Source organism: Miscanthus floridulus, chromosome 18, assembly GCF_019320115.1.
Source record: "Miscanthus floridulus cultivar M001 chromosome 18, ASM1932011v1, whole genome shotgun sequence".
Classification (NCBI taxonomy): domain Eukaryota; kingdom Viridiplantae; phylum Streptophyta; class Magnoliopsida; order Poales; family Poaceae; genus Miscanthus; species Miscanthus floridulus.
This window is the reverse complement of record NC_089597.1, coordinates 54,085,418-54,157,506: the sequence shown is the minus strand read 5'-3', so window position 1 is coordinate 54,157,506 and position 72,089 is coordinate 54,085,418. Positions and strand designations below refer to the sequence as shown.

The 72,089-nt window shown below is 43.7% G+C and overlaps 1 protein-coding gene and 4 pseudogenes across 1 annotated transcript; 3 read left to right on the top strand and 2 right to left on the bottom strand.

The window, feature by feature from the left end:
* Positions 1 to 21,968: 21,968 nt before the first annotated feature.
* On the top strand, positions 21,969 to 29,026 carry LOC136522574 (lysine-specific demethylase JMJ703-like). Its single transcript, XM_066516382.1, has 13 exons — positions 21,969 to 22,082; positions 22,826 to 23,163; positions 23,265 to 23,345; positions 23,425 to 23,502; positions 23,594 to 24,055; positions 24,346 to 24,570; positions 24,701 to 24,862; positions 25,071 to 25,439; positions 25,531 to 26,998; positions 27,207 to 27,310; positions 27,391 to 27,588; positions 27,701 to 28,109; positions 28,201 to 29,026. The coding sequence occupies exons 2-12, from the start codon at positions 22,828 to 22,830 to the stop codon at positions 27,962 to 27,964; spliced, it is 3,747 nt and encodes a 1,248-aa protein (XP_066372479.1). The 5' UTR covers positions 21,969 to 22,082; positions 22,826 to 22,827; the 3' UTR covers positions 27,965 to 28,109; positions 28,201 to 29,026.
* Positions 29,027 to 34,262: 5,236 nt separating this feature from the next.
* On the top strand, positions 34,263 to 42,469 carry LOC136522575 (aluminum-activated malate transporter 4-like; annotated as a pseudogene).
* A 376-nt stretch (positions 42,470 to 42,845) lies between these two features.
* Positions 42,846 to 46,748, bottom strand: LOC136520542 (aspartyl protease APCB1-like; annotated as a pseudogene).
* A 12,098-nt stretch (positions 46,749 to 58,846) lies between these two features.
* On the top strand, positions 58,847 to 60,972 carry LOC136521742 (aluminum-activated malate transporter 9-like; annotated as a pseudogene).
* A 296-nt stretch (positions 60,973 to 61,268) lies between these two features.
* On the bottom strand, positions 61,269 to 65,336 carry LOC136520335 (aspartyl protease APCB1-like; annotated as a pseudogene).
* Between the last annotated feature and the right edge of the window lie 6,753 nt (positions 65,337 to 72,089).

The following is a 72,089-nucleotide window of genomic DNA, read 5'->3' as shown; positions in this document are numbered from 1 at the left end:
ATGCTACCTTGGTACTTGTAGCTAGGATGTACCCCCCTCTGGCAGGGCTAGATCCTTCAGCTGATGAAGTTCCCAACCACGCTCAAACCGTCCAGTTTCTTCCACGGGATCATCCCAAGTAGTTCTGGGATCTATTCTAGGTGCTCGAGCTTCTCCGACTAGCTAGTCCTCTTCTCTGGAATGAACCCCATGTCGCACAGTGTGATCATGTTTGGCTCTTCGTGGATGTAGAACCACTTCTTGTACCAGTCGTCAAGCGACGTGTTCCAAGGGCAGTGCAGGTACTGGGCCTTCATCCCATCACGAAGGTCAAGGTACACACCTCTGGCTATCTTCAAGCTGCCGCTTCCTTTCTTTCGTAGACAGAAAAGATGGCGAAAGAAGTCAAAATGGGACTGGAAGCCACCATATGCTTCGCAAAGATGAATGAAGGTGGAGATAAGAAGAATCGAGTTGGGATGTAGATTGCAAATCCCAATCTCATAATACAGACAGAGCCCCTGAAGGAAAGGGTGCACTGGAACCCCAAAACCTCGCTTGAAGAAATCTTCGAAAACCACAATCTCACCTGGTTGTGGATCGGGGTACCCCTCGCCCTCTAGCGCACGCCATCCTACGAGTTCCTTGTTGTGGAGTACTCCCATGATGACGAGGTATTCGATGGTCTGCTCATTGCTTCTCGACTTCCACCACTCCTTCGCCATGACTCCGGCTTTCTTCTGGGTGTCACTTTTTGCCATGAATCTAGCCTTGCTAATGAAAGCGAATACAGTGGAGGGGTGATTGGTGATGATTTCGGAGGTATTGGGGTTGGCAAGAGGAAGAAGAAGGCTATGGCGGCGAATGGTAATGGGGTTCGGTAAAAAGTAACTTACCAATTCTATACTATATTTAACCAAGAGTTCTGCAGTTTTGTCTGCTCGAGATTCTTGGGAGATATGTGCACGCACTGCAGACGGTTGTTTTCACAACCTCAAGATCTATGCCAATATATGCGCCTCTTTGTTATCAGTGTATGCGCCTCTTCGTTACCAGTGTGAGAGGGCCCACACTAACGCACCTCCTTATAGGTGCCAAGTGACTGTTTGCTTGAAAGGACAAGAAGGTAGTATGACGTGTTATACCCGTCTACTTTTTTTACCAGACGTGTCAGATTGGACTGGACAGAGTAAGAAGATAAATAAATACACCAAATAATAGTACAAGTGGCATTTGGTTCTTCGCCGCACGTCTCGTGCTCAGGGATGGTCCAGACCCCTATCGTGCTCATGGACTGCCTAGACCACTACCATGCTCGGGGACTGTCTAGACCACTACCATACTCGGGGACTGCCTAGACCACTACCGTGCTCAGGGACTGCTTCGACCACTACCGTGCTCGGGGATTGTTCCGACCACTGCTCGGAGACCGCTCTCCTCGGCTACATGTGATTTGTACTTACATACAGTCGAGAGGCATTTATTTGGACCTTGCTACAAGGCTTATACTTCACCTTCTAGCAAGCTCGAGGACTATATCGGTACGATGCACCTGCCGGTGCATCTTGTATTGCTTGTACGACAATTGGATTCTTAACTTCAGTGGAAATTCTTTTTAGACCCTGGCACCACGTGCCTACATCACCTACTACCAGGCTCGGGGACTAAGTGGGCACACTTTACCTTGCGGTGAATGTGTTTATCTTATCGACCCCTATGCTTTGACTGATTGCTAGAATTACTATTGTCCAAGGGTCACTTACATTTCTTTTCAGAAATACAAGTGGGCACACTTGATAAGGAAAGAAATCTTTTTCTTTTTTCTTTAAGAGCACCATGCATTCTTCGAACAACCGGAATCTTCGACTATAATCGTGGTCTACTGCTCTCTATTCTGACCAAAATGCTGGCACATTCGGTTGGTCAATGTTTCAATCAGTTGGAGATGATATAAAGACGGATCGCATTAGTCGAAGGAGATCGAACGGCATGTCGCAGCATAATACATGGTGCTCGGGGACTAGCTGTGGGGGTATTAACCCCTATACCCTTACGGCTAGGCTTGGGCCGGCCCAGATCAGGGGGTCTGGTCCACTAGAAGACAATGCGCAGCCCGGCCAACCTGTTCGGAATCCTGCGCAAGGAATCAAGGTAGATTTGGAGATCAAGCAAGATCCTGGTCGGTTAGAATAGGAATCCTTATCCGGCCACCTATGGCAATTGTAACTGGCTAGGATTAGTTTCCAGATCTATAACCTTGCCCCCCAGACTATATAAGGCGTGCAGGGGACCCAAAACATCTCTCATTGACATACAACAATACAATCAGACGCAGGACGTAGGTATTACACCTTCGCGGCGACCGAACCTGGATAAACCCTCATGTCTGTCTTGCATCACCATCTTGTTCGTGGCTTGCGCATCTGTCTACCGACAATCTACTACCTTGGGCATATCCCTAGGTTGACTGCCGACCATATTTCGTCGACAACGCCCATATCCAGAATGGTATGATTTGGTCGCTCTTCCTACAAATTATAGGCTCCTAGTGTTTGCTAAGTTTATTGGCCCAGACAACACAAGCACAATAGAATATGTCAATCAGTATCTTACACAGTTGGGCGAAGCATCTATTGAAGAGGCCCATCGAGTTCGTTTCTTCTCCTTGTCTCTGTCAGGGCCAGCCTTCACTTGATTTTCGTCACTGTCAGTCAACTCCATTGCCAATTGGGTTGACCTAGAAAAGAAATTTTATACATATTTTTATACTAGGACTAGAGAAAAGAAGATTACCAATTTGACAACTATAAGGCATAAAACTAACAAATCGGGCACTAAGTTTCTTTAGAGGTTCTGAGAGACTAGGAATTTGTGCTTCTCATTAAACTTGGCTGATGATCAGCTAGCTGCTTTGGTCGTTCAAGGAATGCTGCCAACATGGAAAGAAAAACTACTAGGACAAGAATTTGACAACTTGAGTCAATTGGCTCAACGAGTAGCGGCGCTCAATAGCCAATTCTAGAGTATGCGTAAAGATACCTGATTCCAAAAGAGTACTACAGTGGTCGAAGCTTATAATCCATACTTAGTTGATGACAGCTATGAAGATGAAGAAGAAGAGGTTATTGCGACTGAATGGAATTGGGGTAAAAAGATAGTAATGGTGCTAAATCCTTGGGGAAGAGGAGTCGAGTAGAGCTATGACTTTGACGTCACAAAATTAGAAGCTCTTCGATTTCTTACTTGAGAAGGGACAGATCAAGTTGCCCAATAATCATGTTATGTTACCCCCTGATCAGTTGAAGAATAAGAAATTCTACAAGTTCCATAACGCTACTTCTCATTCCACTAATGAATGCAGAATTTTCTGGTAGCATATACAGAGGGCTATTCAGCAAGGAAGACTCAAATTTGATACACCTCAGAAAATGAAAGTTGACGATAATCCTTTCTAGGAGATCAAACACATGGTCGATGCTAGGCTGCTCAAAGGAAAGACTAAGGTCCTAACATTAACCAAATCGAGAGAAGCTGGAACAGTCGACCCCGAGAAGCAAATATCGGCTGACGAATACAGAGAAATTAGAAGACATCGCGATAAGCAAAAGAGCCGATATGAGTTGGGAGAAACATCAAAAGAAGGGGCGATAAAGCCACGGGTTACATCTCGAATTCTGTTGAATAAATGACAGCGGTAGAAGGAAAAGAATTATCAGCGTTGGTTAGAAAAGCAAGAATACCAATGTCAATAGGAAAAAGAGAGGTATGAAAGAAAGCAAGCTAAATTGCATTGGAATTGTCCTTTCTTCAGACATTGCTGGAACGAAGGTTTGAAGTTGCCTAACAGGAATAGCTGTCTATAGTGCAGTGATCAGTATTTGGGGTTTAGGCAATCTCAAGCCAATCGTCGGTCTGTCCGTGCTCAAGATGCATATCATCATGATAACATGGACCGACGCTTAAAAAATGGAAGTGTTCATAATCGGCTTCGAAAGAGAGTTGTTGATCAAAACTGGGCAGATTATGAAGAAAAAAGTAACAAGAGAGAATACGTTTGGCAAGAAGGCCAATGGTGTCTAGGAGGTTTGACAAGAAGCTAGAAGAGAAGGGTGCAGCGCCTAAGGAATAGAGAGTTGGAACAGGCTCAGGCATCCGGTAAACCTCAAGTATGGCGTACTAAGCAAGCAGCTGATAGAAGACAACCATCGACTAATATTCAGATGACTTTCTTATTGCCATTAGAGTTCAGAGCTTCGACAGATCAAGAAGTTTATTCGGATTTTGATGAATCGGAGTATGAGGAGATAGTTGCTAAGTTGACAGTTATACAACAAGCAATATTTGATAAACCAATCAAGCATCGGCACTTAAAAGTTTTATATGTAAAAGGTTTGGTTGATGGAAAGCCAATGAACAAGATGTTGGTGGACGGAGGTGCTTCTGTCAATCTCATGCCTTACATCACTTTTCATAAACTTGGCAAGGGACCAGGAGATCTAATTGAGACTGACATGACACTTCAGGACTTTGGGGGTAATGCTCTAAGACCCAGGGGGCAATGAACGTCGAACTAACAATCGGGAGTAAGACTCTGCTCACCACATTCTTTGTCATCAATGGAAAAGGGTCGTACAGTTTGCTCCTTGGTCATGATTGGATTCATACGAACTATTGTGTACCATCGACTATGCATCAGTGTTTGATTCAATGGCATGGAGATGATGTCAAGTTGGTTCGCGCTGATGAGTCTGTGAGTATTGCAATAGCCGATCCAGTCTTTTGGGAACTAGGAGACTTCAAATGCTTTTCTAGCAAGTTATGGGAAGGAGGCTTCATTAAAATCAGCAATGAAAGCCAACAGCCGATCCAAGCAATCAGCTCTGAGAGTTTGTTTTAGTAAAAAGTCATGGCTTCACGTCGGCCACTAGATTAAGGAAGAATAAGCATTAGTCCTAGAGATAGGCTTAGGTCGACATATGTGAACGCTAAGTCGAATCATAAGTGCAACTCAGAGTCGATGGATCTATTAAGGGAAGTTTTGTTTCGCTTAATGAGATGCTTGGCCTGGATCGATCGATTGTTTAACCTTTGGTCTGAAAAGTTTTAGTGCAACCTATCAATAGCGATCGACGAAATATATTTGAAGGGATATTATACTAGCATTTGATCAACACTTGATAGCCGATTCATTTAGTCATCGGCTCTAATAGCTGGTACTAGAAAGGTATTGCCTCTAGTTCAAAAAATAAAGATCTTCGAATATATAAAAGCCGATACAATATGTATCGCCTCCAGAGCAAAAACAAAAATAAAGACATTCATGACACATATAGGGGCATTGCACTAAGACATATTCATGAAAGAATACAAGGTTTCATTCATCAATTTGCCCTAGATACAAGCTAATCGAAGACCTTATTCACCACATCTTGAGCAGATGTGATGTCCACAATGGCCTCCGCTGCAACAATGAATTCTTTGAGTAGGTCCACATGTTCCTCAGGGCCATCGCCCATTGGGAAGCTAGTCTCCATGGCATGGAGCTCATACCCGGTCTGGACTTGTGCCACGATCAGCGCCACTAACGCGCCATGACGAACACCGTGGAGGGTGATTTCCTAAATGCAAGCCGAGATGTCTTGGAGACGAGCGTTGATGAGGGGACCATGAGCATTGATGGCATCTGTGTCCACATTCGCCGCCAGTTGGAGGGACTCCAACTGCACTGTTAGGGTTAACAATCATAGAAAATAGAAAAACTATTAAAATAAAGGCAGTGGAAATCAGAATAGAAGCATTCATGGAGCTCATCTTACTCACCACCGTGGCGTTAGACTCAGCCAGCCGTGCTCAAACGGCACTGGCCTCCTCCTTGGCCGCATGAAGGGTCGCTTGTAAGACCCCGAGATGGATCTCAAGCTGGCCGTTTTCCAACTTGTCTCGAAATAGTAGTCCTAGGCCGCCCTCCACTCTCGGAAGAAGCGCCGGGCATCGTCGCTGTTATACGAGACAGAGAAATCCGATGATGAGGCCAACGCAGAAGATGCAGCGTCAGAGGGCTCGCCGGCCCTAGGGAGAGGATGAAGGCTGTCATTCACAACAAACCTATGGGCGAGTCAGAATAGTTCATCATCATGAATAGAAGATGTTGATCTCACCTCATGCATCGGAGGTGCTGGATCACCGGCATGTTCTCCTTTGGGATCTCCTCCGCCGCATGCTTGCCGCAGTTCTCCTCGCGGGCCATGAAGTTGATCGGATCTATAGGAAGGGAGGAAGGCCACTATAGAGTTCTATGAGGGTAGGGAAATGCAAAGGAATAGGAGCAGTTGTAAGTGTAGATGTGTTCGAGGCCGGAGCCCTCAGCTGGTTTTTGAAGCCACGGAGCGAAGAGGTGGACGCCTCAGGATGAGCAAAAGGCAACTGCAATTAATAGAAAGCGAAGTGCCACCTCACTAATACCGAAGAGAATACGGCGTCGGGTGACAAAGGATAGAAGATCGAAAAGTTCTCTTAATAATAATGGCCGTGTTTTTAGACTTAATTGGATTAAGGATGGAAGTCTGGAATCGGCTATTTTTAAATCGACACTTTAGTCGAAACAAGAAGTATAATGAGACAACAGAGGATGTGGCTGTCATTGATTCTACACAAGATATATGATACATGAATTACAAATCTAGAACATCCTGGATTGCTTTCAGTACTTCTAGCTGGATAGCATCAACTTCTGCAATATGTTGCTTGTCTCCTTCGGCTGATCTAGGAATATCCTCAAGGCTACTACGGATGACCCTACCTTCTCTGACCTTGGCCAATAGTTCTTGTTTCTTCTAATTAATGGCATCAGGTATTTGAGCCAAGTTGGACTTGTGGTAATCAATGGCGACTTTCACCTGCTCCAGTTCCTTCTCAAGTTTTGCACGCCTAATTTCTAGTTGAGTCAGCTCTAGAGGAGTTTTTCAAACCGTCGATCAGTTGTGTTAGATCTTTGGCCTCCTGCATGTTGGAGTTTCTCTTAGCCAATAAAGTTTCACAATCAAACAGATTCCTATAAGCCTTTTTCACCTTGAGGACCTGATCCTCAAAAAATAGACAAAGAAGACAAGACTCTAGAGAGAGCTAGGGATGAATTACTCTTAATAGCCAAGAAGACTCTCTTCATTGAATTAGTGTCTTGGACCAAGTCAGCTATGTTCTTCTCAAATATTGGCAATATGTCCCTTAGCCAATTCTTGGTCTCTTCTGACAAAGCCTCCTTGGAGGAGATGGCTGACAAACTAATTTCATCTTCATCTAGATACTCCTCGAGCTTGAAGGAATAGCTTAGGGCTAGAAGAATGAGTGCCTACACTTAGGAGAATCTTGATTAGAAGGATTGGATCAGTTTACGATGAAAATGGATGGCGAAATAGATACAATACCTTTTCTGTGATAACCTCTACCTAGAGAGAAGGAACAACTGATGATGCACCAGTGATGTCTGGTTGAATCAGCTCTAAACTCTCAACATTGACATCTGCAAACCTCAGGGAGGATTTTTTTAGTTCATGTTTGTTGTAGAGAAATGAGCTAAGCATATGACTTTCTTACCATCAGTTGTGTGCTGAACCAGGGAATCGGCAGATTGGATATCAGCAACGGCAGGATTATTTTCAATAAGGAGATTGTTAGACTCCTGCTCTTGCATAGGTGTTTCCTTGGGAAGTATCTGACATGGTAAGAAATCAGTTGAAGGATGGAAATTGAATAAAATCAGGAACTTTTGATAAAATGGAAAAAACTCACATTTTCTGTCATTGCAGGAGCATCGGTTATTTCCACTGAAATTAGCTCTTTTTGAGAATCAGTCAATGAAGGTTCGGTTGGCGCTAAATCAAACGCCTAGGACAGCAGCTCCGCACCCAGGGCGGATTGGGACGCAATGGTTGATAACTGTGAAAAGGGGGATCAGAAGTTGAACATCAGTTTGAGAAGAATATGAATTATTTACTTGAGCAGCTGATGGTCTCATTCTACGAAGTCTTTTTCCAATAATGGCTTTCTAGGTTGTCCCTTGGACCGCTTTGCGCTTTGAAGATTGGTATGTCACGATCATGAGGGCAGCATGAGTTTTCATCAATTTCTTCAGTGATGGTGCGGCTGATCCTATTCTTGAGACTGGGCATGGTGGCTGATAATCTATAGGATGCCCTTTCCTATCCAAGCTTGGAGGATCGAATTTAATATCCTAAAAGGGTCAGTTAGAATAGTTGGTAGGAGAATTCACCAAGTAATTTCTCTGAAAAGGGAATGAAAAGTTACCACACTATCAGAAGCAAATTCTCCGTCTAGAGCTATGCACAAAGGGTGAACCAGCCCATAGAGGAGGTGGGAGCGCTATTTTTGCCACTAGGAATCAAAAGAGTGGAAGATAAGATAACCCTAATCCAGTCATGCAAGCAAAGGGAAGGAGGATCTGATCCCAATTGAAGGACTCTAGAGGCTTCCATCGCCTCACTGATATCTTCCCGTGGCTTAAGTATGTTCTTGAAGAACAGTTGAGGAGGCAATTGACTAAGGCCAAATTGACGAGCCACAAATAAAGGGTTGTAAAACTCATAAGTTAGAAGATTTGCTAGGGTTGAAGCTTTGGCGATGGCGGCGTCGGCTGTTGAGATTTGCTCGAGGAAAAGGGGAAAAGCAAACGGGCCGAGTGAGTTGGAAGAGGTACTGTTGGGATATTATATAAAACTCAGGCCAGGAAGTCAGGGATCGTGTGTATATCTCAGAATAGAACGGTTGCGGTGTGGTAAACGGATAAATAGGAATTTTGGCATAAAATCACTTTTATCCTAAAATTGGGGGGCATGTGTTTACACTAAAATTTGGGAGAAGAATGCGGGAATTCAAAGGCTTCCAAGATTGTGCCAATCAAGAAATTGATTGCATAAAGATCGATATCAGCTGATTCAGATACGACTCTGGAATCAGATCTCTTTGTATGACGTCAGTAGATAGCGATGATGAGCTACGGTTGGCGTCAGGAAACTATATATCAGACTCTACAAAAAGGAAAAGATTAGGGTCCAAGTTATCTTAAATTAGGAATGTTTTCTTCTATGCCGAAGATTGTAATGAGTCGTGCTCGAGTAGGATTTATGTTTAGGCTCTGGGTATTCATATTGGACCCCGGCTATTATAAGAGGACACACAATCAATCAAATACAAGTTACTTACTTTTTTCGGCTCCAGCCACCCCTTAGGAGTAGGAGTAGAGTAGATCTCGACGAGTTCTTCAGCGAGCAGAGCTGCATCGGTCCGGCCAACCTCCGGCTTGTCTGTAAGTACCATCATGGCTTATACTTCTGTTCGTACGACTACATCGATCCGATGAACCTCCACTATGACTATGGTATGAGCTAGTTATCGACTCTTGTTTAGTTCAAGTACAGCTGCATCAAACTAGATTAAGGTCAAGTTATCAGCTCTTTCCAAGGGTGTCGTCCTTTGGATAGATTCATTAAGTTACCAATGTTGCTTATTGCTTTCATTGTTTATTTGATTACAGCAATATCACTTTGTCCGATTAGGATTGATCTAGATCGGCCTTATATCCTGTTTAACCCATCATTTATTAATCTAAATGATCTAATCTGCTCTTCAAACAATGAGTTATGTTTTATCGGTTGTTTTATGTCAATATTAATTGTGCATAGTGTGCGGTTAAGCCATGTTCAGTCTTGAATAGATCTATTGGCTAACGAGAACCATTTCATGGCCCGTTATCACGGCCTATGTGATTATGCCTCACACTCCACTATTAGCACCGTGGAGTGGAGATCGTTATTTGGTAGATCTATTCCTGATAGGGCATGACTTTAACTATACACTATGCCTTAATCGGCTGTTTTAGCTAATATCGAGTGCTTTCACATATGCGGTTCGCGTCACGAGACTGTTGAAGTAAAGATAGGTTGAAAGATGTGTTAGCCCCATGATCTTATTATTGTATTACGGCTCGCATGATTCTGCCTCATGCCCCACTGATATTAGTAATAAGTTAGGGTCATCGAATTTATCGCTATTTCTATGGCCTACATGATTCTGCCTCATGCCCCACTAGTCATAACGATAGATAAGATCTAACATGTTCATTAGATTTATCTCTATTAAATGGTTAAATGATGATGAACTGCTTCTTTTTTATAAATGGGATTTGGTTACTTGCAGTCATTGGCTTAGCATAAACTGATTATTATTGACATCTTCTTGCCATTGACTAATATTTATCTAAATAATGATATTCATCCTGAATGATAACCGATTTTTCGTACACAACCCCTTGACCTTTAACTGATTTAATTTTATGAGTGTGCTGGAATTGGCTATTTAGTCGATCTCCTTCCACATTGGCTCTCAGAGCCGCACATTCGGGATCGTCTGGCAACACTGGCATGTTCCGCCTTAAATTACTGATTACCTTTTTCTCCTTGTCAATTGCAGGGTCAAATTAACTAGCACGTCTCGGGAGGAGTACGTAGGATCAACCATCCCTATGTTAAAGCCAGGCGGATCTATAGCTCCATCGAGCAGACCCTTCCGGCTTGCTCGTGTGCCCTTAGTATGGGATGAAATTTCGTGCCGACAATGGGATGAATGGATGAATGAATGAATGCATGAGAATGGATGAATAAATGATCATGCAATGGAAAAGGAAAGGTGGGAATCGATAAAGTTACCTTGATGGCTCATGTGACGGGTTCGGGGAGCTCTTACCGGATATGTTCGTGTGGGGTCCAGGCCCGATGTTCGTTACAGAGCCGGCGTAACCTACATGAGGCATCCCATTTTTCTGTACCCATCTCTTGACAGTGGCCTGAGCTGTTCGATCGACCTATCGGCCTCTCCTTGCTGGAGATTTCATAGGTAGGCCCCTCTGAACCCTTCTTAAGAAGGTGGGGGCTAAAGCTTAGGGAGCAGGGACAAAGATTCTGATCACGCTAGTGAGCGAAGATGCCATAGCCACTAGGGCGTAGGGTCCTAGTGGTCCGACTAGGTCTACTTAGAGTTTGTGCCTACACACCCTGCCTCTAGTTTTTTAACGTAAGGAGGGGTTGTGCATAGAGAATATCTACCGAATAGACACTCTTGCTGGCCCCCGAGCGATGTCCGATCCCCTACCATTGCTAGGGTTGGAGGCTCGGTAGTGAAATTAATGCGTAAAGTAAGGGTGACCCATCTCTTAGCAGTGGCTTTGAGCCATTCAATTAACCTAGGCATAGGTTTTACCTTGATGGTAAGAGTAATGGGTTCGGGAAGCTCTTTATCGGATATGAGCGGGATCTGGGTCCGTTGTTCGTGATGAGCTGGGCATAACCCATGTGGGGCATCCTACTGCTCCCTACTCTTTTCTCAACAGTGGTCAAACCATCCGATCGACTTGTGTTACCTACTATTACAAGACTTTCCTGCGAAGATAGAGGATGAGAATATCCCGTGCAAGAATTTAGTTAAGAAGTTAAGCCAGGCGACAAACTTGTGCAAAATGGATAGGCTCCTAAATTTATAGCGAACAACTTTTTAGCTCTTTTCCCATTTTGTATAAATAGGTTAGTGCATTCTGACCCTTTTATGTTGTTAAGGTCATAGAAGCTCGGAGTGCGGGTGAGCCAATTCTAATCACGCTGGTGAGCAAAGACGCCATAGCCGTTGGGGCGTAGGTCTCTCGCAGTCAGACCAGTTATACTCAGAGCCTGTTCTCGTGACCCTAGCTCCTAGGTCTTAACTTGAGAAGGGGTCAAGCGTAGAGACTGTCTAACATATAGATATGCTCTTATTAGCCCCCGAGTGAGGCTCGACCCCCTGTCGTTGCTGGGGTCGAGTGTCATGAAAGATCAGGGAGTTTAATAACGAAACTGATAAGAGAAAGTGTGCATTTATTAAGCATAAAAGCGACGTAGCTGCTCGATGTTCTAGGCATTAGCGAAGACTTCACCATCGATGGTCTTGGGCTTGTAGGTGCCTGGCTGGAGCACTTCCACGATGACGTACAGTCCCTCCCATGGAGGGGAGAGCTTGTGGCGGTCCTTGCTGCTCTAGACGAGGTAGAGAACCAGGTCTCCGACGCTGAAGGCCTGACCCCACACTCGATGGCTGTGGTACCATAGCAATGCCTGCTAGTATTTGGCTGAGCGGAGGAGGGCAACATCGCGCGCTTCATCTAGTTGGTCCATGGCATCCTCGAGGGATGCCTCATCCCCTTGTTCGTCGTACGCCTTGACCCTTAGCGCTCCATAGTCGAGGTCGATCGGGAGGATGGCCTCAGAGCCATAGACCATGAAGAATGGCATGTAGCCGATGGTCTGGCTAGTGGTCATCCTCAGGCTCTAGAGCACTGTAGGAATCTCAGCAACCCACCGTGCGCCAAACTTGTTCAACTGGTTGAAGATCCTAGGCTTAAGGCCCTATAGGACCATGCCGTTTGTGTGCTCGACCTACCCGTTCATGCGGGGGTGCACCACAGTGGCTAAATCGACCCGAATGTGGTATTCATCGTAGAAATGGAGGAACTTCTTTCCGGTGAACCGCATGTCATTGTCCATGATGATGGAGTTTGAGACTCTAAAGTGATGGACAATGTAGAGGAAGAACATCACAGCCTGCTCAGACTTGATCACGAAGATCGACCGAGCCTCTATCCACTTTGTGAACTTGTTTACGGTGATAGGCAAGTGGGTGTAGCCCCTAGGCGCTCTTTTGAGATGTCCGACCAGGACGAGCCCCCAGACCACGTGATAGGGATCATCTAGAGTGCTTGGGCCGGTAGGTGGGTCTACCAAGCATAGTACTGACACCCTTCGTAGGTGCACACGATATGCTCAGCATTGGCCACCATAGTCAGCCAGTAGAAGCCCTATCGAAACACATTTTCGACCAGGGTTCTGGGCATGGCATGATGACCATAAACCCCACCATGGATATCGCTCAGCAACCGCTTCCCCTATTTGGTGGGGATACAGCGCTATAGGATCCCAGTGTAGCTTCGCTTGTAGAGTTCGCCCTCAATAAGACGAAGGACTTGGCATGACATGCGAGCCGCTGAGCTTCTGTCTTGCCCATTGGTAGCGCCTCATGGAGGAGGTAGTTGAGGTAGAGTGTCCTCTAGTCGACTAGAGTGTCGAGCTCTGTTGCTGGGTCCTCTTCGAGCTCCATGACTTTAGGGTCGGATGGAGCCAACGGTTGGTCAGCCCCTAAGCCCAGGGCGGGCTAACCATCACTGGCTCATTCCAATCCCTTGTAGCGAACTATGGGCTTGTGCTAATCGCTGGTGAAGATGCCCGCTAGCACTGGCTCTTGACTAGACATTGCTTTTGCTAGCGCATCGGCCGCCTCATTGAGATGCCTTAGAATGTGGTTGAGCTTGAGGCCATCGAACTTGTCCTCTAGCTGGTGGACTTCTCGGTAGTACGCAGCCATCTTGGTGTCATGGTAGCTTGACTCCTTCATGACTTGGTCGATGACCAGCTGGGAGTCATCCTAGACATCGAGGCGTCAGATGCCCAACTCGATGATGATGCGTAGGCCATTCATGAGCGCCTCATATTCGGCCACATTGTTGGACGAGGGGAAATGAAGGCAAACCATGTACCTCATGCATACCTCGAGGGGCGAAACGAAGACCAACCCCTCACCGGTGCCTTTCTTCATCAGCGATCCATCGAAGTACATTGTCTAGTACTCCTGGTCAATGACCACCAATGGCATTTAGACCTCTGTCCACTCTATAACGAAATTAGCCAACACTTGGGACTTGATGGCCGTCCAGGAGGCATACGCAATGCCCTAACCCATCAGCTTAAGCACCCACTCTATGATTCTTCCCGTGGCATCCTGGTTTTAGACAACCTCACAGAGGGGGAAGGACGTCATGACTGTCACTGGATGTGACTTGAAGTAGTGGCGTAGCTTCCTTTTGGAGATGAGGATGACATGTAGGAGCTTCTGGATTTAGGGGTAACGAGTCTTGGAGTCAGATAGGACCTCGCTAAGGAAGTACATGGGGCATTGTACTTAGAAGGCATGCCCCTCATCTTCTCGCTCCACCACCAGGGCAGCGCTGACCACTTGCATGGTAGCCGCAATGTAGAGCTAAAGGGGTTCTCCATTGGTTGGAGGAACCAGGACCGGGGCCTTCACTAGAAGCTTCTTGACCACATCAAGTGCTTCTTGGGCCTCGAACATCCATTCAAAGTGGTCGGCCTTCTTTAGAAGTCAATAAAGGGGAGTCCTCATTCGTCGAGGCACGAGATAAAGTGGCTAAGCATGGCGAGGCACCCGATAACTTGCTATACCCCCTTCATGTTCTGAATCAGGCCCATCCTTGTGATGGCTGAGATCTTCTCTAGGTTAGCTTAGATGCCATGCTTGGAGATGATGAAACCAAGCGGCATACCCCTCGGGACCCTAAAAATACACTTCTCAGGATTGAGCTTGATGCTGCTTGCTTAGAGTTTAGCGACGGTTTGCTCAAGGTCAGCTATGAGCTGGTCAGCCCATTTAGACTTAACCACAATGCCATCTACATAGGCCTCAATGGTCCACCCAATGAGGTCTCCAAAACACTTGAGCATGCAACGTTGGTATGTAGCCCCAACATTCTTCAAACCGAACGACATCATGACGTAGCAGAATGATCCAAAGGGGGTGATAAAAGATGTCACGAGCTGGTCAGGCTCTTTCATCATGATTTGATGGTACCCGGAGTACGCATCAAGGAAGCAGAGGGTTTCACACTTTGAGGTAGAGTCGGCTATCTAGTCTATGCGCGGCAAAGGAAACGGATCCTTTGGGCATGCTTTGTTGAGACCCGTGTAGTCAACACACACCCTCCATTTCCCACTCTTCTTTCATACAAGAATGGGATTAGCTAGCCACTCGGAGTGGTACACTTCCTTGATGAATCCGGCCGTTAAAAGCTTTGCGATCTCCTCGCCGATGGTCCTGCATTTTCCCTCGTCAAAGTGACACAAGCGTTGCTTCACTGGCTTGGAGCCGGGGCGGATCTTCAAGGCGTGCTTGGTGACTTCCCTCAAAATGCCTGGCATATCCAAGGGTTTCCACGTGAAGATGTCCCTGTTGGCACGGAGAAAGTCGATGAGCGTGCTTTCCTATTTAGAGGAAAGTGTGGTGCCAATGTGCACCACCTTGCCCTCGGGGCTACCAGGGTCTATGAGGACCTCCTTGGAGCCCTCCATTGGCTCGAAAGATCCGGTCAACCGCTTCAGGTCGGGTGCTTCTTCGATGACCTCCTTCCTGATGGCTGCGAGCTCTCCGGAGGCAATGATTGCTATGGCGTGATTGCAGCACTCGACCTCACACTCATAGGCACGCTGGAAGGAGGTGCCGACGGTGATAACCCCACCTAGGCCCGACATCTTTAGCTTGAGGTAGGTGTAGTTAGGGACGGCCATGAACTTCGCGTAGCATGGTCGTCCTAGGATGGCATGGTAGATTCCATGGAACCCAACCACTTTGAAGGTGAGAGTCTCCATCCTATAGTTGGATGAAGCCCCAAAGGTGACAGGCAGATTGATCTGCCCTAGTGGCATGGCCTGCTTTCCATGCATAATGTCGTGGAAAGGCACTCCAGTCGGTTGGATGCGCGCTCGGTCCATGCCCATAGCATCAAATGTCTCGGCGTACATGATGTTGAGGCCACTGCCTCCATCCATCAGTACCTTGGTGAGCCACTTTGTGCCAACGATCGGGTCAACCACGAGCGGGTATCTCCTAGGTTGTGGGATGTTCTCTAGGTGGTCGGTCTGATCGAAGGTTATGGCAGACTCCGACCATCGGAGAAAGACAGGCATGGCCGGCTTGGTTGTATAGACCTCGTGGTGCGTGAGCTTCTGACGGTGCTTGGAGTCGAAGGCTGCCGACCCTCCAAAGATCATGCGGCAGCCATCCGGTGTCGAAAAGTCATCGTCCTTCCTCTCGGCGTCGTCCATGGTCAGATTGGGGTCCTTCCCACGCTCCCCTTTGTTGGAGCCTCTAGACAAGAACTGCTTCATGAGGTCGCAGTCCTTGTACATATGCTTGATGGGAAAGGCATGGTTCGGGCATGGCCCCTCGAGTAGCTTTTTGAAGTGGTTCGAAGTGCCCTCCGTGGGCTTCCAACCACCCTTTCGGTCGGTTGCGACCACAAGCGAGCCCTCGCGCCGCTGCTTGTTCTTCTTCTTGGTGGGATAGTTGGAGGCGCCTTCGCCGGTGTCCTCATCCCATTTTGCCTTGCCCTTGAGGTGGTCGAAGATCGCTTCGACCTCCTCTTCGCCCGAGGCATGGCTGATGGCGATGTTGAGGAGCTCCTTAGTGGTTTGTAGGCCCTTGCATCCCAGCTTGTGAACCAGGGACTCGTAGGTGGTCAAAGATAGGAAAGCTCCTATAATGTCGACGTCGGCAACATTAGGTAGCTCGTTGCACTTCCAGGAGAAGCATTAGATATACCCATAGAGGGTTTCTTTGGCCTTCTATCGGTAGTTCTTGAGATCCCATGGGTTCCCAGGGTGCTTGTATGTGCCCTAGAAATTCCCCATGAAGATCTCTTTTAGGTCCACTCAACTTTGAATTCTGTTAGGCGGAAGGTGTTCCAACCATGTTCGCGCCGAATCAGCCAGGAACAATGGAAGGTTGCGGATAATGAAATCATCATTATCTGCTCCACCGGCTTGGCAGGCAAGCCGATAATCCTCAAGACACAATCCGGGGTTTGTTTCCCTAGAGTATTTCGAGATGTTGGTCGGTGGTTGGTACCTTGGCGGGAAGGCAGCATTGAGGATGTGTCGATCGAAGGCCTGAGGCCTCGGCAGGTCGGAGCTCGGGCTTCGATCCTCGCCGTTGTCGTAGCGTCTGCCACGACAAGGGTGATAGCCATGGCTAGCTCTCTCTCTCTCTCTTGGGTCATCGTAGGTATGCCTGCAGGCGTCGAGGGTGTCGTGTGCATCTCGATTGCGTTTGAGATGCTGATGCACTAGGACCGTGGTGCGCTGTCTATCGCCTTGTGGTGCTTGGTGGACTAATGTGTCCTTGCAGGGCTGTTCTGAGGGCATGCGCTGGCTAGCGTCGAGCTCGCGTCGCTAAGACAGAGAGCTCTCGGCCTGCTGCGCAGCTACATGCTCGAGCAGCGTGCGAATCTCATGGTGGGCCCATCGATCCTCAGGCGTCATAGGCCCTAGAAACTCCTTGAGCAAGGCTACCGTAGCAGCAATATTCTGGCTTACCCGGGCAAAGTGCAGGAGCGCTTGATCATCCTTGATGATCCTCTGGTTCACGTCATGGGCCATGGTGCATGCGTGCCCCTCATCTCTGTGGCGCTCGATCTCGCGATTGACCTCCGCATGTTCCTGCTCGAGCTAGAGTCGCACTTCCTCAAGCTCTAGATGCTGGGCCTTCAGCCGCTCCACCCATAGGTGGGGTGGAGCTCCTGCATCCCCCTTGACCTCGTCATCGAGGTTGTTCGTCGGGGTAGCCTCCTCCTCGTGGATGCTTTTGACATGTCCCTCGAGAGTACCTGTCATGAAACATTCATGAGAGGGGTGATAGCTCCTCCTGCTGGAGTCAGATCTAGAGGGTGACTCCGGCTCCTCTGCGAGGAGGTCATGGAAAGACTCTACGACATGTTCGATCACCCCTATGAACTCATCGTTCACGGTGGATGAAATCATGCGCTGCACCACAAGGTGACCAACGGGCTCTGCGGCGTTGCGGAGACTGAACGGGAGCACTGTTGGGGCGCTCGGAGTGAGGTATTTCGGAGAGAGTGGCTCTCTCCCATAAGCTGCACCATGACATTAGCGAACGAGAAGGTGAGGTGACGTAGGCCCTCCCTGGACGGTTGGGATCCTAGGAAGACTCCGAGCTGAAGCTCCAACCTCCCACAGTCGTAGTCGAGAAGTTGGCCGCTCTCGGGGGCGCGGGCCTCCGGTGCATGCAGCCGTAGCTCCTCGAGCGCCTCGGTAATCGTGTTGAGGTCAACGGAGTAGAGGGGTTGAACGACGACGAGCGCTTGTGCTAGCTCTCCCTCTACCATGACGATGAAGTCCAGGCCCCGAAGCGCACGTGTGCGCCCGGGACCCAGTTGATGCCGTGACTAGCCATCCGAGGCCTAATGTTGATGTTGAGACGCGTAAAGGCCCCTACCTAGCTGAAAGGTCCTTGTTTGGTTTTGGTAATTGAGTGACAACCTAGGTGGACTAATTGTGTTTATGTGAGATACACAGGTGATTAGTCCACAGGTACATGTGTGTGAGCAACATATGCCATGAAGGTGAAAATGGCTTGGAAATGTTGCAAAGCTCACACATGTGATGATGAAGAAGCTTAAATGCACATGAGACATGACATTGAGTCATGTGATCAAGGTGGAGAAGATCAAGACAAGACTTGGCTTGATGGACCGGTTGCGAGCGTGAAGGGCAAGTCGAAGGCTTTAGAGTGATGGACCACGTGACGGTGAAGCTTGAGCAAGACTTGGCGCCGATGGACGATGGCAACGGTGAAGAGCAAGTAAAGTCAAGATCGATGAACCAATATGATCATATGATGATATGAAGTGGATCATATCATTGTTGATCGTGTTGGTGCATATGTTGCATCGACATTGGAGGAGATGGAATGGAATGCGCAAGGCAAAGGTATAACCTAGGGGATTTCATTTCACCGGTCATAGGTGTATAGAGAAGTTTATGACTGGGTTTAGGATAGATGGCCATACTATCAAGAGGGGCAAACTTGTTTGCATATCGGTCATCTAGTGTCACTCGAGTGATCTAACTTTGCATCATCGCTAGGGTCGAGTGGCGTGGCAAGTTGAGTGGCTAACATCCTTTGGGAAATGATTGTGAAAATGCTAACACACTTACACATGGTGGTGTACACTTTGTGGTGTTGGCACATTTACAAAGGAGGTGGTGGTGGCGCTTTCGGGAAAATGGAATGCCTATTTTCTATTGCGCCGGATGCAAATTCTTGTGGTTAGCACACTTGAGCAAGGGTGAAGAGAATGGAGGAGATGCCAGCGTCGATCAAGTGACCGGGCGCTGGATCCAAAAGCATCGGACGCTGTCTGCCTACGTCCGGTCGCGCTGACGTGGAGTGTAGCAGTAGCTGGAGAGTGACCGGACGCTGGTGCTGCGTCCGATCGCGTTCGATCGGATGCGGCCGGTCATGCTTAGGAGCTTACTAGAAACGACCGGACGCTGAGGGTCCAGCGTCCGGTTAGTTGTAACTGCTGCGTCCGGTCAGGTCAAGTGACCATTGGAATCGGGACACGTAGTCGTCTGCGAGCGACCGGACGCTGAGGTCCAGCGTTCGGTCAACACGACCGGAGCGTCCGGTCGGCTCGACCATTGCCCAGTGAAGGGGTAACGGCTAGTTTAGCCCTTAGGGCTATAAATAGAAGTGGCCTTCGGCCATGGCTGGTGTGGAGCACCTCAAGGGACTTAGTGTCCATGCTTGTGAGTGCTTGGGAGCCCTCCATCACACATATACTTGATAGTGATCATTCGATTATGTGAGTGAGCGATTCTAGCGCGATTGCATCGTGAGGTTGCATCGAGTGGCACTAGGTGATCGAGTTGCAAGCCGGTGATGCTTGTTACTCTTGGAGGTTGCCACCTCCTAGATGGCTTGGTGGTGGTCTCCGTCGAAACGCGCAAGAAGCTTGTGCGGCGCTCCGAAGAAGTGCTTGTGAGGGGCATTGTGCTCGCCCCGCGAGAGCCGCGAAGAGCAACTCTAGTAAAGCGTGTCATTGAGCTACCCTCACTCAAGGGGTAGGTTCTTGCGGCGCCCGACGTGCGGGCTTAGCGGGTGATGCTAATTAGCCGCCGAACCACTAAGTGAGCGGTCGACACAACGGGGACTAGCGTGTTGGCAAACACGTGAACCTCGAGAGAAAAATCATCGTGTCAACCTTGTTCTTCCCGTTGGTTTGCATCCCCATTATACAAGCTTGCAATTACTTTTATACATATTAAGCTTGTGTAGTTGCTCTTGTAATTAGATAGCTTGTGTAGCTTGCTAATTACCTTCTTGCTTGTGTAGCATAGAAGTAGTTCCCTTGCATGGCTGATTTGGTTTTAGTAACCTTGTTAGTCGCATTGCTTAGTTTGTGTAGCTAAGTATTTGCACTCACTAATTAAGCACTGGTTGCCTTGTTATTGAGCATTGCTAGTGAGCTTAGTTAGCTTTGTGTTTTTGCCTACTAGCATGTGTAGGAGCTCCCTTGTCGCTTAAAGTATTAGTGGCATAGGTTTGTGTAACCTTGTTCCTAGAATTGTTTAGGAGAGCTTTAGCTTGCCCGGCACCTTAGTTGCATAATTAGTATCTTTGCAAGGTGCTAGAGAACATAGATAGAGGGGTGTAGTCTTGGCTAGACCGATAGTTATAATTTCGCACTTGTTTCGGTTAGCCGACGCGATTAATTTTAGAAAAGACTATTCACCCCCCTCTAGTCCGCCATCTCGACCCTTCACTGGCGCACCAACTGTCGGTGTTTCGAATAAACACCAATAAGTAAATTTATATTATTGCGTATCTGGTCCGGATGGTGTGCTAAGAAGACACAAGGTTTATACTGGTTCGGACAGAATATCCCTACGTCCAGTTCATGGTTGTTGCTCGTGTTACTAGCACTAAAAGTTTGTAGTAGGGGTTTTAAACAGTTGAGAGAGGGATATGTCCTAAGTCTCTGGTGGTGTGTTGTGATGAATTCTGATTGGTTCGGATGGGTTTGGATCGAGTGTCCATTGTGCGATGTGATATGCGATGGATCGTTTGTCCGATGCCCCTTAGTGGGGTGTCCTACCTTCCTTTTTATAGGTCAAGGGAAAGCAATGTTACAACAGAAGAAAAGAGAAGAACGAGAGGGAGAGAAAAGTCCTTCAGGATTGTCGGACCTTTCCTTTCCTCGGCGTAGGCCCCGCTGACACGCCGGTGGTGACAGGGACAGCCCCACGCCGGACGCCTGTTCGCCTGATGATGCCATGCCCTGGTGTTGTCAGCGGGTCGTGATGTTCCATCCTGCCCCGATGGGCGACGCAGTGACCCAGCGTGCTGACCAGTGACCATACATGGAGTAGGCAGCACGGTGATCACGCGTTCGTCACTGTGGGCGATGTGAGTCCCCTGGAATGACACGTCGTGGGGATGGGTTGTGTTGAGACATGACTGCTCCTTGCACGACGTCAGAAGTTTAACCTTTGGTTGTACTTTTCTGGTCCGTAGTGGTTGGCGGCGATGTGAGCTTCCGTCACGAGCCGTGCCCGAGAGATCGGGCAAGGTGGAGCCAGCCCTCAGACGTCGGACGAGGTAGAGCTAGCCCTCAGATATCGGACGAGGCGGATTCAGCCTGCAGACGTTGAGCGAGGTGGAGCCAACCCTCAGACGTCGGGCGAGGCGGAGCCAGCCCTCGGACGTCGGGTGAGGCACATTCAGCCCTAAGACGTCGGGCGAGGCAGAGCCAGCCCTCGGACGTCGGGCGAGGCGGAGTCAGCCCTCAGAAATCAGGCGAGGCGGAGTCTGCCCTCAGACGTCGGGCGAGGCAGAGCCCGCCCTCAGGGGTCGGACGAGGCGGAGCCCGTCCTCAGACATCGGACGAGGCGGAGCCCATCCTCGAAGGTCGGACGAGACAGAGCCAACTCTCAAGAGAATTAACGTTGATGGTTATTTGCTTCTCCTTTTCAGGTACCATAGTATTGATCTCAGACATAAGGTATTTTTATACCTACAAATTTTTTAGCCACGGGCACAAAATCAAACCCACACCAAAATAGTACCCGTATCCTCACGGTTTTTATCCATGGGCATGCGGGTTATTTGTACCCATCCATCCGCCTGTTCGGTTGACTGATTTGTATCGTTGGTAGTTTGTGAAAAAGTACCACTGACTGATTTGTGTGAGAGAAAAAATACTGTTCCAATCGTAAACCAGCCACAGCCCAAACGAACACACTGCATACTCGCGACCTAACCCGGAGTCCCCGACACAGCTGACTCCCTCGAGCCTCGTCCTCATCCGTCGTCACCGGTTGCTTCCCCCGCCGCCTTGCGCCTCCATGCTCTCTCAGGTACCTCCTCCACCGCCCCGCGGCCGTCCCCTCCTCCGAACGGCTCGATCGTCACTAGGCATCACCAGCACCGCGTAGTACGGCCAACGAACCCTAGATCCACTGCTGGATCATCCGGGAGGCAGCTGCCTGCTGCTTGATTGCTTCTTCTCTGAGCGATCTGATTACTTGCATTCTGATCCCTTGTGGTGATGCTTGGGTGGTGGTTTCCTGGATTTGCCTGTAGATGATCTAGAAGTTAGTATGTTGGTGTGGAGTCAATATTGATTGGTTGTGTTACATCCTTGAGGAATGATGCTTGATTGGTGCTCTTCTGGATTTGCTGTGGAGATGATCTGGAACTTATGATACTGGTGGATCTAGTTATTATACTATAGTTATGCTGTTAAGCATATACTTTTGAGTGAGTAGTATAGATTATAAGACATGTAGTGCAATATAACAAAACATTTTGAGATGGGAACTAAGTGGTCTGCAACTGTGTCAAGATGCTGCTCTTAGTTCCTTTCCACCTTTTGTTTCAGATCTGTTTTCATGATGTTGAACTAGGTTGCTTGATCATGACTGTGCTCTTTTGTTGCTGTGTGGGCTTGTTCTTTTAATCTTATGGTATTTATTGCAGCAAGTTGCTTGAAGAATCAGTATATGTAGTTGTAGCGCATTTTTGTATGGTCAGTTCTATTCAGCTTAGATATAATGCATTTCGTGCTGTGCTGATCAAAGTCTCTTTCATTTGTTTTTAGCAATGATGGGAACAGAAGGCATTGCAGCCACAGTCATTGAGGACCCCGAACCCTCGATTCCACCTGGATTTGGACCTTTTGCTGCCCCGGCATCATGGGGAAACGATGTTAAACCTGCTGATGCTCATTCTAGTTCTGTTTTAGCATTACAGAGCATCGACGACGATGTGGAAATTTTGGAATATCTATCCAGTTCAGTGGATCGCAAGAGTGACACAGGTTGCAGTATTTCTGGGAGCAATACCTGTAGGAAATCACTGCGCAATAGACCTCCAATAGATTATAGTCGCTTTGATCAGATTGCATATGAAGATTCTGATGCTGAAGTAGCAGACAAGGTTGCACTTAATTTACTATTCCATCCTTATTTCTTCACCAGTTACCTGAATTTTATCATGATGTTAATGCCTCGCACAATATTGCTCAACTCTATGGATAGGGTGTAAGTTCAGTGAAACATAGACAACAATTCCCTAAAGGAGTACTTCGAGGATGTCCAGAATGTGCCGATTGTCAAAAGGTTTGTGTAATTCTGAAAATTGATGGATAGCGTCCACAAAGGTGTTGTTGTGTTGCTTATATCACATCACATCATTCAGGTTATTGCAAGATGGAATCCATCTGGTGCACGTAGGCCTGTTCTTGATGAGGCTCCTGTTTACTATCCTACCGAGGAGGTTTGTTGCCACATTGTATTGTATCAGTACTTTCACTGCACTGAATTTGTTTTTGCATACACTAATCTTACGATATCTTCTTATGGATCAGGAATTCCAGGACACCTTAAAATACATTGAGAGTATCCGCCCAACAGCAGAACCATATGGGTTATGCCGTATTGTTCCACCAGCTTCATGGAAGCCTCCATGCCTTCTTAAAGAGAAAAACATTTGGGAATGCTCAAAATTTTCTACTCGGGTACAGAAGGTTGACAAGCTCCAAAATCGTAAATCGTCCAAGAAGAGCAGAAGAGGTGGAATGATGAAGAAGCGTAGAAAGATTTCAGAGACTGAAGAAATCAATCACAATCAAATTGGAATGCAGCAAAACCAAGAGAGATTTGGATTTGAACCAGGACCAGAGTTCACACTACAGATGTTTCAAAAGTATGCAGATGACTTCAGTGATCAGTATTTTATGAAAGATAAATGCAGAGATTCACCACCGTCAGTGGAAGATATCGAAGGCGAGTATTGGCGCATAGTTGAAAGGCCAACAGAAGAGATAGAGGTATAAAAAAACTTAGCAAAGAGTAGTATCTATTCCCATTGCAATTTAAGCTTTGAAATGCAATTGTGTCAGTCCTGGATTTTTGACATTTTCCAATAATGGCCGTGTTAGAGAATTTCTTGTTTAGTTTGCAGTTAAGCTCTTACTGCTGTATATGATTTCTGACATGCATGTAGTTCTAAATAGTCATAGCACTTGCATGTGATATCTTACTTGGTAGCGTCTGTGTTTACATATACAGGACTAGTTATGCTACTTTTTAACTGATCAGAAAATCCATTCTCATATAGGTAATATATGGTGCCGATTTGGAGACTGGAACTTTTGGCAGCGGGTTTCCAAAGTTATGTCCTGAAATGAAATCTGATGTGGAGGATAAATATGCACAATCTGGGTGGAATCTAAATAACTTGCCTAGACTACAAGGTTCAGTTCTTTCTTTTGAAGGTGGCGACATTTCTGGTGTTTTAGTGCCTTGGGTTTATGTAGGCATGTGTTTTTCATCTTTCTGCTGGGTAAGATGCTTGTGATATTCTCTTTAGTTTCATAGTTTGTGATTGATGTCATTGATTATGGAAGCTTTATTATGGACTTATGGTATCCATCCTGAGATATTTCACTGATTTGAATTGTGCTTGTTGACAGCATGTTGAAGATCATCATTTGTACTCACTGAACTACATGCATTGGGGTGCTCCAAAGATGTGGTATGGAGTTCCGGGAAAGGATGCTGTGAATTTGGAGGCTGCAATGAGGAAACATCTTCCTGAGTTGTTTGAGGAGCAACCTGATTTGCTTCACAACCTAGTAAGTTTTCTCTCTTGGTGATTTTTTTCTCAAACAATAGTTTCAGGTATAAAGCTTCCCTAGATAATGGTTAACTATGGATTATGCTTATGTGGCTATTCTGTGACTATGTTTTTGCACTTCTTAGGCATTTCAAACTCTACTTCCCTCGTATATGCAAGTTACAATCAGATATATTCCTAAATGAAAATGCTAATTCCTTCTGCAGGTTACTCAGTTTTCACCATCATTGCTTAAATCTGAAGGAGTACCAGTCTACCGTTGTGTTCAGCATGAGGGAGAGTTTGTCCTGACATTCCCACGGGCATACCATGCTGGTTTTAATTGTGGCTTCAATTGTGCAGAAGCTGTTAATGTGGCACCCATTGATTGGTTGCCAGTTGGACAAAATGCTGTTGAGCTTTATCGTGAACAAGCTCGGAAAATAACTATCTCCCATGATAAGCTGTTGCTTGGGGCTGCAAGGGAAGCAATAAGAGCTCAATGGGAGGTCCTATTTCTCAAGAGGAATTCTGCTGATAACTTGAGGTGGAAAAGCATATGTGGACCTGATAGCACAATATGCAAGTCACTGAAGGTAAATGCCAGCCACAATATATAACTACGTAATTAGTGTCAGTTGTTTCAATTTCAGTGGAATCTAATATTTTTTAAATCACTCTACTTAGGTACGAATTGAAATGGAGTTGGCACAAAGACAAAATATATCCTCTCCATGTCAATCTAGGAAAATGGATACCGAATTTGATTCTACTGATAGGGAATGTGCATTGTGCTACTATGATCTGCATCTTTCAGCTTCTGGATGTCCATGCTCCCCAGAGAAATATGCTTGCCTGGTACATGCAAAGCAGCTTTGCTCATGTGATTGGAACAAAAGGTTTTTCCTATTTCGTTATGATGTCAATGAGTTGAATATCTTAGCTGATGCTTTAGGGGGAAAGCTAAGTGCCATTCACAGATGGGGTGTCTCTGATCTTGGATTAAGTTTGAGCTCGTGTGTTAAACGGGAAAAGGTCCAAGATTCTAAGACTGTTCGCAGATTAACTGATGGCCCAAGACGGTCCTACATGTCGCAGGCATCAACAGTATCGTTGGTTCCTTCTTCTGTTAGCACTGAACAGAAAAACAATGAAAATAAGACACTGGATTTAGGTTGTCCAGTTACGAATTTACTTAAAATAAGTTCGGAGGCAAATAATGCGTGTCCTTTGACAAAGCAGATAAAATCAGAAAATGTCTCACAGCTAAAGGAGCCATGTGTGAAGAATGAATTATCATGTCCGACCAGCAATGGTACCAGCCGACAACATAATGGAGGGATTGGAGGCCACAAAGTTGCAGCACCAAGCTTGATGGTTCCTTCTGGTCAATCATTTCCTGCAAATGCTGTGACAAGACCCTTAATTACTTCAGGTGAATCCGTGAGAAGTACGCATGTCTTGGCAGTATTTAAAGAGAGTAGAGAAACCTCTTGCCAAACTGGAGACTGTACATCTTCACTTACACTTAGGGAGTATCATAACAGGCCACTGTCAATGATTGATAATGGAGCTAACATGAAGCCAGATCTGGAAAACTTAGACAATTCTCATAGGTTGATGGCATTATCAGACTTCAATGCAACTCTATGTCATTCTTACAAAGATCAAACATTCTTAACACCAGAAACTAATACCTCAGTGATGACTGAGAAAGATAGCAGTCAGGCCCGTACTGCAAGCCAGCAGTTTGTCAATACTGCTTCAAGAACACAAAATGTGTCTCAGGAACCATTGTGTAGTGTCACTGCTCCAAAGCAACTCATAGATCCTCAAGTTGTGAAAAATTCATATGGTGTTTTTGGTTCAGGCAGTGTCCATCTTGGGCATCCAACCGTTGGTAATCAGCAACTAAATGAGAGATGGCATCAAAGACAATCTGATACTCTATCCAGTGTGGAAGTTAGAGCTAGGGGCCATTCAGCTATGATAGTGCAGCCTGCTCTGGAAAATCACAGCAGAAATGGAGTTGCACAGAAGGGTCCTCGCATAGCTAACATTGTACATAGATTCAAGTGCTCTGTTGAACCTATAGAAATTGGTGTTGTGCTATCTGGGAAGTTGTGGTCCTCAAGTCAAGCAATCTTCCCAAAAGGTTTGTTTTGGCAGATTGATATACCTCTAGACATCTTGAGCATTTATGATATCAGGGTGAACACTTCTGGATTTTATCATGCTATTGGAATGTTTCCTTATTGTTATCTACTTATCTGAATACCTTCATTCAGAGATTTGAATTTCATCTGCAGTTTGTTCCATATTTTGCTATGTTCTTTTAGCGTGTTTTCCCTTTGCAAATGCAGGGTTTAAGAGCAGAGTAAAATACTTCAGTGTTGTAGATCCAGTACAAATGACATACTACATATCTGAAATATTGGACGCTGGACAGCAGGGACCCCTTTTTATGGTAAATTTTCGTTTTTTGTGCCTTCCATATATTTATACATATCCGTTCTTCAGTGTCTTGATATTTTATTGCATTTACAGGTGACTGTAGAAAACTGTCCTGGTGAAATTTTCATAAACATCTCTCCTACCAAGTGCTGGAACATGGTTCGTGAAAGGCTCAATATGGAAATAAGGAGGCAGATCAATATGGGAAGAGCTAACCTTCCTACACTACAGCCTCCAGGATCAGTTGATGGTCATGAAATGTTCGGGTTGTTAACACCAGCAATAGTTCAGGTGTGGCATTAATGCTTGGCATTCACTTGACATTCTATGCAACACACTGTTACACATGATGGAAATGCTCTTTTATGGTTCTAATTGACATTTTTTTGGAATTTAATGGCAGGCAATTGAGGCTCGGGACAGAGATCACGTCTGTACAGAGTACTGGCGATCAAGGTCCCATGTTACAACTGAGAATCGAGACAATCAGAATATGCCACCTCAGGATCCATTGCTTATTGCACTGAGGGGGCTCTTCCAGCGGGCTAATTGTGATGAACTGCGAGCACTACACAGTTTACTGATGAGCAATAGAACCCTGGATGACAGTTCTAGGCAGCAGGCTTGCCAAATCCTCGATGAGGAGATTGCAAAGCAATGGCACTGACCAGCGTAAATACAGGCTGTTGTACTAACCAATTGTAGTTGGCATGAATTTTTTTGACGGGATCAAGCAGTTTTAACTATTAAGGCTTGCTTCTTCCATTGCCCTTGTGCCCATTCTTTTCATTCTTGTGACCATACCCAATTCTGTAAGAATTGCTACCTTATTGAGTGATATAGGTGCCTCATCTACTACTATCGTGTTGCAAATTATGATCCTTATTTTTTTTTCTTGATCAGTTATTGCAAGTGGTGTCAACAAGCATGAGGCTACAGCTGCATCACCTGCAAGGAAGTCAAAAGTAAGAAGCACATTCATTTGTAATGACATCATAATGTTCTTTATTCCCATTTCATTGTGGTTCCTCAATATTTCTGAAATAGTTGTGGCTGACTATTATGTTACCAATTGACAAGGGTGAGCAACTTATTATAAGATGTAGCTGGGTCATCATATTCCTTTGTTCTTGAAATCTGTTAACCATGCATGCTTGTCTGATGTAAACCACCCTTAGATTCCGGATGTAAACCACCCTTAGATTCCGGATAGTCGGTCATTATTGAGATTATTCCAGAAGTTGTATTCTTTGTGGAGCAAACAATGATTTATATGTATTCACTTGGCATGCATGGTGTAACATTAACTAACTGTGTTTCATATAAAATGTATCAGCATTCCATGCCTGTGCCAACTTCCTTTTAACAAACAATGTACCCAATTCTTCTGAAGGACTGATATGTATCATTCCTTGTTCTACCATGTAAGGACTAGCCGATGAACAGTGACAACTTTGGCTGAACTCATTTTTATGTAATTTGCAAAATTAATGGCTATTTTCATCTGCAATCAGTAGAGCAATTTTCCTTGGTAGTTTTCAATAGAATAGAGAAAAATGTATTTTCGTTTATGCGTACTTTGCATTTTGCATAGAAGTGGTATACTGTATGTCTAGATGTATCGTCATGCACTAGCACACACTACCTCTGTCCCAGAATAAATCAATTCCTAGAGTTATCTTAAGCCAAACTTTTTTTTAAGTTTGACCTGATTTTATAGAAAAGAACACAAGAGTTATGAAACCAAATTGTTATCATTAGATACACCATAATATATATATATATATATATATATATATATATATATATATATATATATATATATATATATATATATATATATATATATATATATATATATATATACTCAATTGGTGTCATAAACATTTGTGCTCTTTTCTATAAATCTGGCAAAATATAAAAAAAGTTCGACTCAAGACAAGTCTAGGAATTGATTTATTTAGAGATGGAGGGAGTATAATGGTTCCTGTTGATTTCTAAGAAATGAAGGCTTCAATGGTCCACTGCCAAAATAAATAATTTCTACCTTTCTAGGTCTTATATATAACACAGAGATGGTAGATGTCACATCGATCTGTAAAGCCTCCCCCCCTCCCTCCTCTCTACGTTGTTTCTTTCGGAGTACTAGCTGACCTGTCCAAATAGGGATAGCATGGTAGATTCATACAAATATGTAACCTGGTATAAGTTCAATAGGAGGCAAGACAATGAGTCATGACTTCATGAGCTAGACGAGTGCATAGGTCCAGTCCGGAGTCCCAGTCAGCAAAGGTTGAGCTGGGCCTTTGAGAAGTTCCTTATGAATGGATGACGATTTTACGGAGCTATACCGAGGTAATGAGAAAGTATACTTATGCATGTGATTGACATGCGGAATGTAAATTGAGGCCAAAAGAATGAAGATACTGAAAATGAGTCTGAGGTAACATAATTTCTGAATTTGAGCTGTTGCTTTTGCCTTCTGTCACGGACTCGATCTTCAATTCCAGCAGGTAACACGGACACAATAAATCATCTCTGTTTTCCTCAAGTACCTGTCAGTACTGTTAAAGGGGGAAAAAAAGCATAAATTCACTTCTTCCATTTATGAGAGAGCAGAAAAAGGAAATGCTGGTTGTGGAGACACTGCATGTTGAGGTGTTTCCGTGTTTGCTATTCAACAATGGTAATGCATGTCATCTGGAACACTGGACAACCGATGGCTTTAGCTAAACGGCATCATGAGTTCTGTAACTTCTGATGGGCAATATTGAACTCGGAACGACATTTTAATTGCAAGTGTTTATGTGCTGCACAAATGGCCAAGCCAAGTTGATGATTACTCAAAGGTTATCAAACAGATCAAAGTAAAAATGGAGAACACAGCAGTGCACTAAACATTGTGCAGCAACCTATAGCTGTTACTCTCTCCGTTCCAAATCGCAAGTCGTTTTGGTTTTTTTAGGTATATTGTTTTTGCTATATACCTGGATATATACACTATGACTGATACAAAACAAAAATACATTAGTAACAAAGAATCTAGAAAAATCAAAACAGACTTGTAGTTTGGAGTGAAGGGAGTGTAAACAGTCGAACCTATGATTAGTTCAGGGCATTGAACAATCCTTGGACTTGGCTGCCATCTCTTCACACGCCTTGTCAAATGTAGAGTTGTAGACATCATTGGCAATTTCTTCTTGGTTTTCCGCCAGCTTGCGATGTCGTTCACACCTCCTTTTCCTTGTATAAAATAAAGCTTGGCGCAAGGCATGCCATCCTTTTCTTACTAAATTGGCAGCCTCATGAATATTTCTGAACTGAAAGCTATGGGAAGAAATTACATTGCTTTTCTACTCTTACCACCCGGTGCTTGCGTGCACCATTGCTTATATACTAGGAGCATGTAGTCTTTGAGAGACATTTCGATGTGTGGAGAGGTCGCTGAGCATGTATGAAACAAGATGTGTGACCAGCGACTTTTTGGTTAGAAACACGATAGTGAAGATGGCGGGGATCAATATGGGAGAACCATCACGGAGGCCCACTTGCACAGGAGAAGGACCATAGACTATCCATAGAATTACTCAACTGAGAGGTTGGCCCTCACGTGGGCATCCCTGCGAGGGGCTTCAACCAGGATTAGGCGAAAAGCTGAGCTTCTCGATACCTCGAGAAAAAATCAACGTCGTCAACAGGAGTTTGCTTCTCTGTCTCATTTAAGCTTCTGCACGTTACATGCTTGTGTGCCTACGTTTGTAGTTTAGCTTGTTAGGCTACTATAGGATTGGAATCTAGGTTGCGTAATTCTTTTCTGATAAAGATAGCAACATACTTAGCAAAATTTTAATACACATATAGATAGATATCTTGCATAGCTTTTGATAAGTAGAATTAGAGGCCAAGTAGTCTTAGAAAGCCTAATTTACCTCCCCGCTCATAGGTGTTACGGTTCCTACACACATATAAAGGGGATGATGTTTTCTCAATCTAGTGAAGCACATATCCCTTATATACTACAATTCACTTTTCTCAATCTCCTACTTTAGATTTCAGAAAAGAGAATCCAGTGGAGATGCTATAACTAATGAACTCTTTTATTATGTTTTATATATAGGCATGCACACATAGCAATTATCAATCCAAAGCTAGACTAAATATTGTTATAGATATGCAACAATTATCAATCCAAAGCTAGGTACGATTGATCGATCGCATGCCAATTATCACTGAACCTGAAGCTTTTTGTTTCTTTTTATTTTTTTTGGGAATTGAAACATGGAGTTGTTGAGCAAAGACTTTAGCCTGTTCGTTTCGGCTTATTCGCTCGTATCTGGTTTATAATCCAATGGTTTGAACAATGTTTTTCTCTTACATCAAACCAGCCAGTAGTACTTTTAGCCATGGCTTATAAGCCAATTCAGCCGAAACGAACAGGTTGTTTGCATTTCTTTTCCCACACACAGTTAAATGACCTAGTAGTGGCTTACGAGTGCAGGACAGCTGCACGGCGATCGCTCCTACGTGTTTGGCTACCCTGGTGCATGTCTAGATATTGCGATACAAAAAAATTTAAAGGTTGCTACTAGCTGTTCCCTTCCCAGCTAAATTTTGCTCAGTTTTGTATGCGAGACGTAGATGCATGTATCTTTCTGGACATGTGTGTGTGTCCGATGGCCGTCGGTTTAATTTGTATTGCGCGCGTGTGTAAATGCTACTTGAGTCTTGAGTATGTTTTTTTTTGGACATTTTGTTGTGCTTGATGGAGGATACATACGCGACTTCATTACCCAAACATTTCGTGACAGGGAAAACTGGAACACCAGCAGGAGCGTTAAAACACTTATTCGCTTTACTCTACTTTTATTTTGCCTTGCTTGCACATTCTGAGTGCAAACAAACATGTGTAATTGTAACGGCATAGACCTACTCAACCCCACCTACGTAGAAACATGTTTGCGCTTTCGTCCTCACTTTATGCAAAACGGTTAACCAAAGGTTACCACGCGTCCTTGGCATGGCTATTTAAGTCAGTTCGGTCGTTCTTGAATTCACAGTTTGGGACTAAACCCCTTGTTGCACAGTGTTTCGTGATGTTACAGTAATCCACGCGTGCAGTTACAGTGCCTCTCGGCCCAACCGGAATTCAGCCCATTTAAGCTGGGATGTTACAGTAATCTTCACCCGCAAGTAATTAAGTGAGCATCAGGACTTCTTTTTATTTACTTATGAAAAAAAAATGGATGACACTAAAAGGTGAAATTACCGGTATTATTACGACCTTGCCCGTATCTAACCCCGTACGAGTAGTTTCAACTAGGAAGATCTGGTAGTAGTTTTTAATTCATGACCTTGCTGACGGAAGCGAGCGCGTTTAGTAGTTTAACGGAGTACTAAGTCGATATATATTATAGCTAGCAGCTCCGCTGTCATCATCATTCATCACCCTCAAATGGATTGTAGGACGTGGGAGTCTAACGGTGAATGGAGTGAGGAATAATGTTGAGATGATCCATAACTGCTTTGTTCTCCTGGTGAGCTTCTTCGTTCGCTTTCTTGGCCACATAGCAACATAGCAACACAGAGAGGACTGGTTTTACGACGCGTTTGGTTGGAGCTTCTGTAACGTAATCTGATTCCATCGTTATCCATTTGCGTTGCTTTTTGTACGTTTGTTTCAAGCGGCCTCGCAGTCAGTTACGGTGATATCCGATACGGACGCGTGGAAACGATATATACAGCTCCCCTGTTAGAGTTATTTGTTAATGTTGCTGCTCCTTCCATTCCCACGCTGAACCAAACAAAACATGGAATCATCCAGTTTGGAACCGGTAACGGTGTGTACTGATTACATTGACGTTTCCATTTGCATTTTTGAACCAAACAGCACCCGGCCCTGTGACCGCTGCGGGAGAGAGACGCCGAGACTATTTGACTCAGAACTTGTTTCAAAAAAAAAAAAACTATTTGACTCAGAACAAAACTAGAATTGTACCCCCTTCGCTCTAATTTATAGGTTGTTTTGGATTTTCTAGATACTCAACTTTTATTACGCATCTAAACATAGTGTATATCTAGGTGTATGAAAAAAACTAGTTACTTAAAAAAGCCAAAACGATGTTTGGGATAGAGGGTGGTATAATTTTTTAAGAACAAGGGAGTAATATACTCTTACTCAAAAAATGGAGTAATATACTCCCTCCGTCCCATAAATAAGAGTCGCTATAGACTTGTGCCGGTCAAATTTTCTTAAGTTTAACTATACTTTAAAACAAAATATAATAACATTTGTATCTTTAAATAATTTTATTATAAAAATATATTCAACGATCTATCTAATAATATTAATTATGTACTATAAATATTAATAATATTTTTTTATATATATTTGGCCAAAGTTATTCATGTTTCACTTGAGAAGTGAAAATAATTTTTTTATGGAACGGGTGGAGTACAATGTAGATGCAAATGTGCCCTACTACTACTCGTTCAAGCAAGCGACAAAAGTAACATTGGGTTGTACGAAGTCACCCAGTAGCAACAATGCTCAGTTCATATATGAGTTAAAAAACCCGGTGGATATTCCAAAATGAGCCATCCCATCGGTTTGCAAAACCAAATGAGATGGGCCATAATTCCAGGTTTCCAAGAAATCAGCCCAAGCCCGGAAACTGAAAAACGGGGAGAAAACCCACCGGGCTGACGGCGGCAGAGGCCACAGCCCACAGAACTGCAGAAACCACCGCCGTCATAGCAACGCCCAAAGCGGAAGCAAGCCAGTTATCAAAAAAAAAAAAAAAAAAAAAAAAACTGATCTCGTCGTCTACAAAGTACTCCGTACTGTACAGACAGCAGCGCACTGCACTCTTCTCTCTTCTCTTAAGTCTGCACATCCTCCCTCCCGGACACGACAGGGCAGCCAAACCCGAGCGCCCAGAGCAAACAATCCCATGCCGACCGCTTCCATGGCCGTGGCCTCGACCGCGCGGCCGCCAACGCCAACACCGGCGCCGCCGGCGCAGCTGGGGTCGCTGTGGTCGACGCTGGAGGACCAGCGCGGGGCGGCGGTCCCGCTGCTCTCCTCGGCCTGGACCCTGCCGACCACCTCCCAGGACGGGGACGGGGAGGAGCAGCGGCCCAAGGAGGGCCTTCTCCGCCGGGCCGGCAGCGCCGTGGCCCGCTGGTGGGGGGCGGCGTGCGGCGCGGTGGCGGAGCTGTGGGCGTTCGCGCGGGCCGACCCGCGGAAGCCCGTGTTCGCGGGGAAGGTCGCGCTCGCGCTCGCGCTCATCTCGCTGCTCGTCTTCCTCCGGGAGCCGCGCGACATCGTCAGCCACTCCAGTCTGGGCGATCCTCACCGTTGTCGTCGTCTTCGAGTTCAGCATCGGTGCGCGCCGCCTTTGACTTTCCCTGGGTTTACTTGCGTTCAATTCAAGGTGTCATCTTTAGCTATGGTCCCTCTACTGTTCAGTCTTGATTGAAATTCCTTCGTTTGTCAAATCTCTTGCGTGCCTTCATCTTCTTTTGGGATCTTTGTGCTGCCCTGCCCTTGTCTCTGTTCCGACACATCAGTTCTTGGAGCATGGCCACATATATAGTATTAAATCGAAGCGGATGAATAAACACTTCCGTCCAATGTTCATCTGATCTGCAGATTAGCAACTGCCGTTGCATTCAAAATCACTCGGGCCTGCTATTATGAGATCAGTTGACCGAGTGATCTTAAAAATGTCTCTGTTCCGACACATCTGATCTTAAAAATGTCATTATGAGATCTCTTCTTTTGGGCAATGATAAAGAGATGTTAGGTTTGTACTCCCAGCAATGTACCACACGGATCCACTTTTAGGTGACCGAAGTGAATCAGTTGTTCCGTGCAGAGACAGGAAAACTCTTCCATTTGGCCCATCTGTTGGGATGAAAACGGTCGAAAACGGTCGCAAAACCCCTCAACCGTTTTCTACATTTACATTTGAATACGAAAACGAAAGCGAAAACGGTAAAGCCGGACACGAAAACGAACACGAACCTACGGAATATCGAAAACGAACCAATTCGAGCAGAATTATGTTGAACACGGTCGGTATACTGAAAATTCAATATGGAATACCGACCCGTAGAGTCCATAACAATTAACAAGTGCATGACCCAAGCACATAACAATTACCAAGTGCATGATCAAGTTCAAGCGCATATAATAATTAACAAGTGCATGACCCTTGGTCTTAAGTATTAACACAATAGCTGACAGCCTGACACACAAATACAAGTCTAGAACAAGCAATTAACACTAACAGATAACAAAACATCTACAGTTCATCAGCATCATCCATGAGGTCAGGATCACTTTCCATGTCTTTTGCTTCCTCATCCCCCCTCCTTGTCCTTTTCCTACAAGTTTGCAAAGTGAATTCAAATTAGATGTAGCAACTAGCATATTTCAGAGCACGCAGTCAATAAACATACCTCAATTTTCAGTTTAGCCACAACATTAGCCAAAGCCTCAACCTCAAGATCACTCACAATTGATCCAACCATTTTAGAATCTGAACAAAAAATGAGAAAGGAAAATAATCAATGCATTATTCTACTGCAATTATAAGTGTGTCTAACTAAAAAAAACAGATAAAATGAGCACCTTTTCTTGCTGCAGCAACCCAATCCTTTGTGCAAATTAATGCATGTACCATCTCAGGATCAAGACGACTACGATAGGGATCAACAACACGACCAGCAGCACTAAAAGCAGACTCAGGATGCTACTGTTGATACCTGTATGGCCATTACATCACGAACAATTTGCGAAAGGATAGGATATTGTTCTCTCTTGTTTTTCCACCATGCTAAGATGTCAAACTCACCAACAATTTTCAGAAGTGGTTCTGTAATATACCTCTCCAACTCATTTGACTCAACCATAGCAGGTTCACTTGCATCATATAAGAATTCTTCTAGGTCATGGTCTACATTTCCCATTAATATATCAGCTGTGTTACTAGGTCCAGGTGCAGCCCCTTTACTATTTTTCTTTGATGATGCAGGAGCAGAATTAACATAAAAGTTGTACAGTTTCTTTACCACAGTAACAAACTCATCAAGTTCAACTTGATAATGATCACCATAGAACTTCTTCATGTAGTACTATATCAGCCTTTTCTTATACCTAGGATCAAGAAAACAGGCTACAGCTAGAGCAATGTTGGACTGCTGCCAATATTTGTCAAATTTGTCAGTTCATAGCAATTGCCATATCTCTAATTGTAGCATCTCCACTACAGCACCAGTCTCCAAGCAAGAGCTTTATATCACAGAAACCTCTATAAAATAAGTTTGCAGTAGGATATGAAGTGCCAGATAGAATTTCAGTGAGATCATAAAATTTCTTCAAGCAACCATAAATTGTCAATGCATTGTCCCATTCAGCAGAAGATGGAGAAATCTTGGCATACCTACGGCGATTTGAAGACTTCAGCCTAATAAATACATCCTTGTAGTTGTAGTACAAGACATCTCTCCGCATTAGGTAGGTAGAATTCCACCTAGTTGAAACATCCATCGAGATACCCCTCTTTGTATCCAACCCAGCTTCGGTGGCACACATCATAAGCTCTTCCCACTGCAATGGAGACCCTTTCACAGCTAGTACAAGTGATTTGACCTTGCTGATTGTTCCTGAAATAACTTTCAACCCATCTCTAGCAACCAAATTGAGAATATGGCAGGCACATCGAACATGAAAAAACATCCCATCACAAACTAGGGAACTATTAGCATTCTCTTTCAGATCTGAAATTATATCGTTGACAGCCACTTCATTTGAACTAGCATTATCCAAAGTCAAAGCAAACAGTCTATTTTCAATGTACCATTTAACCATAACTTCAGTGAATGACTCAGACAACTTTGCACCAGTATGCCTTCCTTTTACATTGAAGAAACCAATAATTCTCTTTTGTATACGCCAATTATCATCTATCCAATGAATAGTAACACACATGTATCCTTTATTTTGGCATGAGGTCCACATATCCATTGTTGCACTAAAGCGGCACTTGATAGTTTTCAAGTGTGCATACAAAGTTTCCTTTTCTTCAAGATATTTGTCCATTATTTCTTTCCTAACAGTGACACGGGACTTTATTGAAAGCTAGGACGGAGAGATTTTATGAAATCAACAAGATACTCATGCTCAACTATATTGAAAGGATATTCATGCATGGTTATTGCCAAATTCAATTTCTTCAAGCTAGCTTCTTGGTCATATTTGAAAGGCTGAACATGAGCATTTTCACTATCAGGGTTCTTACCAACTTTAAGCTGTTGTTGTCCCTCCACAATACTTTGTTTTGACTTCAAATGGTTCTTGAATGCAGTCGTCCCACATACGCCCTCAGCTCTATACCTCTGATTGCAGTTAGCGAAATTGCAGTATCCCCACAGCTGCTCAAACTGCTTTCCCTCCACCTCGACAACCTCCTTTTTCTTGGTGAAATACTTCCAGACAGACGATGTGCATTTCTTGAACCTCTTGCAAGAAAGGTGAGCCTGCTCTTCATCCTCGTCATCCTGGTCATCATCATCGACATTAATTGGAGTTGTGGTCGCTGGAGTTGTGGTTGTTGCTGGTGCGCCAGCGCCACTAGCCACTGCAACTGGTGTCAACATTTGGAGCAGAAGAACCCATCACTGATGCTGCTGTAGCTGGACTTTCACAAGTTCCACTAGAGCTAATACTTTGAGATGAAGGCCTTTTACTCCTTGATCCTGCCAAGAGCCAAGTGAAACATTGCTAAATCAGTGCATGCCGGTCCCAAATAATCAAGCAAAAGGTCCCCAATAGCCAAGCTTCATCAATAGCAAAAGCAATAATCAAGCAATCGGTCCTAAATTAGTACCTGCTGCTGGAGAAGTCAGTTGCTGCCGGTGCCGATGCCGCTGCTCGATGCTGCCGGCGGCGCTAGAAGGTGGCGCACGCTCTTGGTCTTGGACTTGCCCTTGATCTTCGATCCAGGAGCAGAACCCCCTTCTCTAGCTCCGGTGGGTGCCATCGATGGCCGGGGTGGCGGCGCTGCCTCGTGGCTGGGTGGCGGCCGGTGGCGCTGGCGGGCTGGGGACTGGGGAGTGGGCTAGGGACGCGGGCAGCCGTGGAAGAGGAGGCGCGGCCGTCGCGGACTCGCGGTCGCGTCACCATGTCGCCACTCGCGCCGCGCGGCGAGGATAGGGGATACGGAGGGGATTAGGGGCGCCGGCAGGGAGCCAGGGAGGGATAGGGTCCAGGGAGGAGTCGGAGGAGTGGAGGACTGAGGAGATTAGGGTTGTCATTGGGCTGGGCTGTAGAGTGGGCTTTGTGGGCTGGGCTGTGCGTACTGCGTAGTGGACCAAATTCGGTTTAAACCGAATTTAGAAAACGGTACACTCCTGAATTAAACGTAGAAAAGTAGAAAACTGGTTGGAAAAAAGCTAAACCATTTCGTTCCGTTTTCGAATTTGATAGTCTGAATTTCGAACCGAATTCGAATTTGTCCGAAAAATGCGAAATCGATTGGTTCAAATGTAGAAAACGATGCGGTTCGGTTCGGAATATTTCCGTACCGTTTTCATCCCTACTGTTGAACGTGCCCCCTGCTTTTGGCATCGCTCGAAGACCTGGTGATAGAGCGGCTTTTGACATTGCTGAAGATCCGGTGGTAGATGGATTAAGAAATGGTGCTTGCGTAGTTTATGTTGTTGGCTGGCATATTTTATTTCAACCTGTGTGCAGTGGGATGTGTAACTTTATTAAAACTATATTCACAATGGTGATGGACCACAACTTCTTAAAATTTAGGCCAGATGCTTCTTGAGACATCTTCAAAGTCCAAACTATCATACCTTAAAATTTAATCCGGGCACAATTGCTTATTAAAGTATGGGTATCATCAAATTTATTTGGAAACCCTTTTTGTGTAGGTCTAATGTAAGAGCTCAGAGAATAATGGCTACTCAAATGGACTAAACAAATACAATTTGGAAGAAAAAGTAAGATTGGTTGTTAAATATTGTAGGTATTGTTTCTGTGATGCAGAAAGTTTAAAAAACATAGATAAATGCTTTGTTTAGCAATGTTTTCTGATCGTCCGATTAATCACGATTAATCGCGATTAATCGTCCTTATCGGTACTTAGCACTCGATTAGGTCCTCCGATTCGATCAGAGCGATCAGAAACCTGATCGTCCGATTAATCGTCGATTAATCGCGATTAATCGTCCGATTAGGTCTCTTTACCGATCAACACTTAGGATGACATATATGAATATATAGTATATGGTATATTATATAGTATATGGTATATTATATATGTACCATACATATATATATATAGTATATGGTATATAGTATATGGTATATGCTCGATGTCTACTATATAAATAGTAATGCTCGATGTCTACTGTATAGTATATGGTATATGCTCGATGTCTACTATGGTATATAAATATATATATGAATATATAGTAATGCTCGATGTCTACTATATAAATATATAGTATATGGTATATTATATATATACCATACATATATGATATATACTTATATAGTCCTGCTATATGCTAGACGATTATATGGACGATTAGACCGATCAGAGGTCGATTAATCGTCCTGATCGTCGATTAATCGTCCTGATCGTCCTAATCGGTACCAGACCGATTAGGAACGATAAGCCGATCAGAAAACATTGTTGTTTAGTACTTGGGACTTAAATAAGTGTACCTCTGATTAATCACGAGGGAAGGTTTTTTATTTGCAACTAAGAAAGCTGTTCTTTTTTATACCTTTCGTTTTTGTCACTGGTCTATTGAGGTGCTTGTTTTTTTTTTCTTTTTCATTTTTTGCTTAGATGGAAAATTTTCAACTTGAAGAAGATGGGTCCAGTGGCTGTGCACACCTGCAAATTCATTTGTTCATATTCTGTAATTGATTTTAGTCAGTGTTGATGCAGGTGCAACCTTAAGCAAAGGTTTTAATCGGGGATTGGGGACACTAACTGCAGGAGCTTTTGCTCTAGCAGTTGCAGAATTGTCCAAACATCTGGGAAAACTGGAGGAAGTAATTCTTATAACAAGCATCCTTATTGTTGGTGAGCACTTACATTCTGAGAGCATTCGATTTTTTTTTTTCTCAATGGGGCCTATGAATATATCTAAAGTGCAATTTTCCTTGTTTATATTGGTAGCCTTTGTCACAACCTTGACAAAGCTGCATCCGAAGATGAAGCCGTATGAGTATGGATTCCGTGTGTTCTTGTTGACATTCTGTTATGTTATGGTCTCTGGGTACAACACTGGGAAATTCACTGATACAGCTACAAGCAGATTTATATTGATTGCTATTGGTGCTGCTGTCAGTCTTGGAATCAATATAGGCATCTACCCAATCTGGGCGGGAGAGGATTTGCACAACTTGATAGCAAAGAATTTCACTGGTGTTGCAAAATCCTTGGAAGGTATGACCTTGCATGCTGCTCAAACTTCAGAGTATTTCCAATGCTGGAGAAGTTAAAATATGGTGTTTCGTGTCCTTGGTCAACTAGTAGCTATTGATTATATATGCTTCTGATTTGTTTATTTCTTGCCAAATCTGCCAAATTAATGACATCAAGTTATATGATTGATACTGTTCAATTGTACATTTGCTCTAGGTTGCGTTGATGGATATCTGAGATGCATGGAATATGAAAGGATTCCTTCAAAAATACTTGTGTATCAAGCATCTGATGATCCTCTATATAGTGGGTACAGGGCAGCTGTTGAGGCATCAGCACAGGAAGAAACCCTGGTTTGTGCTTGCTCTATATTCAACAATCAACAGTCTGCCATGTGTATTTTGGTGAATTTTGGTTAGGTAATTTCTAGTGTGTTTTCAGCTTGGTTTTGCTATATGGGAGCCACCCCATGGCCCTTACAAAACAATGAACTATCCTTGGAGGAGTTTCACCAAAGTTAGTGGAGCATTGAGGCACTGTTCCTTTGCAGTCATGGCATTACATGGTTGCATTCTTTCAGAAATTCAGGTTTGTCCATTTAATGTCAACAACAAACTGTTGAGACTCTGCATCTTTTTTTTCTAAACAAATATATTATGGACATTAGGCTCCACCAGAAAGTAGAAGGGTATTTGCTGCAGAGATTCAAAGAGTGGGACAGGAAGGAGCTAAAGTGTTGCGCGAGCTTGGAAGCAGAGTTAAGACAATGACCAAGCTGAGTTCTTCAGATATTCTGTTCGAAGTTCACATGGCAGCTGAAGTGTTGCAAAAAAAGATTGATGAGACATCATATCTTCTGGTGAACACTGAAAGATGGGATGCTAGCAAGCAAGCTCAAGGAATCAAAGAAGTTTTAAATGGCACCCGTGCTGTGGAAAAGGAAAACAAGAACAAAGAAAACAAGAATGATGGCACCAGTGCTGTGGAAAAAGAAAACAAAGCCAAAGAAAACAACAATGGAGGGGTGGAACCTACCATGGTTGATCAAACTTTAGTGCATCAGTCAAAGAGCTTTCTTGGAAATTCATTTCTGAGCAGATTTGATTCAGCATCAACAATTGACGGTTTTAAGCCACTACTTTCTTGGCCTGCTCGTAGATCATTCCATCCAAACATACCACTTGAAGATGAGGATTCCCAAACATATGAAAGTGCAAGTGCCTTGTCCTTGGCTACATTTGCATCACTTCTGATTGAATTTGTTGCCAGACTACAGAATGTAGTTAATGCATTTGAAGAGTTGAGTGAGAAGGCTAACTTTAAGGATCCTGTGGAGGAGCCTACTGCAAGTTAGCACAAGTGATGTTAGGTTTTTTGAAAAAATACTCAAATTGGTAGGATTCTAGAGTTGACACTGATGACAACCTGCAAGGCTTCAGTTTCAGATGACCATGCAATCCTGTTTTGGCACCCAGTTTCTGTTTAAATTATTTGGGGGTACGGAATGTACACTGAACTTGTAAATGTGCAACCAGATGATTGCAAGCTGTATTGCTGGAGTTCAGTTTACAGCCACAGAAATCATCAATATATATATGGTAAAATGCTGATCTCTGCATCTCCTGTATTGTGTTTTCAGCGCCTTGTAAATAATGTTACACCTGGCTGGTTGCACAAGGGTTCAAAGTATATTTTGTGAATTGCCTGTTTTTCATTCTTTTTTGCACTCACCAGAAAATTTGATCTTGGTTTTTGTATCACTGTGATTTCTTGTTATTTGTTAGTTTTGGTTGTCTTTAATGTATTATTGATGAAAGTTGTGTAGACTGTCTTGCGAATTAGAATCCTTATCACAGTATTCCATCGATCAGAAAACTGTTGATGAAACTGAATACCAATCAGAAATATCACAAGTGTCCCAACCTATATGACATGGCAGTGGTCCTGCCAACTTTTCAAAAAATGAAATACCACAACTGCTGCCTATCGATTATGTTATGCTTCCCCACTTTAATCTTACAAAGTGAGAGATCTCTACAACATAGCAAACATGACTGCTGCTTTTGACTATATACAGGCAGCGGGAATACAAAGTACAATATGCTAGCTATGCTTATCTACCTTTACTTCCTATTTCCCCGTCTTGTAACCGTTTTTCTATCTCGTAGTTACATTTCTCCACACGATTATAACCAAAGAAGAGGAGGGTTCCATGGCAGTTTCAGAATTCAGACGCAGGATTGCACGTCTGTAAGAACAAGCATGGTCAGCTGATTTCACAGTAGCATCTTTGTAGTATTTACAGAAGTTGGTTGTGCAACGCTCGTCGCAGGAAGGAAGGAATTCTGCTTGGTCTGCGAGGGTTGGTGCAGTCTGAATCGATCCACCCGACCTCATTCTCATCATTGTCATAAGCAATCAATTTTCCACGAAGAGAAACATCTGCAACAAATATGAGATAAGGATAAATTTAGCAGGAATAGGATTGGGAAGTCGAAATTTGTCAAGAAAATGACCACCGAATACCTCCGACTATTATTACTGAATCATAACCGATCGTTGTTCCATCGAGCACCCCCAGGCAGACATTGCCCTTATCCTGAAATGAATCCCAGGAAAACCATGATGTTGTATGTGTACTACTGTACTTCAAATAGGAAATGGAGTATACAGTGTTAATCAGATGTAAGAAACATCACATGGGAACCTACACTGATGATCAAGTAATCTTCAGGACGAATGTTGAAGGTTCTGGAGAAGAAAAATCGTTTCTCGAATTGCAGACTCAAGGGCTTGAAAAAATATTTCACATCATCCACAGATCTGAAAAAATGCCTGTCAATTTAGCAAAAAAGGCATATTCAATTAAGAGATTTCAATCATGTTACCTCACTGGAAAATCAGCTTTCATGCAGAAAGGAAGTGTTTTGTCTGAGTCATCTTGTACAAATCGCGGGGATGCAGCCTTCAGCTGTTAAATTAAAAGAAAACATAAGAATTGACCTGTTTTGTGATTACATCTATAGAAGAATTGACACTCACCGAAGATATCAAATTTATAAGAGCCTCATTTGGGAAATATGTATATGTGGACCCACTGTCAAAGATCACTTGAGTCAACTTCCCTTGCACATTGAGCTGCTGATCCCCGTGGTTTACTTGCTGAACTTGGGCTCTGCGTATATCACTGAAGCTCACAAGAAAGAGAAAGTTTCAGTTATAATGACCTAACTGTTATTATTTCAACTTTATATAACAGCGTATTCATGTGCAATTTTATTTCATAGGAAAGGGGTATATATATATATATATATGGCTGTTTTTGCAACTAAATATTTGTGATTTGAGTAGAGACATAGCATGCAGGTCAGTTTCATGGCATTTCCTGATGCATGTGGTGACTGTGATAATAGGGAGAGAGTAACGAGCTATAGAAAAGCAGTTGAGTAATTTTTCCCTTTTATGGTTTCAGTCTCAGAGAGTGACATGAACTGGTAAGATTGCTGAGGATACGTTGCAACACAGCATATCGCAATGTCTAAAAATGATGCATGACATCCAAGGAAAGAATGATAGCCACACGAACTAAAATAATTTTCCATAAGACAGAGGCAACTTACTCTGCTGGACCATCTCGGATAGGGACCCAAGTCATACCCCATCTGGGAATGTAATCATCGCCAAGAAACAAATAACCACCACCACTGGGATCTCTCGTCACACAGTGACCGAAAGCATTGGAAATAGTACCTCGGCTGGCTAACTGTGTAGGAAGGCTTAGTGCCTGGTTGCTCAGGCCGAGAATGCCATCAGTATTTTCTAGTCTGTTCAGAAGAATTCCTTGCTGATCGTATCCACACCTGTATGTGATGGACAAATGGCAGTTAGTTTCTTAGACAATGTGCTAACAACAATCATCATTATACATACATGTCATGATGTTATCAGTTATTGGAAGGTGGACTCATACCCAAACACAATGTCCGCATTTTCCCTTTCACCACCTTCACTGATGAACTGCATATTATCCCTTACATGAACGCCCATAGAGGAGCTTCCGTCGGCATAACTGATATCATAGTCGCACTGATTTGGGTTGTCATGTTGGACTCGATCACAAAGTGGATCACTGGCAGGAACTAGGTTCGTCCGCGCAGGCCTATATACAGGGTGAGCTCCCTGTAACAAGATTGAATAATGTTTATTACAGAATCCAGTGAACTTGGGACAATCCAGCTAATCATGAAAAAGAAGAGCTTCAAATGGGGACTTTGAACCCATGACTTCAGCCCCTCAACCACTAAGCCACATGGAATTTACCACTAATTATTAATTAAGATCATCATGCAGCAACATTGTAGTAAAACGGAGCATGTAGCTGAAATGGTGTGTACATACCTTTGCACAGCTTGTGCATGGCGCGTCGCACTGTATCCATGTTGCATGGCTCCCAGTATCAACATCAAGAAAATAAGGCCTTGGAGGATTGCCCAATGAGATAGTAGTGTAGTATAGCCTGCACAGGTAATAAGGACATTAACATTTAGAAGGAAAATAATGCGATGTTAACAACAGCGGTGATCAGGGCCTACCGACAGCAGTTGGATGTATATATAAACAAGAAAAGACGATCTAAATCATCAAATAGTTATTATACAGTATGTCCGTTTGTTGGCAAGAGTGTTGACTTCGAAGCCAGCAAAGCAGTATCGCTCTAATTTATTGGAAAGTGCACTGTTAATCCAAAATTTAAAAGCAGTAGCGAAGATGAAAACATAAACGGGTTGCTACGTAGATGAGACCCACCCCTCGGTAGAGTGGACCGTGGGCCGTGTGCCGTGTCTGGGGTGTTACAATTACGGCTCGGAATGATGGTCAAGCGTACTTCACAATTCTGTAAAGGAACGACTAGAGTACAAACTCTGCAACTAGCACTAAACAAATGATAGTTCCAACTACTCCCCGAAAACAAACAGCAGAGCGATTAGACTTCGTTGTAATAACTTGGTGGAGCCCCCCTGAAACATGGTATAGCCAACTGAATGGAAAGGGAGAAATGACAAGAGACTCGAAATCATGCGAAAGTGTACAGAAATGCGGGCAATTATTAGGCGGCGAGCTCAAAATCATCGAAGATAGAGCAAAAAGTGTCCGCAATTTGGAGCCGACAAACCGGAATTTGTCAAGGAGTGTCCGCGAACGAGAGAGCCGATAAAGTGATAAACCCAAGGACCAACGCATACTACAAGAAGCGCATTGAACGAGAAAGAAGGCAGCAGACCTTTCCCCCACAGAAAGCAATTAACAACAAGGAACGAACAAATTCCTAGAAACCCAGCTTGTTCGAGAATGTAACAGCAGACGGAATGGAAGACGAAGAACAGATACTGTTGGACAGAACTACGGAACCGAATTCTTGAAGAGGCTACACGCACCCTTCCGGGAAGAGGTTGCCGGTGGAATTCTGCGGCCAGTCGTCGCCGCTGGCCCACTTCGTAGCCCCGCCGCGGCGTGGCTTCGGGTAGAGCGGCAGCAGGAAGGACCTGCGGCCGCCCACCGGGTCGTCGTCGCCGCCATCGTCCTCCCGCGTCTCCAAGAGCCGCCCCGCGTACAGGCAGACGTAGCCCGCCACTGCCACCGCCGCGAGCGCCAGCACCGCCGCGCGCCACAGTGAGGACGTCCCGCGGCCGCTCCTCCTCGTCCTCTGGGGCGTCGGCGTCATGAGGAAGAGAGGAGGCGGGCAACTCGTGGCCGGCGTTGGGGACGACGATCATAACGTACCCGTTGGGAACCCGCTGGTGCTGCTGCTTTCTCCCCTCGTCCTCCTCCGGTGGTGGAGCCGGCGACGGCGACGTCACCGGCGTGGCGGCCATGTCGCTGTCGCTGGAGAGAAGAGAAGCAGGCCGCGCGGCAAACGCAATGCCACGCGAGCTGCGTGCCTCTGCCTGCGAGGGAAGGAGGAAGGCAGGGCGGCGACTGGTTTGTTTCGCGGACTGGGTTTGGTATATGAATCACCGGTCCGCCCCCGAAGGCCAAGTCCCGACGACCCGGCCTGCGAGGTGTCCAGGTGGGGGCAGGACGGGGATTTCGGCGCGCGATTCATCCATCAGTTGCCCAAAAGATTCAACGGCGGTGTGGTGTGGCCTGTCTTTGTCGTGGCCACCTGTAACTGGCATGACCGTCTCTTGGCTGGATGGTACGGTGGTGCGGTAATCCAGTCGTGGACTCGTGGGCTACCTGCGTCCGTTTCTAGATTCAATCAATGCTATATAGGTTGTTTTCACGGCGTGACAATTATGGAATATGTACAAAGTTCTCGATAATAAGAAAGGTATATACGTATACCTTTCAAGTTGGAAATAAATGTTCTATATAGAGTCACCTTTAATTAACCAAGGGGAGAAAAAGTTATGGAAATGGATTTCTCTCCAACTATATTATTATACATGTAAAAAATTGTATAATAATGCCAATTCCAATTTTGACTCTATAAATGAGGTAGACAAGACCACGAATTTCCCTTTAACTGGATGCCTCCCCATTATTCTACCAAGCCCTATTTTTGCTTCCATCGTAAATCAAATCAATATGCAGTTGTCCATTATATATAGTTTAAGAAAGTGAGAGCGTAGCTCAACTAGTTGGGTGAAAGGTGTGGTCATAAACCCCGACTATCCATGTTGACTCATTTTCAACTCGAATTTGGGTAATCTATTTTCTTTTTAGTGAAGAATCGTCTATTTTTTTTCTTAAGTTGGTCATATTTACATTATATATATATATATATATATATATATATATATATATATATATATATATATATATATTGTTTGGTGATTCATTTTTAGTCCTACACAAGGAAAACAAAACGGATTCTTAAACCCCTTTTTGTGCTCATGTCACATCGAGGTACCATAAGAAATAAATATTTGTAAAATTGAAACGAACAATGATAGAGTGAAGGGATTTTCCTCCTTAGCTACCTGAAAGTATTGCTATAGCGGTAGAAATTTTGACTATAACGAATATGTCTGTATATCCTTTTTTTTATGAAAGACGTGCCACGGAAGCACGATCTATATATAATATATATAATATATATATATATATATATATATATATATATATATATATATATATGTGTGTGTGTGTGTGTGTGTGTGTGTGTGTGTGTGTGTGTGTGTGTGTGTGTGTGTGTGTGTGCGCGTGCGTGTGTGTGTGTGTGTGTGTGTGTGTGTGTGTGTGTGTGTGTGTGTGCAAGAGACGTGTTTTGCTACGTATAATTTTTATGTGCAAATAATAGGGACATGTGCTCATTGCGGAGGTTAATATCAGGTCAAATCCCTATTTATGAAAGAAAGTCAAAATTTTCAAGCAAACTTTCATGGACCAAAACCACTTGCATAAAACAAAAATGGGAGAAACAAATTATTGTGGCTGCTGCTTGCATCATGCTGAATATATATTTGAAGAAGCGAAGGTTTTCATGGCAACTGAAAATTAGCGAATCTGTTTTCTCCCTTTGTGAGAGGTATTTGAGAGTTCTTAACTTGGTTTGGTTGCTTGCTCTTGTAGTCTGGTGTGTCGCTATATTAGAGATATGCCCGTCATCACCTCGGCTACAGTTCCTCCACTATGGCATGTAGTTTTTTTTAAATCACTGTACAAACACAAACAACCTATCTATATAAACACATCCGAAAGACTGAACTGGCAAATCTCGATGTTGATGAAGTCACCGCAGGTGTATTTGGCGGCATAAAGCCTTTATATATTGGCATTTTGTTACATATAGTTTGCAGTGAAATTTCATGACCTTGGAGTAGTGGTATTAATTTTTATGGATAGGAAAGTCGATGCAAATTTAAGTATAAAGTTTATATAAGTCTGGTGTGTCGCTATATATGCCCGTCATCACCTTGGCTACTGTATATAAAACTCTGTAACGTCGTTTTAAAGTTTTATTCATGTCAGATCGAGGTACTACACTTAGAGACCAATTTGGACCCCCTCTGAGTTACAGTAATCAGCTAAAATAATATCTAGGTAATCCGAACACCCAAAATTATGAGATGTACTATAATAATCCAAAAAAAAACTAATAGATTCTTATAATGCTATAATTCACCTCAAAGATATTAACAGGAGACTCTAGGTCAATGGACAATAATCCAGCACTATAATTATTTATGAATACAAACAACATAGATTAGTATAATCCATAATGCATATTATCATAATCACGTTCACAACCAAAGATTCTAATGATTCAAAACTGATTCAAATAGGCCATTAAACTATAAATTTGAGGAGAGCAGTAATACAATTATCATGGAGTGGCTCTCACCTTTGTTTCTCAAGAACTCATTATAGAAATGTTTTCTTCCTCTACTTTCTTTTGTTTGGAGGTGAAACGTGCGTGACTATAATTTTTCTCTCTCTGCAGAATGCTCCCTTTTAAAATTTATTAATTTGTTAATTTAGTTGTATCCTAAGTCCAACTTCTTAGAGTGTAACCAAATTATTAAAAAAACAGAGCAACTTCTACGACACATAATTAGTTTCATTAAATCCATCATTGAATTTGGTCAAATCTGAAGAAAATTATTGACTTATATATGGCAAACCTAAAACAACTTTCCTTCGGAACCGAGGGAGTATGCAATGCTATAGTGGTAGAAATTTGGAGTACAAGGAACATGTCTGTATGAGCAGAGATCTTTCTCTGTATTTTCCCCTGCGTATCATTTCTGTCTAAAAAGAATTGGAACAGTTCGTTCTTTATTATGGAGGCTAACATCAGAAAAAGTCCCTATTTGTGAAAAAAATTTATAACCTGTTCGGCTAGGGCTGAAACGATCGTATACGATCGTGGATTATTACTGCTGACTGGTTTGGTATAGAGAAAAAATACTATTCTAGCTGAAAATTTACGATCGTTTACGACCAAGCAAACAGGCCGTTAATATTTCAGGCAAACTTTAAGTGACCAAAAAATTGTGGTTCTACTTACATAAAGGAGGTAATGATTGCGGCTGCTTCCATCATGTTTGTTGACTTGTATATATATTTCGGAACTGAAATTAATTTGGCGAGTTTTTCAGAGTTGTTAGCTTTTGCTGGTTTCTCGTGTGTTGCTGTGCCTGTCCTGATCACCGGTGTATGTTTCGTGTCGGCTTGCGCCTCGGCTACGCTTTGGTTGGTTATGGGCAGGCATGTAGTTGTTGGCGCAGGCATCTGATAATGGCGTTTTGTCAGGTTAAGTACGCACGTATACAGTTTGCAAGCTCAAATTCGATGACCCTGTAGCAGTGTACTATTAACTTTTTTTTCGGATTGGAAGTCGTTGTCATGTGCCAAATTTTTAAGCATAAATATTTACAGATCGAGGCTTCCAGCTTCGCAATCTTTTTGTGAATCGACTGTTTTTTTATATATATTTTAAGCAGTATGCATTTATAAAAAGCGAGCGCATATATAGTCCAAACAGTTGATTGCGTCGTCAGATAGATGGTCTTTCACATGGATATTCTATAGCAACAGCGAAATGACATTCTCCAAAGAAATATATATATATATATATATATTGCTCGTAACCAAAAAGAAGCTAGCGCAAATCATGTGGGTCTAAATTAATAGTACATTTAAGAAGCACTCGAGCCCGTCACCTTAAGATTTGCAGTGCATCCTAAGCAAAGATCAGCACCACCAATCCGTTAGCGTGAGCAGCCACTCTGTTTTTCTTGCATTGGATGGATGCTAGCATAGCAATATCCTGACGGCGCCCCGACAACTACTAGAGCAATAACAAGAGGTAGATCTTTTTCTTTTTCTTTTTTTTTCCCGGCCCCCATTGGAAGTTAGATTAGAGAAAAGCAAAGGAATAATCACTCAGCAGATTATTTGGCTTACATGACTACATCATCACCAACGACCCTTGGTCCTTACCCTGCTGTGTGTCTTGTTGTCTAAATTAATGGTTCCATCAGCTATGTGCAGCTGAATACTCTGCCATGCCATATTTGTGAGGACCTGACCTGTGTCTCCTCTGCCTGACATGCATGAACAATCTCTCAGCCTCAGGTGCCCCGGTGGTGTAGTAGTGACTGACGTCCTGTGAACCTATCTACAAACTCTGAAGCTAATAAGACTATACTAAGAGCGAACATATCTAAGGTAGGTTCCTTATCACACATTGCAGGCAGTTTCAGGCTATCCCCGCTAGGCGCTAGGTAGGGGAAGAAGCAAAAAAAAAGTCCACCCGGGCGGCTGCAGGGTCAGTTTCAGCGTCGTTGCGGCGCCCGCCGTCCGGGCCGCCTTTGAGTGCCGCGGAATCAACGGCGACCCGGGTATCTGACCCGACGCATGCCTCCAAGCCATATATGCTGGGCATCAAAATAAAGGGTTTCGTCATCGGAGCAGCAGCAGCAGCAAGAGCAACCTCACACAATGCAAAGTGCAGGATCGATTGCATTATTGCTGATCGACGACGCTCAAACCTCTCCAAGTCCCAGGATCATCTATTCAGCTAGCGTCGTCACCTACCTAACAAAAGCAAAAGATTGATCGATCGGTTAGGTTGGTGATTGGTGCAGGGGAAAGGGTCTCCGATCCGTTGATTTCCGTGACTTGGCTTCGATGCATGTGTGCCTGCCAGTGGGCAGTGCCCGCAGCAGGTGGTAGATGCACGATACCTGCTGCTGGTGCCCTTGGATCATCGTTGTGCGGTCGGTTTCAGGTTGTTCAGTCTCACTCTCACTGTTCGCCTCGCCTTTCTCCCTTCTGAGTGCTGCGTGGTCACGGCTTTTGGTACATGTACTGTCGGTGTAAAGGATCGTTATGTGAACAACAAGGGGCTTTCTGATTGTAATCTTCCGTTCCGACTGATGCTACGGCTGCCATCCAGGTTTGTTATTAATAATTGTACGTCTTTTTCGGCTGATAAGTCAGTTGATACTGTTTTATTATGAGAGAAAAATATTGTGCCATAGCTCATAAACCGAGCTGACAATTGAAGCGAATAGGACCGTAGTAACCGGGTCAGCTCACATCAATGGTACAGCGTCCATCTCGAGCTAGGCGGTGGTCCCGCCTTTGAAGCGAATAGGGCCGTAGTAACCGGGTCAGTTCACATCAATGGTACAGCATCCATCTTCGAGCTAGCGGTGGTCCCACCTTCGAAGCGAATAGGGTCGTAGTAACCGAGGCAGTTCACATCAATGGTACAGCGTTCATCTCGAGCTAGCAGTGGTCCCGCCTTTGAAGCGAATAGGGCCGTAGTAATCGGGTCAGTTCACATCAATGGTACAGCGTCCATCTCGAGCTAGCTGTGGTCCCGCCTATATAGCCTCGATCTCACTCTCTATACAAACGCGTACACGCATTATGTCCTCTCTACGTGCACATCCGAAAGCTGAGCCAGCGTAAACTTGACCCTATTGCTGATCGGGATATATAGGGCGTGATTGGTTGCTCCTTGGTCTGCCAGCCGGGATGGAGGGCCTTTGCAGGCTTGAACCATACCAGAATGAGACCATGCACCTTGGCATGTTTGGTTGCAAATAAGTGTAGCATACTGGATCATAGGAATCATGTTTGGTTGCTTGTGTGGACGGTTTTGTGGTATGAATTGGTGTGCCCAGCTGTGTTTGGTTTGGACGCATGACAGAAGGTGTGAGCACCCAGGTATGGTTTTGGTGAGGATTACCACCCTACTCAATAGTACAAGGCAGACAATAGAGATGTTTTTGCGCCTCAGTTCATTGTGCAGTTGCCATTGACAATGACCTTGGAGCATCTAATGATAAAATACAAGCATACAACAATTTTCTCATCTAATAGTCAACAACATTAAGGGTCACAATACCTCATAAGGTCATTGTCATTACAAGTTTGCACGGACACATTTTAAGCATCACAGCAAGTTGTAGCAACGAGCAAGAATGAACCATAGGAGCACCAGCAAGAAAAAAGACTGCACCACAGCCACAACAAATAACACCGATGTGTTCCTGACCACCTTTGGTGGAGGCTTGACAAAAACTTTGTCATCTTCATAACCCATGAAATCCAAGTATGATGCTTCTGTCTCTTCTTTGTTAGGGAAGCTCTTGTAGCTGTTGTTTTTAAAACCAGTTACCTGGGCAGTGCATCTAGCCCAGGTTGCATATACCCTAGGAACCTTGCCACGGTACACAACATACCAAGCCATGTGCCCCTTAAAAACACATAAAAGCAAGTATAATATGTTGATAGATGAGGGTTAGTTCAATCGATTTGCCTTAGATTTAATTGCCTTTTCATTTGACCTTGAACTTGGAGCTTAGAAACATAGGACAACAACAAACCTCAAACAGATAATAAAAAACCAAGATCATGACAGGCATGAAACCATGAGAGACATCCAGCCCAGCCATCAGATCATCACAACCGCCCAGTTGTTGCTTGGGCATGAATGTCTCACATGGTTTGACGACAGTCATGAGAAGCATAAGTAGAAGATAGAAGAAACAATGCTCCAGTACCTCATAAGTCTAAGGTCATCAGTGTGCATAATCTATTACTCAAACTGGCACTGTTATCTTCATAGGCATGAAAAGGATCTCACAATTGTATCAGCCCAGTCAAAAAATGGTTGACATCATAGGCACAAAAAATGCAGGCCTCAGCAACTGCTAAAACTAACTTATGATCAGCTTTGCAGCTAACTGCAATCATCCAGGTGGCAAATAAGAACACAAATTGCTGAGGCAAGTTCATGGCTGCCATGGAAGCGTGGGACACGTCCATCCAGCCATCCGGTAGGCATGCCTACAACAGTTGTTGAGAATGAACGTATCCACGGTTTGATGACAGACATGAGAAAACACAAGAAGGCAATAAAGCATCAACATGAAGAAACCCACAGCCACCTTAAGATTGCTATAGTTTGCATCATCGGCCAAATAGGAACTCCAACAATAAGAATAACAAGAACAATAACAACATCATAAAATGTCTCAGAATCAACTAAGTGACAATCCAGAGGTATTTTAGGGCTCAGATCAACTAAGTGACAATCCAAGGTATTTAGGGCTCAGATCAACTAAGTGACAATCCATCACCCATTATTAATGTCTACACCACACAGATCAACACAGCCTCACATCCATCACCATGGCTCCTATGCTTTACAAAACTAGGTGCAGCCTTGGTCAGGCGGCAAATGGTTCTTTAGCATCAGATGAGGTCAGTGCTACATATCAAAATACTTCTACAGCATAAGACGTTAGCATGGCTATATGCAAAAGTGGAGAGGCCAACTCATATGCATCTAAGCAAAGTAGGTTGTGCTCATCATCAAGTACTATCATATGGTGGTCCTCATCCCACAGAGCACCACTCAAATCCTTGAGCCTAACAATCTTAACCCACCTTTGCCTCCACTTTCTCAGGTGATTGTAAATCTGCTGGGTGCTCACATTGACTCCAGCAAACTCAGAGACCATGAGTGCAACTGCCTAACATGTACCTCATTGAACCTTTGTAGTTTGACCCCCTGCCCACCAAATCATGGAACTCCTTAGCATGAACCCAGACTAACAGAGTCAGTGCATAGGGCCATTGGGCTAAGGGGCTGCTGGATTGCCATCATCAGCAGCAACTACCCCACCCTGTTCCACCACATTGTCCTCACCACCAATGTTAACAACCTGTCAAGCATATTGTTTATTTCTTATCCACAACCAGCATAACATTGAACAAACCAGTACATAAGGAAAACAAATTGCATGATATGAAATACAAGTTCAATAGATCAAATAGGCAGAAAAGGAATATGTACTACATCATTGCAAAGTGCCATAGGTCTCAGTTAAAATACAAGTTCCATCAATGCTAAATAGTATACACACCATGCCACTACACCCTAGAATTTCCCCTGTTTTGCCACATCTATGTAGCCCATGCCTCCCTCTGTTGTGCCTAGGTACCATTATCAGGGACATGATTTGGCTGTGAGGCATTGCCATTGATGTTAGGAGTCCATGTGGATTCAGCAGGTACATGCTCGTCCTGCCCATGCCTGAGGATCCAATTGTGAAGAATACAATAGGCAAGAACAAGCTTAACTTAGGTCTTGTATGGGTGGAAAGGCTTGTTGTCCATACCCTGAATCTATTCTATAGAGCCCCAAAAGCCCTCTCAACCGTTACTCTAAGAGAAATGCCTTAGATTAAAAAACTCTCTTTGATTTTGTGATCGGTTTGAACCAAACTCCCTCAAATGGTACCTTGTGGCACGAAATGGTGGCAAGAAACCATGCCTCACTGCATATCCAGCATCGACAAGATAGAATTTCCTAGAAATTAGCAGATAGGGATATGTTTTAGTAGTTTCATTTAAGATTAAGCAAAGTGTCAATGGTTTTTGTGGTTTGGATGATACCTGGTGGCACTCTAAGGCCATCAGCTCTTTCAAGAGCATCAGACAAGATAAAAGCATCATGTGCAGATCCCTCCCAACCAGCAAGCACATAAGTGAATCTAAGGTCAAAGTCCACGGCTGCCAACACATTTTGTGTGATGGTGTGCTTCCAGCCTCTAAAGGCAGCTTGTATCTTCACAGGCACTCTAGCTAGGACATGAGTACCATCAATTGCTCCTATGCAGTCCTAAATCAATAAAACATAAGTGCAAGTGAACATTGACACTAAACTGATAATGAATGAGACCTATGTATGACAAGTTATGGATGCCAACCTTGAAATAGGAGTACCACCTTCTGCTCCCAAGGATCCTAGGATGGACATTGGTAGCAAGAGGGACAATCAATTCATTCCTCAACTCTCCTACCACATACAACACCTTCTGGAAGAACCTACTAATTGTCTCTACGGACCTCCTGAAGGTGACGTCAACCACCCTAAGCCTCTCATTGTGACCAACAACATGCAAGAACATGGCTACTTGTTCTTCAACAGATACATGTATGCTGTCAGTGACAAGCTCTCTACTACGGAAAAGATCACAAAGTTAGAAAAAGGGGCCCTCTTCATTCTAAGAAGGTTGACACGGTGCACATCATCAGATTCATATATGTATCTAAGGTTGTTCATCCTCTGTCTGTCCCTCTCAGCCATGGGACCATAGGTGACTGAGCGCGAATCTTCAACTCTCCTCCTAAACCACATGAAAAACCAAGCAGCCACTGCAACAACCACAACAGTGGTAGCCCTGCGCCTAGCTTCAAAGGCCATGTCTACCAATAGGATGAAGGGCAACATTAGAAAGGAAGCATGCAACATGGGTGTGTACTGCTTAGCAAGCAAAAATCAGACAAAATGAACTATGAAAGACGCGTCTGCCACACCAAAGGGTGCTCCTCCAGCGCTTCTTGGTCATATTTGAAAGGCTGAACGAGCATTTTCACTATCAGGGTTCTTACCAACTTTAACTGTTGTTGTCCCTCCACAATACTATGTTTTGACTTCAAATGGTTCTTGAATGCAGTCGTCCCACATATGCCCTCAGCTCTGTACCTCTGATTGCAGTTAGCAAAATTGCAGTATCCCCACAGCTGCTCAAACTGCTTTCCCTCCACCTCGACAACCTCCTTTTTCTTGGTGAAATACTTCCAGACAGACGATGTGCATTTCTTGAACCTCTTGCCAGAAAGGTGAGCCTGCTCTTCATCCTCGTCATCCTGGTCATCATCATCGACATTAATTGGAGTTGTGGTCGCTGGAATTGTGGTTGTTGCTGGTGCGCCAGCGCCACTGCCACTGCAACTGGTGTCAACATTTGGAGCAGAAGAACCCATCACTGATGCTGCTGCTGGACTTTCACAAGTTCCACTAGAGCTAATACTTGAGATGAAGGCCTTTTACTCTCCTTGATCCTGCCAAGAGCCAAGTGAAACATTGCTAAATCATGCATGCCGGTCCCAAATAATCAAGCAAAAGGTCCCCAATAGCCAAGCTTCATCAATAGCAAAAGCAATAATCAAGCAATCGGTCCTAAATTAGTACCTGCTGCTGGAGAAGCCATTGCTGCCGGTGCCGATGCCGCTGTCGATGCTGCCGGCGGCGCTAGAAGGTGGCGCACGCTCTTGGTCTTGGACTTGCCCTTGATCTTCGATCCAGGAGCAGAACCCCCTTCTCCAGCTCCGGTGGGTGCCATCGATGGCCGGGGTGGCGGCGCTGCCTCGTGGTGGGTGGCGGCCGGTGCGCTGGCGGGCTGGGACTGGGGAGTGGGCTAGGACGCGGGCACCGTGGAAGAGGAGGCGCGGCGCGCTCGCGGATCGCGGTCGCGTCACCCATCGCCACTCGCCCGCGCGGCGAGGATAGGGGATGCGGAGGATGATTGCGCCGGCAGGGAGCCAGGGAGGGATAGGGTCCAGGGAGGAGTCGGAGGAGTGGGAGGACTGAGGAGATTAGGGTTTGTCCATTGGGCTGGGCTGTAGAGTGGGCTTTGTGGGCTGGCTGTGCGTACTGCGTAGTGGACCAAATTCGGTTTAAACCGAATTTAGAAAAACGGTACACTCTGAATTAAACGTAGAAAAGTAGAAAATGGTTGGAAAAAAGCTAAACCATTTTCGTTCCGTTTTCGAATTTGATAGTCTGGAATTTCGAACCGAATTTGAATTTGTCCGAAAATGCGAATCGATTGGTTCAAATGTAGAAAACGATGCGGTTCGGTTCGGAATATTTCCGTACCGTTTCATCCCTACTGTTGAACGTGCCCCTGCTTTTGGCATCGTTCGAAGACCTGGTGATAGAGCGGCTTTTGACATTGCTGAAGATCCGGTGGTAGATGGATTAAGAAATGGTGCTTGCATAGTTTATGTTGTTGGCTGGCATATTTTATTTCAACCTGTGTGCAGTGGGATGTGTAACTTTATTAAAACTATATTCACAATGGTGATGGACCACAACTTCTTAAAATTTAGGCCAGATGCTTCTTGAGACATCTTCAAAGTCCAAACTATCATACCTTAAAATTTAATCCGGGCACAATTGCTTATTAAAGTATGGGTATCATCAAATTTATTTGGAAACCCTTTTTGTGTAGGTCTAATGTAAGAGCTCAGAGAATAATGGCTACTCAAATGGACTAAACAAATACAATTTGGAAGAAAAAGTAAGATTGGTTGTTAAATATTGTAGGTATTGTTTCTGTGATGCAGAAAGTTTAAAAAAACATAGATAAATGCTTTGTTTAGCAATGTTTTCTGATCGTCCGATTAATCACGATTAATCGCGATTAATCGTCCTTATCGGTACTTAGCAACTCGATTAGGTCCTCCGATTCGATCAGAGCGATCAGAAACCTGATCGTCCGATTAATCGTCGATTAATCGCGATTATCGTCGATTAGGTCTCTTTACCGATCAACACTTAGGATGACATATATGAATATATAGTATATGGTATATTATATAGTATATGGTATATTATATATGTACCATACATATATATATAGTATATGGTATATAGTATATGGTATATGCTCGATGTCTACTATATAAATAGTAATGCTCGATGTCTACTGTATAGTATATGGTATATGCTCGATGTCTACTATGGTATATAAATATATATATGAATATATAGTAATGCTCGATGTCTACTATATAAATATATAGTATATGGTATATTATATATATACCATACATATATGATATAACTTATATAGTCCTGCTATATGCTAGACCGATTATATGGACGATTAGACCATCATAGTCGATTATCGTCCTATCGTCGATAATCGTCTGATCGTCCTAATCGGTACATACGATTAGGAACGATAAGCCGATCATAAAACATTGTTGTTTAGTACTTGGGACTTAAATAAGTGTACCTCAGTGATTAATCCGAGGGAAGGTTTTTTATTTGCAACTAAGAAAGCTGTTCTTTTTTATACCTTTCGTTTTTGTCACTGGTCTATTGAGGTGCTTGTTTTTTTTTCTTTTTCATTTTTTGCTTAGATGGAAAATTTTCAACTTGAAGAAGATGGGTCCCAGTGGCTGTGCACACCTGCAAATTCATTTGTTCATATTCTGTAATTGATTTTAGTCAGTGTTGATGCAGGTGCAACCTTAAGCAAAGGGTTTTAATCGGGGATTGGGGACACTAACTGCAGGAGCTTTTGCTCTAGCAGTTGCAGAATTGTCCAAACATCTGGGAAAACTGGAGGAAGTAATTCTTATAACAAGCATCCTTATTGTTGGTGAGCACTTACATTCTGAGAGCATTCGATTTTTTTTTTCTCAATGGGGCCTATGAATATATCTAAAGTGCAATTTTCCTTGTTTATATTGGTAGCCTTTGTCACAACCTTGACAAAGCTGCATCCGAAGATGAAGCCGTATGAGTATGGATTCCGTGTGTTCTTGTTGACATTCTGTTATGTTATGGTCTCTGGGTACAACACTGGGAAATTCACTGATACAGCTACAAGCAGATTTATATTGATTGCTATTGGTGCTGCTGTCAGTCTTGGAATCAATATAGGCATCTACCCAATCTGGGCGGGAGAGGATTTGCACAACTTGATAGCAAAGAATTTCACTGGTGTTGCAAAATCCTTGGAAGGTATGACCTTGCATGCTGCTCAAACTTCAGAGTATTTCCAATGCTGGAGAAGTTAAAATATGGTGTTTCGTGTCCTTGGTCAACTAGTAGCTATTGATTATATATGCTTCTGATTTGTTTATTTCTTGCCAAATCTGCCAAATTAATGACATCAAGTTATATGATTGATACTGTTCATTGTACATTTGCTCTAGGTTGCGTTGATGGATATCTGAGATGCATGGAATATGAAAGGATTCCTTCAAAAATACTTGTGTATCAAGCATCTGATGATCCTCTATATAGTGGGTACAGGGCAGCTGTTGAGGCATCAGCACAGGAAGAAACCCTGGTTTGTGCTTGCTCTATATTCAACAATCAACAGTCTGCCATGTGTATTTTGGTGAATTTTGGTTAGGTAATTTCTAGTGTGTTTTCAGCTTGGTTTTGCTATATGGGAGCCACCCCATGGCCCTTACAAACAATGAACTATCCTTGGAGGAGTTTCACCAAAGTTAGTGGAGCATTGAGGCACTGTTCCTTTGCAGTCATGGCATTACATGGTTGCATTCTTTCAGAAATTCAGGTTTGTCCATTTAATGTCAACAACAAACTGTTGAGACTCTGCATCTTTTTTTTCTAAACAAATATATTATGGACATTAGGCTCCACCAGAAAGTAGAAGGGTATTTGCTGCAGAGATTCAAAGAGTGGGACAGGAAGGAGCTAAAGTGTTGCGCGAGCTTGGAAGCAGAGTTAAGACAATGACCAAGCTGAGTTCTTCAGATATTCTGTTCGAAGTTCACATGGCAGCTGAAGTGTTGCAAAAAAAGATTGATGAGACATCATATCTTCTGGTGAACACTGAAAGATGGGATGCTAGCAAGCAAGCTCAAGGAATCAAAGAAGTTTTAAATGGCACCCGTGCTGTGGAAAAGGAAAACAAGAACAAAGAAAACAAGAATGATGGCACCAGTGCTGTGGAAAAAGAAAACAAAGCCAAAGAAAACAACAATGGAGGGGTGGAACCTACCATGGTTGATCAAACTTTAGTGCATCAGTCAAAGAGCTTTCTTGGAAATTCATTTCTGAGCAGATTTGATTCAGCATCAACAATTGACGGTTTTAAGCCACTACTTTCTTGGCCTGCTCGTAGATCATTCCATCCAAACATACCACTTGAAGATGAGGATTCCCAAACATATGAAAGTGCAAGTGCCTTGTCCTTGGCTACATTTGCATCACTTCTGATTGAATTTGTTGCCAGACTACAGAATGTTGTTAATGCATTTGAAGAGTTGAGTGAGAAGGCTAACTTTAAGGATCCTGTGGAGGAGCCTACTGCAGTTAGCACAAGTGATGTTAGGTTTTTTGAAAAATACTCAAATTGGTAGGATTCTAGAGTTGACACTGATGACAACCTGCAAGGCTTCAGTTTCAGATGACCATGCAATCCTGTTTTGGCACCCAGTTTCTGTTTTTAAAATTAATTTGGGGGTACGGAATGTACACTGAACTTGTAAATGTGCAACCAGATGATTGCAAGCTGTATTGCTGGAGTTCAGTTTACAGCCACAGAAATCATCAATATATATGGTAAAATGCTGATCTCTGCATCTCCTGTATTGTGTTTTCAGCGCCTTGTAAATAATGTTACACCTGGCTGGTTGCACAAGGGTTCAAAGTATATTTTGTGAATTGCCTGTTTTTCATTCTTTTTTGCACTCACCAGAAAATTTGATCTTGGTTTTTGTATCACTGTGATTTCTTGTTATTTGTTAGTTTTGGTTGTCTTTAATGTATTATTGATGAAAGTTGTGTAGACTGTCTTGCGAATTAGAATCCTTTCACAGTATTCCATCGATCAGAAAACTGTTGATGAAACTGAATACCAATCAGAAATATCACAAGTGTCCCAACCATATGACATGGCAGTGGTCCTGCCAACTTTTCAAAAAATGAAATACCACAACTGCTGCTATCGATTATGTTATGCTTCCCCACTTTAATCTTACAAAGTGAGAGATCTCTACAACATAGCAAACATGACTGCTGCTTTTGACTATATACAGGCAGCGGGAATACAAAGTACAATATGCTAGCTATGCTTATCTACCTTTACTTCCTATTTCCCCGTCTTGTAACCGTTTTTCTATCTCGTAGTTACATTTCTCCACACGATTATAACCAAAGAAGAGGAGGGTTCCATGGCAGTTTCAGAATTCAGACGCAGGATTGCACGTCTGTAAGAACAAGCATGGTCAGCTGATTTCACAGTAGCATCTTTGTAGTATTTACAGAAGTTGGTTGTGCAACGCTCGTCGCAGGAAGGAAGGAATTCTGCTTGGTCTGCGAGGGTTGGTGCAGTCTGAATCGATCCACCCGACCTCATTCTCATCATTGTCATAAGCAATCAATTTTCCACGAAGAGAAACATCTGCAACAAATATGAGATAAGGATAAATTTAGCAGGAATAGATTGGGAAGTCGAAATTTGTCAAGAAAATGACCACCGAATACCTCCGACTATTATTACTGAATCATAACCGATCGTTGTTCCATCGAGCACCCCCAGGCAGACATTGCCCTTATCCTGAAATGAATCCCAGGAAAACCATGATGTTGTATGTGTACTACTGTACTTCAAATAGGAAATGGAGTATACAGTGTTAATCAGATGTAAGAAACATCACATGGGAACCTACACTGATGATCAAGTAATCTTCAGGACGAATGTTGAAGGTTCTGGAGAAGAAAAATCGTTTCTCGAATTGCAGACTCAAGGGCTTGAAAAAATATTTCACATCATCCACAGATCTGAAAAAATGCCTGTCAATTTAGCAAAAAAGGCATATTCAATTAAGAGATTTCAATCATGTTACCTCACTGGAAAATCAGCTTTCATGCAGAAAGGAAGTGTTTTGTCTGAGTCATCTTGTACAAATCGCGGGGATGCAGCCTTCAGCTGTTAAATTAAAAGAAAACATAAGAATTGACCTGTTTTGTGATTACATCTATAGAAGAATTGACACTCACCGAAGATATCAAATTTATAAGAGCCTCATTTGGGAAATATGTATATGTGGACCCACTGTCAAAGATCACTTGAGTCAACTTCCCTTGCACATTGAGCTGCTGATCCCCGTGGTTTACTTGCTGAACTTGGGCTCTGCGTATATCACTGAAGCTCACAAGAAAGAGAAAGTTTCAGTTATATGACCTAACTGTTATTATTTCAACTTTATATAACAGCGTATTCATGTGCAATTTTATTTCATAGGAAAGGGGTATATATATATATATATGGCTGTTTTTGCAACTAAATATTTGTGATTTGAGTAGAGACATAGCATGCAGGTCAGTTTCATGGCATTTCCTGATGCATGTGGTGACTGTGATAATAGGGAGAGAGTAACGAGCTATAGAAAAGCAGTTGAGTAATTTTTTCCCTTTTATGGTTTCAGTCTCAGAGAGTGACATGAACTGGTAAGATTGCTGAGGATATGTTGCAACACAGCATATCGCAATGTCTAAAAATGATGCATGACATCCAAGGAAAGAATGATAGCCACACGAACTGAAATAATTTTCCATAAGACAGAGGCAACTTACTCTGCTGGACCATCTCGGATAGGGACCCAAGTCATACCCCATCTGGGAATGTAATCATCGCCAAGAAACAAATAACCACCACCACTGGGATCTCTCGTCACACAGTGACCGAAAGCATTGGAAATAATACCTCGGCTGGCTAACTGTGTAGGAAGGCTTAGTGCCTGGTTGCTCAGGCCGAGAATGCCATCAGTATTTTCTAGTCTGTTCAGAAGAATTCCTTGCTGATCGTATCCACACCTGTATGTGATGGACAAATGGCAGTTAGTTTCTTAGACAATGTGCTAACAACAATCATCATTATACATACATGTCATGATGTTATCAGTTATTGGAAGGTGGACTCATACCCAAACACAATGTCCGCATTTTCCCTTTCACCATCTTCACTGATGAACTGCATATTATCCCTTACATGAACGCCCATAGAGGAGCTTCCGTCGGCATAACTGATATCATAGTCGCACTGATTTGGGTTGTCATGTTGGGACTCGATCACAAAGTGGATCACTGGCAGGAACTAGGTTCGTCCGCGCAGGCCTATATACAGGGTGAGCTCCCTGTAACAAGATTGAATAATGTTTATTACAGAATCCAGTAAACTTGGGACAATCCAGCTAATCATGAAAAAGAAGTCCTTCAAATGGGGACTTTGAACCCATGACTTCAGCCCCTCAACCACTAAGCCACATGGAATTTACCACTAATTATTAATTAAGATCATCATGCAGCAACATTGTAGTAAAACGGAGCATGTAGCTGAAATGGTGTGTACATACCTTTGCACAGCTTGTGCATGGCGCGTCGCACTGTATCCATGTTGCATGGCTCCCAGTATCAACATCAAGAAAATAAGGCCTTGGAGGATTGCCCAATGAGATAGTAGTGTAGTATAGCCTGCACAGGTAATAAGGACATTAACATTTAGAAGGAAAATAATGCGATGTTAACAACAGCGGTGATCAGGGCCTACCGACAGCAGTTGGATGTATATATAAACAAGAAAAGACGATCTATCATCAAATAGTTATTCTATGTCCGTTTGTTGGGACGAGTGTTGACTTCCAAGCCAGCAAAGCAGTATCGCTCTAATTTATTCGAAAGCGCACTGTTAACCGACAGTTGTATATCTGAGTATAGACATCTTCGAGAGCGTAGACCCTACTGAATGATGAAATCCCAAATGATTGAGAGAGTTTACGGTTCCGTATGATGGTCAAACGTACTTCCAATTCTGTGAAGGAACGAACGACTAGAGTACAAACTCTGCAACTAGCACTAAAACAAATGACAGTTCCAACTACTCCCCGAAAACAAACAAGTAGAGCATTCGCTTTTCTGAATTCTGGAGGAATTTGGATGGTTTGAGGAATGCTGGAGGAATTTGCGAGAAAAAAATACTGTTCCGAATGAAAAAATAAGCGAATCAAGCCGGGTTTAAGGGCACGCGAACGGGGTATAGCCAACTGAATGGAAAAGGGAGACACGACAACAGACTCGAAATCATGCGAAAGTGTACAGAAATGGGCGCAATTATGAGGCGACGAACTCAAAATCACCGAAAATAGAGCAAAAAGTGTCCGCAATTTGGAGCCGACAAACCGGAATTTGTCAAGGAGTGTCCGCGAACGAGAGAGCCGATAAAGTGATAAACCCAAGGACCAACGCATACTACAAGAAGCGCATTGAACGAGAAAGAAGGCAGCAGACCTTTCCCCCACAGAAAGCAATTAACAACAAGGAACGAACAAATTCCTAGAAACCCAGCTTGTTCGAGAATGTAACAGCAGACGGAATGGAAGACGAAGAACAGATACTGTTGGACAGAACTACGGAACCGAATTCTTGAAGAGGCTACACGCACCCTTCCGGGAAGAGGTTGCCGGTGGAATTCTGCGGCCAGTCGTCGCCGCTGGCCCACTTCGTAGCCCCGCCGCGGCGTGGCTTCGGGTAGAGCGGCAGCAGGAAGGACCTGCGGCCGCCCACCGGGTCGTCGTCGCCGCCATCGTCCTCCCGCGTCTCCAAGAGCCGCCCCGCGTACAGGCAGACGTAGCCCGCCACTGCCACCGCCGCGAGCGCCAGCACCGCCGCGCGCCACAGTGAGGACGTCCGCGGCCGCTCCTCCTCGTCCTCTGGGGCGTCGGCGTCATGAGGAAGAGAGGAGGCGGGCAACTCGTGGCCGGCGTTGGGGACGACGATCATAACGTACCCGTTGGGAACCCGCTGGTGCTGCTGCTTTCTCCCCTCGTCCTCCTCCGGTGGTGGAGCCGGCGACGGCGACGTCACCGGCGTGGCGGCCATGTCGCTGTCGCTGGAGAGAAGAGAAGCAGGCCGCGCGGCAAACGCAATGCCACGCGAGCTGCGTGCCTCTGCCTGCGAGGGAAGGAGGAAGGCAGGGCGGCGACTGGTTTGTTTCGCGGACTGGGTTTGGTATATGAATCACCGGTCCGCCCCCGAAGGCCAAGTCCCGACGACCCGGCCTGCGAGGTGTCCAGGTGGGGGCAGGACGGGGATTTCGGCGCGCGATTCATCCATCAGTTGCCCAAAAGATTCAACGGCGGTGTGGTGTGGCCTGTCTTTGTCGTGGCCACCTGTAACTGGCATGACCGTCTCTTGGCTGGATGGTACGGTGGTGCGGTAATCCAGTCGTGGACTCGTGGGCTACCTGCGTCCGTTTCTAGATTCAATCAATGCTATATAGGTTGTTTTCACGGCGTGACAATTATGGAATATGTACAAAGTTCTCGATAATAAGAAAGGTATATACGTATACCTTTCAAGTTGGAAATAAATGTTCTATATAGAGTCACCTTTAATTAACCAAGGGGAGAGAAAAGTTATGGAAATGGATTTCTCTCCAACTATATTATTATACATGTAAAAAATTGTATAATAATGCCAATTCCAATTTTGACTCTATAAATGAGGTAGACAAGACCACGAATTTCCCTTTAACTGGATGCCTCCCCATTATTCTACCAAGCCCTATTTTTGCTTCCATCGTAAATCAAATCAATATGCAGTTGTCCATTATATATAGTTTAAGAAAGTGAGAGCGTAGCTCAACTAGTTGGGTGAAAGGTGTGGTCATAAACCCCGACTATCCATGTTGACTCATTTTCAACTCGAATTTGGGTAATCTATTTTCTTTTTAGTGAAGAATCGTCTATTTTTTTTCTTAAGTTGGTCATATTTACATTATATATATATATATATATATATATATATATATATATATATATATATATATATATATATATATATATTGTTTGGTGATTCATTTTTAGTCCTACACAAGGAAAACAAAACGGATTCTTAAACCCCTTTTTGTGCTCATGTCACATCGAGGTACCATAAGAAATAAATATTTGTAAAATTGAAACGAACAATGATAGAGTGAAGGGATTTTCCTCCTTAGCTACCTGAAAGTATTGTTATAGCGGTAGAAATTTTGACTATAACGAATATGTCTGTATATCCTTTTTTTTATGAAAGACGTGCCACGGAAGCACGATCTATATATATATATAATATATATATATATATATATATATATATATATATATATATATATATATTGTGTGTGTGTGTGTGTGTGTGTGTGTGTGTGTGTGTGTGTGTGTGTGTGTGTGTGTGTGCGCGTGCGTGTGTGTGTGTGTGTGTGTGTGTGTGTGTGTGTGTGTGTGTGTGCAAGAGACGTGTTTTGCTACGTATAATTTTTATGTGCAAATAATAGGGACATGTGCTCATTGCGGAGGTTAATATCAGGTCAAATCCCTATTTATGAAAGAAAGTCAAAATTTTCAAGCAAACTTTCATGGACCAAAACCACTTGCATAAAACAAAAATGGGAGAAACAAATTATTGTGGCTGCTGCTTGCATCATGCTGAATATATATTTGAAGAAGCGAAGGTTTTCATGGCAACTGAAAATTAGCGAATCTGTTTTCTCCCTTTGTGAGAGGTATTTGAGAGTTCTTAACTTGGTTTGGTTGCTTGCTCTTGTAGTCTGGTGTGTCGCTATATTAGAGATATGCCCGTCATCACCTCGGCTACAGTTCCTCCACTATGGCATGTAGTTTTTTTAAATCACTGTACAAACACAAACAACCTATCTATATAAACACATCCGAAAGACTGAACTGGCAAATCTCGATGTTGATGAAGTCACCGCAGGTGTATTTGGCGGCATAAAGCCTTTATATATTGGCATTTTGTTACATATAGTTTGCAGTGAAATTTCATGACCTTGGAGTAGTGGTATTGATTTTTATGGATAGGAAAGTCGATGCAAATTTAAGTATAAAGTTATATATAAGTCTGGTGTGTCGCTATATATGCCCGTCATCACCTTGGCTACTGTATATAAAACTCTGTAATGTCGTTTTAAAGTTTTATTCATGTCAGATCGAGGTACTACACTTAGAGACCAATTTGGACCCCCTCTGAGTTACAGTAATCAGCTAAAATAATATCTAGGTAATCCGAACACCCAAAATTATGAGATGTACTATAATAATCCAAAAAAAAACTAATAGATTCTTATAATGCTATAATTCACCTCAAAGATATTAACAGGAGACTCTAGGTCAATGGACAATAATCCAGCACTATAATTATTTATGAATACAAACAACATAGATTAGTATAATCCATAATGCATATTATCATAATCACGTTCACAACCAAAGATTCTAATGATTCAAAACTGATTCAAATAGGCCATTAAACTATAAATTTGAGGAGAGCAGTAATACAATTATCATGGAGTGGCTCTCACCTTTGTTTCTCAAGAACTCATTATAGAAATGTTTTCTTCCTCTACTTTCTTTTGTTTGGAGGTGAAACGTGCGTGACTATAATTTTTCTCTCTCTGCAGAATGCTCCCTTTTAAAATTTATTAATTTGTTAATTTAGTTGTATCCTAAGTCCAACTTCTTAGAGTGTAACCAAATTATTAAAAAAACAGAGCAACTTCTACGACACATAATTAGTTTCATTAAATCCATCATTGAATTTGGTCAAATCTGAAGAAAATTATTGACTTATATATGGCAAACCTAAAACAACTTTCCTTCGGAACCGAGGGAGTATGCAATGCTATAGTGGTAGAAATTTGGAGTACAAGGAACATGTCTGTATGAGCAGAGATCTTTCTCTGTATTTTCCCCTGCGTATCATTTCTGTCTAAAAAGAATTGGAACAGTTCGTTCTTTATTATGGAGGCTAACATCAGAAAAAGTCCCTATTTGTGAAAAAAATTTATAACCTGTTCGGCTAGGGCTGAAACGATCGTATACGATCGTGGATTATTACTGCTGACTGGTTTTGTATGAGAGAAAAATACTGTTCTAGTCTAAAAATTTACGATCGTTTACGACCAAGCGAACATGCCGTTAATATTTCAGGCAAACTTTAGTGGACCAAAAAATTGTGGTTCTACTTACATAAAGGAGGTAATGATTGCGGCTGCTTCCATCATGTTTGTTGACTTGTATATATATTTCGGAACTGAAATTAATTTGGCGAGTTTTTCAGAGTTGTTAGCTTTTTGCTGGTTTCTCGTGTGTTGCTGTGCCTGTCCTGATCACCGGTGTATGTTTCGTGTCAGGCTTGCGCCTCGGCTACGCTTTGGTTGGTTATGGGCAGGCATGTAGTTGTTGGCGCAGGCATCTGATAATGGCGTTTTGTCAGGTTAAGTACGCACGTATACAGTTTGCAAGCTCAAATTCGATGACCCTGTAGCAGTGTACTATTAACTTTTTTTTCGGATTGGAAGTCGTTGTCATGTGCCAAATTTTTAAGCATAAATATTTACAGATCGAGGCTTCCAGCTTCGCAATCTTTTTGTGAATCGACTGTTTTTTTATATATATTTTAAGCAGTATGCATTTATAAAAAGCGAGCGCATATATAGTCCAAACAGTTGATTGCGTCGTCAGATAGATGGTCTTTCACATGGATATTCTATAGCAACAGCGAAATGACATTCTCCAAAGAAATATATATATATATATATATATTGCTCGTAACCAAAAAGAAGCTAGCGCAAATCATGTGGGTCTAAATTAATAGTACATTTAAGAAGCACTCGAGCCCGTCACCTTAAGATTTGCAGTGCATCCTAAGCAAAGATCAGCACCACCAATCCGTTAGCGTGAGCAGCCACTCTGTTTTTCTTGCATTGGATGGATGCTAGCATAGCAATATCCTGACGGCGCCCCGACAACTACTAGAGCAATAACAAGAGGTAGATCTTTTTCTTTTTCTTTTTTTTCCCGGCCCCCATTGGAAGTTAGATTAGAGAAAAGCAAAGGAATAATCACTCAGCAGATTATTTGGCTTACATGACTACATCATCACCAACGACCCTTGGTCCTTACCCTGCTGTGTGTCTTGTTGTCTAAATTAATGGTTCCATCAGCTATGTGCAGCTGAATACTCTGCCATGCCATATTTGTGAGGACCTGACCTGTGTCTCCTCTGCCTGACATGCATGAACAATCTCTCAGCCTCAGGTGCCCCGGTGGTGTAGTAGTGACTGACGTCCTGTGAACCTATCTACAAACTCTGAAGCTAATAAGACTATACTAAGAGCGAACATATCTAAGGTAGGTTCCTTATCACACATTGCAGGCAGTTTCAGGCTATCCCCGCTAGGCGCTAGGTAGGGGAAGAAGCAAGAAAAAAAGTCCACCCGGGCGGCTGCAGGGTCAGTTTCAGCGTCGTTGCGGCGCCCGCCGTCCGGGCCGCCTTTGAGTGCCGCGGAATCAACGGCGACCCGGGTATCTGACCCGACGCATGCCTCCAAGCCATATATGCTGGGCATCAAAATAAAGGGTTTCGTCATCGGAGCAGCAGCAGCAGCAAGAGCAACCTCACACAATGCAAAGTGCAGGATCGATTGCATTATTGCTGATCGACGACGCTCAAACCTCTCCAAGTCCCAGGATCATCTATTCAGCTAGCGTCGTCACCTACCTAACAAAAGCAAAAGATTGATCGATCGGTTAGGTTGGTGATTGGTGCAGGGGAAAGGGTCTCCGATCCGTTGATTTCCGTGACTTGGCTTCGATGCATGTGTGCCTGCCAGTGGGCAGTGCCCGCAGCAGGTGGTAGATGCACGATACCTGCTGCTGGTGCCCTTGGATCATCGTTGTGCGGTCGGTTTCAGGTTGTTCAGTCTCACTCTCACTGTTTCGCCTCGCCTTTTCTCCCTTCTGAGTGCTGCGTGGTCACGGCTTTTGGTACATGTACTGTCGGTGTAAAGGATCGTTATGTGAACAACAAGGGGCTTTCTGATCGTAATCTTCCGTTCCGACTGATGCTACGGCTGCCATCCAGGTTTGTTATTAATATTGTACGTCTTTTTCGGCTGATAAGTGCAGTTGATACTGTTTTATTATGAGAGAAAAATATTGTACCATATCTCATAAACCGAGCTGACAAGTTGAAGTGAATAGGACCGTAGTAACCGGGTTCAGTTCACATCAATGGTACAGTGTCCATCTCGAGCTAGCGGTGGTCCCGCCTTTGAAGCGAATAGGGCCGTAGTAACCGGGTCAGTTCACATCAATGATACAGCATCCATCTCGAGCTAGCGGTGGTCCCACCTTCGAAGCGAATAGGGTCGTAGTAACCGAGGCCAGTTCACATCAATGGTACAGCGTTCATCTCGAGCTAGCAGGTGGTCCCGCCTTTGAAGCGAATAGGGTCCGTAGTAACCAGGGTCAGTTCACATCAATGGTACAGCGTCCATCTCGAGCTAGCTGTGGTCCCGCCTATATAGCCTCGATCTCACTCTCTGATACAAACGCGTACACGCATTATGTCCTCTCTACGTGCACATCCGAAAGCCGAGCCAGGCGTAAACTTGACCCTATTGCTGATCGGGATATATAGGGCGTGATTGGTTGCTCCTTGGTCTGCCAGCCGGGATGGAGGGCCTTTGTAGGCTTGAACCATACCAGATGAGACCATGCACCTTGGCATGTTTGGTTGCAAATGAGTGTAGCATACTGGATCATAGGAATCATGTTTGGTTGCTTGTGTGGACGGTTTTGTGGTATGAATTGGTGTGCCCAGCTGTGTTTGGTTTGGACGCACTGACAGAAGATGTGAGCACCCAAGGTATGGTTTTGGTGAGGTTACCACCCTACTCAATAGTACAAGGCAGACAATAGAGATGTTTTTGCGCCTCAGTTCATTGTGCCATTGTCCATTGACAATGACCTTGAAGCATCTAATGATAAAATACAAGCATACAACAATTTTCTCATCTAATAGTCAACAACATTAGGGTCACAATACCTCATAAGGTCATTGTCCATTACAAGTTTGCACTGACACATTTTGAAGCATCACAAGGCAGTTGTAGCAACGAGCAAGAACGAACCACTAGAAGCACCAGCAAGAAAAAAGACTGCACCACAGCCACAACAAATAACACAGATGTGTTCCTGACCACCTTTGGTGGAGGCTTGACAAAAACTTTGTCATCTTCATAACCCATGAACTCCAAGTATGATGCTTCTGTCTCTTCTTTGTTAGGGAAGCTCTTGTAGCTGTTGTTTTTAAAACCAGTTACCTGGGCAGTGCATCTAGCCCTAGGTTGCATATACCCTAGGAACCTTGCCACGGTACACAACATATCAAGCCATGTGCCCCTTAAAAACACATAAAAGCAAGTATAATATGTTGATAGATGAGGGTTAGTTCAATCGATTTGCCTTAGATTTAATTGCCTTTTCATTTGACCTTGAACTTGGAGCTTAAGAAACATAGACAACAACAAACCTCAAACAGATAATAAAAACCAAGATCATGACAGGCATGAAACCATGAGAGACATCCAGCCCAGCCATCAGATCATCACAACCGCCCAGTTGTTGCTTGGGCATGAATGTCTCACATGGTTTGACGACAGTCATGAGAAGCATAAGTAGAAGATAGAAGAAACAATGCTCCAGTACCTCATAAGTCTAAGGTCATCAGTGTGCATAATCTATTACTCAAACTGGCACTGTTATCTTCATAGGCATGAAAAGGATCTCACAATTGTATCAGCCCCAGTCAAAAAATGGTTGACATCATAGGCACAAAAAATGCAGGCCTCAGCTAACTGTAAACTAACTTATGATCATCTTGCAAGCTAACTGCAATCATTCCAGGTG

Bases quoted from the DNA above. Each gene is read 5' to 3' on its own strand.
- LOC136522574 (XM_066516382.1), top strand. From the start codon at position 22,828: ATGATGGGAACAGAAGGCATTGCAGCCACAGTCATTGAGGACCCCGAA. The intron at 23,164-23,264 runs GTTGCACTTAAT...CTCTATGGATAG, and splicing joins ATGCTGAAGTAGCAGACAAG to GGTGTAAGTTCAGTGAAACA. The intron at 24,056-24,345 runs GTATAAAAAAAC...ATTCTCATATAG, and splicing joins GGCCAACAGAAGAGATAGAG to GTAATATATGGTGCCGATTT.